Source organism: Rhododendron vialii, chromosome 9a (genome assembly GCF_030253575.1).
Source record: "Rhododendron vialii isolate Sample 1 chromosome 9a, ASM3025357v1".
Classification (NCBI taxonomy): Eukaryota; Viridiplantae; Streptophyta; class Magnoliopsida; order Ericales; family Ericaceae; genus Rhododendron; species Rhododendron vialii.
This window is the reverse complement of record NC_080565.1, coordinates 16,081,981-16,154,069: the sequence shown is the minus strand read 5'-3', so window position 1 is coordinate 16,154,069 and position 72,089 is coordinate 16,081,981. Positions and strand designations below refer to the sequence as shown.

General features: G+C 40.0%; 3 protein-coding genes across 14 annotated transcripts; all 3 read right to left on the bottom strand.

Moving 5' to 3' along the window:
* Positions 1 to 667: 667 nt before the first annotated feature.
* LOC131302024 (lysine--tRNA ligase-like) lies at positions 668 to 2,639 on the bottom strand. 5 transcript variants are annotated; one of them, XR_009191557.1, is made up of 3 exons: positions 2,367 to 2,639; positions 1,955 to 2,111; positions 668 to 940 (listed from the first exon to the last, which is right to left on the bottom strand). XR_009191557.1 is itself a non-coding variant. In XM_058328592.1 (2 exons), the coding sequence occupies exons 1-2, from the start codon at positions 2,635 to 2,637 to the stop codon at positions 879 to 881; spliced, it is 267 nt and encodes an 88-aa protein (XP_058184575.1). In that variant the 5' UTR covers positions 2,638 to 2,639; the 3' UTR covers positions 668 to 878. The 5 variants fall into 5 exon arrangements, 1 of the variants encoding a protein (XP_058184575.1); XR_009191558.1 differs by lacking the exon at positions 2,367 to 2,639 and adding an exon at positions 2,229 to 2,279; XR_009191556.1 differs by lacking the exon at positions 2,367 to 2,639 and having other exon boundaries at positions 1,955 to 2,360.
* Positions 2,640 to 45,429: 42,790 nt separating this feature from the next.
* Positions 45,430 to 50,964, bottom strand: LOC131302022 (uncharacterized). 3 transcript variants are annotated; one of them, XM_058328588.1, is made up of 8 exons: positions 50,849 to 50,964; positions 48,313 to 48,575; positions 47,981 to 48,234; positions 47,647 to 47,835; positions 47,436 to 47,528; positions 47,243 to 47,347; positions 46,794 to 47,151; positions 45,430 to 45,858 (listed from the first exon to the last, which is right to left on the bottom strand). In XM_058328588.1, the coding sequence occupies exons 2-8, from the start codon at positions 48,563 to 48,565 to the stop codon at positions 45,803 to 45,805; spliced, it is 1,308 nt and encodes a 435-aa protein (XP_058184571.1). In that variant the 5' UTR covers positions 48,566 to 48,575; positions 50,849 to 50,964; the 3' UTR covers positions 45,430 to 45,802. The 3 variants fall into 3 exon arrangements, with proteins under 3 accessions (XP_058184571.1, XP_058184570.1, XP_058184572.1); XM_058328587.1 differs by lacking the exon at positions 50,849 to 50,964 and having other exon boundaries at positions 48,313 to 49,816; XM_058328589.1 differs by lacking the exons at positions 47,243 to 47,347; positions 50,849 to 50,964 and having other exon boundaries at positions 48,313 to 48,621.
* LOC131302021 (uncharacterized) lies at positions 48,028 to 60,669 on the bottom strand. Of its 6 annotated transcripts, none has more exons than XM_058328584.1 (8): positions 60,196 to 60,669; positions 58,952 to 59,065; positions 55,852 to 58,131; positions 55,448 to 55,759; positions 55,234 to 55,321; positions 54,324 to 55,149; positions 54,163 to 54,230; positions 53,100 to 53,397 (listed from the first exon to the last, which is right to left on the bottom strand). In XM_058328584.1, exons 3-6 carry the CDS (start codon positions 58,113 to 58,115, stop codon positions 54,388 to 54,390), a joined length of 3,426 nt encoding a protein of 1,141 aa, XP_058184567.1. In that variant the 5' UTR covers positions 58,116 to 58,131; positions 58,952 to 59,065; positions 60,196 to 60,669; the 3' UTR covers positions 53,100 to 53,397; positions 54,163 to 54,230; positions 54,324 to 54,387. The 6 variants fall into 6 exon arrangements, with proteins under 6 accessions (XP_058184564.1, XP_058184565.1, XP_058184567.1 ...); XM_058328585.1 differs by having other exon boundaries at positions 60,192 to 60,629; XM_058328583.1 differs by lacking the exon at positions 58,952 to 59,065 and having other exon boundaries at positions 55,852 to 58,191; positions 60,196 to 60,629.
* Positions 60,670 to 72,089: the final 11,420 nt, after the last annotated feature.

Below are 72,089 nucleotides of genomic sequence, written 5' to 3'. Positions count from 1 at the left end.
CTCATGCTCTCGGAGGTTTCTTTGATCAAATCTGGCCCAACCAAAGTAGCCTCGCCCAACTCAGTCCAACAAACGGGTGATCGACACGATCTCCCATACAAAGCTTCATACAGCGCCATCTCGATGCTAGATTGCTAGCTATTGTTGTATGCGAATTCGACCAACGGTAGATGATCTTCCCAACTACCCTGAAAATTCATAACGCAAGCCCGAAGCATGTCTTCTAGAATTTGGATCGTTCACTCGGATTGCCACTACAACAAAAAACGCTTTTAATAGCATGCAAAAAACACTATGGTAGGTAATAGATAGTGTTCTGGAGAACGCCTTATTAGCCCATGCAATTAAAAGTCTTAACTTTTTATAGCGTTCATTGCCCGCTGTTAAAAAACCTTCTATAGTGTCCATTGCCCGTTGTTAAAAAACCTTCTATAGCGTCCATTGCCCGCTGTTGTATGTTGGATCTTTGATAGCATTTTTTTCCTGTTATCTTATTTCTTTTTACAGCATGCAATGAATGCTATTAAAGGTAAACAATAGCTTTTTCTGAACATTATCTTAGCCAATTTTAGCTTCTTCTTTTTTTTAAATACTACAAATGCTAGTATACTAGTATTTTCATGCAGAAAATCTACATTCCATTCAATACCAAAGTACATCCAAATGCGATACAATTTCAATGTAAGATAAATAATTCAACTGAAGATTCATTACAATAGCTTGAAGAATAATTTTCCGGCACAAACTACATTTAAGAGTCAGACTAATTACACTCATAAAAAAAACACTAATGTAATCTCTCTTTCCAGAAAATGTAATCCTAAACTAGGAAGCCTTCTCATTCAAGTACCCCAATTCTTCGCCCACGGAGATGTTCTTTATTTGAAGCTTACTTTTTTGCCAAGTTTATACCCTTTTGCTCCCAACGGCGAACACATACCTGTAAATATAGAACTATTCAAAGTAACCCAATACATATAGTAAAAATTATTAACAAGAAAAATAACTTTAAAGCAACATAATGTTTGCATTTAGAAAAAGAAGAATATGATGGATAATTGTTAGCAAGAACCAACAACAATCTCAGAAGCAGCCATACCATGACAAATTGGCGAACGACATATACCAATCCGTGCGCGATTGTGGAACATAACTATTCATGTGAGAAAACTGTGTAAAAAGCTGGAACTTCAACCACACGCATTTAACTACCAATCGAGCCACTTAGCTATTCAAACACATACATTATTGATCAATGGTGGTAGACAATGAGCATAGTGCTCTTGCAAAAGATAAATGACACTGGTATCACTAATCATCCCCATTAACCAAATGGATTAAAGTTTTGTGCGTGTGTCGACATTCACACAGTGGGCGAGAGCAGTTCACATTAACCTATTGAGATATAGTCATCCACTATCATCAATGTTCAGATCCACATTACACCAGCACCCTCTAAGTTGCATTTGAACTACCAATTTATCAAGGAATTTTCTTATCAATTAAGGTTTAGTAGAAAAATGGAAAGTGAATGAACTTATGACAAAACAAAGAAAAGGGATGATAGCTAGGCATAATAATAGTAGAGCATTCATAGGAATCTCCATTAAACCACTCATAACTCAAAGCTATCAAAAGTATAATTTGTTGTAGTGTTTAATGAACTAGCAAGAACCAGCAAAATATATGGTAGAGAAAGACACTGAAAGAACAAGGGAAAGAAATGTGATTGAGAATCAAAACTTGCAATCAATAGAAGCACCCCGATTGAGAAGACCAGATTCTCCCTACTGTATCATATGATGTACGTGAAGTATTCTTTGAACATGGTTTTGTTTGCCAAATTAGTAGCTTAACTGTGTTTGACCTTTGTTTTCGTGGCTTAGATATTACTGTGTTTTAAACATAAATCATAATGGAAAAAAAAAGGAGGAAAAAATGATAACAACCTTACTTTGTCCAAGAGATGTGCTGATGTCAGGGGAGGACGACATCTGACATCAAATTTCATGCATGCATCTGCCAAATACTAGTTAGCTTCATCACTTGAAAGATCCTTGGGAATGCTTAGATTAGCCATTTTCTCCAACTCTTCGATCATATCAATCCTCCTGCACATGGTAAAAAGCAGATATAGTTTGCTAGGCGTGATTTTCATTGTGAAATGATATAAAGATTGTCCTGAGTCACTTGAAAAGTTAAACCCAGCATTGCCTACATCCAGAGACCTGAAAGGGGGAGTGAAATCGATCACAATCGGGTCACTCTCTAACCCTCCAAGAAATCTAAAAGGAAAACACACTTTCTTGAAAACTAATGCCATAAGAAAAGCACTGCATGTTGACTTCACAAAATTTGTAACTTACCGCTCAACATTTTCTCTGTGAGCTCCATCAAGTCATTATAGTCAGCAAAAGCCCTATAAAACTCACATGTAGTGAACTCAGGATTATGTGTCAAGTCAATTCCTTCATTCCTAAATTGTTTTCCTATCTCATAAACACGGTCCAGTCCATCAACAACTAGCTCCTTAAGATATAGTTCAGGTGCAATCCGCATGTATAGCTTCATGTTCAAGTCATTGTGGTGGGTCACAAAAGGACGGGCAGCCGCTCCCCGAGCAATCATGTTCATCATTGGTGTTTTCAACCTTTAATAGTGTAATACCCCTAACCTTTAATTGCGTTTTAAGTTAATTCTGTGTTATGCTTGGGCTGATTGGGTGAGTTAAATGCTTGTCTTACATGCTTAATAGAGTTGGAGCATAAGACAGAATTAGTACACTTCAAAACTGAACCAGAGGTTTACTTGGTCAATCTTGCAAGGGTTGACCCATAAGCTTGAATAGAAAGGCCTCATAATTCATTTCAAGCGGGACAGAGAGAGTATTGAAAAGGATGAAGCAATGGAACATACACAACAAGATATTGTTTTATTGCCAAATTACAATTTCTTTCCAATATATATATATATATATATATATATATATATATATATATATCAGTACCATTAATTACTACGAGCTAGTAACTCTTGACCACAACAAACAGCTTTTCTGGCTCTTGACCCATAACTCTTGTTGTAGTGGAAGTTTTTCTGGCTCTAGTATTGACTGAGAGGTAATCTATTTGCTTCAATAGAGAGCGCAAAATAGGATGTATACTTTTATTTCTTTCTTTACTGTCGAGTTGAATATACCATTTTTGTCGAACATTAACCTAACATGAGAACAACAAAACGTGATCAACAGGCAGTATTCGTACAGACCTTCCCATTCCATTCAGACCAGATGCCCCAGTGTGAAAACTGGCCAACTTGGTTAAGGCCACAATCCCATGCCTCAGCTAAAAGCTGTTTGAAAGTAGACTGAAAATTAAGTCCATCCATTTGAAATAAACGACACAAAATGTAGCTAAGTTTCCATACAAACTCGTGTCCGAACAGTCCTTGTGTGAAGCAAAATGTAGCTAACCCAAAATAATAAGTAGGATTGTTTTAGTCCTCCTCTCCTCATCTTTAGGTGAGATGAAGTTGCTGAAATATAGGACAGGAGTCATCCTAGCTCTACCAAATCTGTCAAAACTGGAAGCCTTGCTAAATATAAAGTGCAAAGACAAGTGCTTACTTGAGTTTGGATGCAAGTTCAAGGCACCAAACAAATGTTTGAAACTTACCCTACTTGTTGAAACTACATCAAAGTGATCACAGATTAGACTCACCTGGTCTAAATGATCAGTAGCTCAAAACTTCAAACTTTCCCTCTACTTAAAAATATCCAAGATCATCATTCTCCGATGGAAAATGAAGAATCCGGCCTACCTTACCAATAAACCACAATTGGAAACGTGAAACAGAAGTTTTAGAACTCAAATCACCAGAAACTAACAAGTGCTTTAATAAGGTGGAATGATAACATCCAAAGAACAAGATTTGCTCCAAAAACATTGAAATGCTCTCTAACTCTATATCTTATAATCCACAAAGGACGTTTGGTGTAGGAATGGATCCAGTCAAAATCAAGACTAACTCTATTACAATTTTCTTAATCTATTCTCATATAGCAAGGGAAAACACCAATTGGTGTCAAGCGTGAACAAATTTTTGAAACTGTCACAAAAGTGGTTTCCGATGTAAAATACCAAATTTTACAACTGCTTTTACTATAACACGATTTAATATTAGGGCAAAAATAGTAAAATAACTTGAACTCAGCCACCCACTCCCAGACCCCAAAAACAACTACCCACCCACACTCCCGCTCCCACATACACCCGCGAACACGATGTGCGTGCCCGACCCCTAGATTTCTACATTAGATGCATTAGGTATAGCCCGTGTTTTCTTTAATGGAGTTAAGAACTTGGATAAAAGATTCGAAACTTTTATACATTGACTCCGTTGACGCTATTGAATCTGAAGAGGAAAATAGACATATGCTACATGTGCAAGGATCGAACGTTCCGTTCGGTGCCATTTTGATTCCTTCCCTCGTCTTTACTCAACCAAATTAACAAGTCGAGAACGAAACTCCAAAACAAGATTAAAAGATATACATAGTTCTCGAATCTGAATTGAGAAGCGTACCTCTGTCTATCATTTTTTCCCTCCTCTACCATTTGCATAACCATCCTTTTTAAACACCCTCCACACCATTGTTTCGACAGATTGAAACTAATTGGGAAAAAAAGTTGGATAGGTGGCGGGCAGATTTGTGTTACATATGATTTCAAACTCAAATATTAAGCCCATAAAAAGTTGAAACCCAGAGCATATCAACAAAAATCAAAGCAGAGCAGCCCCAAACTAACCCGGAATCGAAACCCTCAAAATTGAAATCCCAAAACAAAACCCCAAAATCGAGAACCCAAATTGAAAACCCTAAAATAGATCCCCGAATCAAAACTCCAAAGTAAATCAAGAATAAACATTGAGAGTGCAATTATTCGACTTACCGAGTTGTGGTCGAGGTCAGACAAGCGATGGGGCTTGGAGATGACAGGATCGAGGCCGGATGGTGGTACTGCTGGTGCTCGATTGGTGAAGGCAATGACTTTGAATCACGCCATTCCTTTGCTCTTTTCTCTTCGTGTGTGTTTCTGTGTGTGTGTGAGAGAGAGAGAGAGAGAGAATGGTGAGATCGGCAGAGAAAGAGAAGGGAGAGAGAGAAGGGATTTCTGAGACTGGCGCCTTTCTTATTAATTTGGTGAACACTGTAATTGAGTTAAGTGGAACGCTGTAATTGCGTTAAGTTTCCCTGCAGTGCCGTGCACGCTATAAATGTAACTCTATTATAGCATTTTTTTAAAAATGCTATAAGATTTATGCTATTGAAACTTAAGTTTGTTGTAGTGTGCCTATCCGTTTGGGGATGATACGCGGTGCTAAACAATAAGTTGGTGCCAAGAGCGGCTTCTAAACTTTGCCAAAAATGCGCAGTAAACCTCGAATCTCTATTGGACATGATAGAAATAGGAATCCCATGAAGACGGATAATCTCGCGGATATATAAATGGCTAAGCGTATCAATCAAATCCGAAACCTGAATAGGCAAGAAATGCGCTTACTTGGTCAATCGATCAACTATCACCCAAATGGCATCATGCCCCCTCGGCGACCTCGGTAACTTGGTAACGAAATCCATAGTCACGTTTTCCCACTTCCACTCGGTCAAAGGTAATGGTTGTAACTCTCCAATGGGTCGTTGATGTTCGACTTTCACTTGTTGGCACGTAAGGCATTTGGACACAAAAATGATGACGTTTCTCTTCATTCCCAGCCACCAAAACTGTCTATGCAAATCATGATACATTTTTGTTCCCCCCGGATGCACGGCTAAAGGTGAATGGTGAAATTCTCTCAAAATTTCTCTCCGACACGAAGTGGGTACGAATAATTTTCCTCGGTATCGCAAGCTTTGATCGACATGAATCATTCACCCCTCTCGAGCATTTTCGATAAGAAACTTGTTGCGAAACTCCCCCGCTTCTTCATCTTGTTGTTGAGCCTCAACTACTCGAGTCAACAAGGTTGATTATACGGTTAAATTACACAAGGTAACTCCGTCATGGACCTCTTCAAAATGCAACACATATGAGCCCAAGTCATTCATCGTCTTCCACTCATGGATGGCTAAACTCACAAGGTGTGTCAACTTTCTACTTAACACATCCGCTACCACGTTTGCCTTACCCGGATGATATTAGAACTCAAAATCGTAGTCTTCTAAGTGTTCCATCCAACAACATTGTCGTAAGTTAAGCTCCTTTTGAGAAAACAAGTACTTTAGACTCTTGTGGTCAGTTGGAAGAACACATGGAGGGACAGCTGGTCTTCATTCTCCTCACCGTCGATAGCATCTTGGTGAGATCGCTTGGGACGAGTGTCGGCAAGAAGGCCGGTAGGAGGAGAATTGGAAGTAGTAGCACGGGAAAAGGCGTGGAGCCCGAAGAAGCAGTGGAGGCATGGAACCCAAAATGACCAACCATGGCTGCGAGATTGAGGCGGTGAGACATATCGGGATCAGCAAAGTAATAAGAGGGGGAAATAAGGGTTACACGGCCGGAGGAAGAGGTGTCGGTATCACTTAGACGTACCAGAGGAATGCCTTCAGGAAGATCAACCTCGCCTTGTTGTGCGGCAATAGTGACCGTGGGAGCAAGGTGGTTGCGACGACAGTTGTTCAAATGAGAGAGGCCTATGTAGACACCCCAATTTGGCCTAACAATTATTTCAAGTCCCATCTTGGGGACCATCCCGATGATGAATGGATACAGTGATTGCTAATTGACTTCTCATGAACCCGTGGACTTATGGTGAGTACTTTTAGCCACTTAGAGGACCCAATCCAGAGCCATATAGCCTTTCAGACAGAAATATATCATTCTAGGAAAATCTATCTTTCAGCCGTAACATCGATCTCACGGCCTCAACATCATTTCTTCACCCGTGAAACTTGTTGCTTGAAAATCACCCTGAGAGATTGATCTTTCAGTCGCCAGGTCTATCCTTCGGCCGCTTAATCATTTCCTCGGCTGCTAGACCCTTTAACCGGCCACCAGATCGTCTATTTTCCAGATTCTGGAATGTTTTGTCATACGTTTGATCCGATCCTAAAAACCCTAGCAGCCTTTCTCCGATGCGTTCGGGCTACGCAACAGATCGCGTCTAGAGATCTTTTAACCCTAGAATTCCTTTTTGATTCACACTATTTAATTGGCCAGAGTGAGTCACCAATTGCCTATATAAAAGGTCCTTAGGGTTCTGAAATTGATATGTTCATACACCCTTTCTAGCCACAAAAACCTGCAAATATACTCTCTCATATCCCCTCTACAAAAGCCCTAACCTCCTGAAGGCAGCCGCGATCCAACGATCCAAATCCAGAAGTTCAAACCCTAACCTAGGGTTTACAAAAAGCAAATCAGTCAATCTCCTTCAATTCGAAGCAATCAAGCCACTGAAGGATCAAGGTGGTGAGGCCCAGGGGCTTTTGGTTTGTTTTATTTTCAGCTTATGCATGCTAATCGTAGCAATTTGATTCTCTGCTAATTATTTAGTCTGGTGTGAGGAAGAACATCGGCTGGATCTTCGATCCATCAGTCGGTACATTGAACCAGAAGGATCTCTCGACCGTGACATCCATTCTCCAGCTACGAGATCCATCTCCCTGGGACATCTTGTTTTATTCTGTCTTTTTGATGCATGGTTCAATTATCGTCTCGGTTCACCATTCACTGTGCAAAGGTTAGTTAATCAAATCTATGTATTTAGAATTAAATAAAGCATGAATTAGTCATATGTGGAACGATTATGGGCCAGTCTCACAACTGGGCAAAGAGGGGTGCCTAACACCTTCCCTTTATTGTACTTTTGGCTCCCGCACCTAGAATCTCTACTTGTTTTCCAAGTTTTATAAACTAGGTGGCAACTCTGTTTTGATGATAACCACTATCGTGTGGCGATGTTCCTAGCCATGGGAATATCCACAATCTTGGTTTATGAAGCAAATAACCAAACAAACAGCAATGATCAATCTGTATGGCGATGCCCCGCTTCGGGAGGTGTCTACAGTTTTTGGCGACTCTGCTGGGGGCTTAAGAGCCATAACCAAAAAATTTGACGTAGGAATAATACATCCTTTATTTAATTCATTTATCATATGCATCGAGCAGGCAACCTCGTTTAGTTCACCTTACACCCTGGCATGTCACGGGCTATGTTAGGGGTTCCAGCAAACTCCACAGTCACTTGTACCTAGTGGTATATCAAAAAGGAAATCACCCGATCGCCGCCTATAATGGGCTGCCCTTTGACAACGGAGCACCCTTGAGACTACCCAAACCTTACATGTGTTAGAAAACCATAGAACTTATCAAAATAAGACAGGAACCTACAGGCTAGGAACCTATTTGCATTTGTATGTGAAAGTTCTTCTTCACACCCATTGTACATATGTATGTCGTAAAATTCTCTTTTGCAGGTTAAAACCTTAGGGGTTTCTGAAACCAAGAAGAAAAGGGTAAGCTAAAAACAATCTAACCAAAGGAAAAAATTTCACGTAAAATGGCTACATCACTGTTCATGTTCAATTCGCACTTTCAAATTGTCACCAAGTTGTCTGGCCCATTCCATCCTGCTGTCAAAGATCTTGACCCTTCCAAGTTAATCCCTCTCGTGGATCAACTAAAGTCCACAGTAGTTATCTCTGAAGATAACGACATTATGTTCACCAGAACAGTCAATGATGAAGAAATAGAAAGCATAGTCGAAGAAGAAGAGATACGCAGGGTCCCAATCTATTTCTATGACCCCTATGCACCTACTGACAACTACTGGCCGATAGACGAGGTCGACAACCTCGAAGTTTAATAAGCAAAAGAAGAAGAGTTTGTTGACAATGATCCACTAGAAGAAATATCACTTAACCTACTCTTTGACGAGGGGGTTACCAACAATGAAACAAGGGTGATCCACCCCATCATGGATAGGTTGGCAACTGGTGGGGATTTGTTGGTACACGAAAAACTGACAATAGCGATGAAGCGGAGATTAAAGCTCAACTAGAAGACGCAACGGCAACGGCAAATCAAATGGCCCTTCAGGACTTGCAGGGTGACAATAATGAAAGTGCAAATCAAGATGACAATGAAGTGCTGATGATCAACCTTGGTGAGGAAAAAGATTGCTCTGAGCTGATTGTGGATGCTGAAAAAGGGGCTTACCCAAACTGGACCGCGGAATACACTCTAAAATACAAAATAAAAAATGCTGACTCCGATCCTAGTTCCCATTTCGATTCTGACTCTGAGTCGACCCAGTCCGAGTCTAGTGTTTCATCTTTTCAAACAACTGAGTCTAGCAAGGAAAACCTGGTCAAAGCACCGAGGCATGATATTTATTTTGAATTTGACTCTGAAATGTCTTTTGACAATTTTAGCAATGAGAAGGAAGATTTAGAGTATTTCACTTTGTCTATGATTAACTGTGTGGATTCTGATAATCCAATTTTTGAGGAAGAGATTCCAAAAAGAATTCTAAAATTCATCGAGAGAGAAGAAGAGAGGCACGCCAAACCTTTTTCTGAGGAAATAATCACAGTAAACATAGGCTCTTAAAACGAGCCCAAACTGGTTAACATTGGTGCAACACTATCTTCTCAAGAGAGTGAAAAACTAATCCTTTTGCTAAAAGAATACAAAGACGTTTTTGCATGGTCTTATGAGGACATGACTAGAATTGACCCCGAAATTGTTCAGCACAAAATTCCCCTCCATCCTAATGCAAAACCAGTTAAACAAAAGCTAAGACGTATGCGCCCCGATTGGGTCTTAAAGATAAAAGAAGAAGTCACTAAGCAAATCAACACCGGTTTCCTCATAGTCACCGAATATCCTCAGTGGGTAGCCATCATCGTTCCAGTACCAAAGAAAACTGGGGGAATCAGGGTATGTGTAGATTTTCGAGATCTCAACAAGGCCAGTTCTAAGGATGACTTTCCATTACCACACATAGATGAACTCATGGACAACACCACAGGGGTTGCATTGTTATCTTTCCTGGATGGGTTTTCTGGGTATAATTAGATTCTGATGTCTCTTGAAGATAGAGAGAAGACCGCCTTCACTATGCCATGGGCAACTTACTACTACCAAGTGATGCCATTTGGGTAGAAGAACGCTGGAGCCACTTACCAAAGGATGGCGACAACACTGTTGCACGACATGATGCACAAAGAAGTGGAGGTGTATGTTGATGATATGATAGTCAAATCAAAGGAAAGGGAAGGACACTATGAAACACTTCAAAAGTTCTTTGAGAGGATTAAGCAATACAAGCTACATCTTAATCCTTAAAAATGCACTTTTGGGGTAACCGTTGGAAAGATGCTAGGATTTCTTATCACTCAAAGAGAAATCGAAGTAGACCTTTCCAAGATAAAGGCTATCATGGAGATATCACCACCAAAGACGGAGAAGGAAGTAAGGAGCTTTATGGGAAAAGTGCAATTCATCAGCAGGTTCATCTCCAAACTCACAACCACCTGTGAACCTCTCTTCAAGCTTTTGAAGAAAGATACAGATTTCGAGTGGAACCAAGACTGCCAACAATCATTTGAAGCAATCAAAGAGTATCTTCAAAATCCACTTGTATTATCAACACTCATCCTTGGGAAACCACTGATTCTGTATCTCTCAGTGACGAACACTTCCATGGGATGTATGCTAGCACAAGAAAACAATGCCAAAGTAGAGTGCGCCATATACTACCTTAGCAAGAAAATGATGGAATATGAAACAAGGTACACTCCCTTGGAGAAAACCTGTTGGGGGCTAGTATGGGCCACAAAGAAACTAAGGCACTACCTACTAGCACATCCGGTAGTGCTGGTTTCTCGTTTAGACCCAATCAAATATCTTTTCGAGAAGCCAGCACTTATCAGAAAGCTAGCTAGGTGGTTATTGTTGTTAGCAGAATTCGACCTCAAATACATGACTAGGAAATCAGTAAAAGGAAGGGCTGTGGCAGAATTCTTGGCAGATCACCCCGTGACAGAGGCTGAGGTAGAAGACTTCATGTTCCTCGACAAAGACATCTTATGTCTCTTGGATGACACCTGACATCTTTTACTTCGATGGAGCATCGAACCAATGTGGATATGGCATAGAGGTATTGCTAGTTTCCCCAAACAACTCTCATATCCCTCTGTCATATAAACTAAGGTTTGAAGTCACCAACAACCAAGCTGAATACGAAGCTTGCATAGCTGGAATGGAGGCAGCCCTGGAATTAGGGGCAAAAAGGGTAAAAGTCATTGGATATTCAAACCTGGTGGTGTTCCAAGCGAGAGGAGACTGGAAGGTCAAGGAAGATACGCTGAAGCTATACCACTCTGTGCTGGAAGATCTAATTCCACAATTTGATTCAGTCATCTTCACTCACACTCCACGAGTGAGCAATAGGTTTGTAGATGCACTGGCAACACTAGCCTCTATGGTCAAAATACCCCTGGGATTCACAATGCAGCCTCTCATGATCGAATAAAAGGTCAAACTGGCATGCGAGTGCACCTTCACTGAGGAAGGTGAGGATGATGGGAAACCATGGTACAAAGATGTGTGGAAATTTCTAGAAGAAGGAGAGTATCCCTCTGAAGCCACCTCAAAGGACAAGATGGCTCTGCGAAAGTTTGCCACCCGATTTGTAGTCTGTGGAGGAGCATTGTATCGAAGAGCACACCTAGGCCCCAATCAACTTTGCGTCACCATGGAAGAAAGCCGTAAGGTAATGGAGGAAATGCACGAAGGAATCTGTGGGCCACACATGAATGGAGCAACAATGGCAAGAAAATCCTACGTCAGGAATACTATTGGACTACAATGGAAGCCGACTGTGCTGACTATGTCCACTGATGCTTCAAATGCCAAACCCACACTGATCGCATGCATATTCCGCCTACAGAATTATATAGCATGACATCCCCTTGGCCATTCTCCACCTGGAGGATAGACGTCATTGGGAGTATAAATCCAAAGGGAAAATACAAGCATCAGTTCATCCTAGTAGCCATCGATTACTTCACCAAATAGGTAGAAGCAGCTTCTTATGCTACCCTCAAAGCCACTCATGTGGCCAAGTTCATCCGCACCAATATCATTTATCGGTATGGTGTGCCTCACGAGTTCATCTGTGACAATGGGTGGGATTTCAAGGGAGCGACAAAGAAGCTCTTTGTTGAATTTGTGATACAGAATCATCGGTCATCTACTTATCGACCTCAAACCAATGGAGCAGTTGAGGCTGCAAATAAGAACATCACGAGAATTCTGCGGAAGACTATTGACACCTACACAGACTGGCCAGAAATGCTACCACTAGCACTGTGGGGTTATCGAACCACTGAAAGGACTTCAACCAGAGCTACTCCCTATTCCCTATTCACTAGTCTATGGGATGGAAGCTATCTTGCCAATCGAACTAGAGCTACCCTCATTAAGGGTTTTGGCTAAAACTAGAATGATCGAATAAGACAAGGTTCAAACCGCTATGACGAGTTAGCATTGCTAGATGAAAGAAGGCTGAAAGCGTTATACCATGTGCAAGGGTATCAATGCCCAATTGCACGAGCATTCAACAAAAAGGTGAAGCCACGAGACATAAAGGTAGGGGATATGGTGCTCAAAGTAGTCCGTCGCCACATTTCAGACCTAAGAGGCAAGTTTAGACCAAACTGGGGAGGCCCCTACCTTATCAAATGCATACTATCTGGAGGGGCAACATACATTGCAGACTTGAATGGAATGGAATTTGCAACAGCGGTCAACATCGACAAGCTGAGGAAGTACTACCCCTGAGAGATGCTCGTTGGGATGAAAACCACAAGGGTGGGCGAACCCAAGCAAAAATTAGAGCAGCCTGCTAGGTCAAAAACCCACAAGGGCGGCTTAGGCAAAAACTAAGGCATAAATAAAAGCGCTCGCTAGACTGAAAACCTGCAAGGGCGGTTTAGGCAAAATCAAGAGCATAAAAGGAGAGGAAAATACTCGAGTGAGCCCTAACCAATAACAAAAACAAAACAAATCTTGTTTGGAACTACGTTTATGGCCTGATACCCTCCATGGGATACGTAGGCAGTCTCCAAATTGAGATTCGGCCATTGCTATCACTATTACTTCCAAATTTCTAGGTCTATCCTAAAGCATACTCATCGTCAAACCATGGCAAAGACATTTCAATAAAGCAACCAATGTTTTATTATTTTCTTAAGAAAAAAGGAAGAGCAAGCTTCAACAATTCTTGATCTATGAAAGCTAGAATCAAACAAAGAACATCTTTTAAAAAAATCATAAGCAATATGTCAATCTCTAGGTCTTCCTTCTGTTTGCACTCTTGTCTTCTAAAAGGTTTTTCTCCAACCAGCGCTTATATGAACCTAATACTTGTCAGCACAGTTCTCAGTAACATCTTGCATCACCCTATTTGGCCATAGACGAAGCACATTGCCACGAAAGTTAGCATCATGAACCTTGGAAGTAGCATACTCAGGGTCAACCAAGACTTTGGCTTGTTTAGCCCCAAACTGTATTTGAAAACGAGCAGGAAAGTAGAATGTAACATGAGTAATACCAATCACCGCAACACCAAAATGGTTCATTGTGCTTACAATCATGCTTTCAATGCCATACCAGGGGCAAACCTACTAAATCCAATTGCCTTTGCAAGTCTCCATCCATGCCTTCCAAACAACCTCAGTTGGAAACTGCCTGGTTAAGCGACGCTTCGTGCAATGATCTGAACTATAGGGAAGCCGCTTTGGCGCATCCTACACCCTCAATTTCTCAAAAAGCCATACCTATAAGAAACAAGGAAGAATTGTGAGCTGTAAGAACATGTGAGTCAAAACAAAGGAGTGATGAGCAGAAAGAAAATTTGACAATAAACAAGTAAATAGCGAACCTGTAGTAACAAAGGACTACCTAAGAAATGGGCTGTTGGATTCCCCTTCACTGCATCAAGACCTATCAAGGTCTCTGCCAACACTAAACCAGCAAAACCTACACGGTTCCCAATCTGTTGGGCGAAGTCAAGCAGCATAGAATTAACACGTCTAGAGGAAGGACCGAGCAAGTAATAGTGGAGAAGACAGATGCACAGAGCATGAAAGCACGCTTTCTGTTGAGGAACTTTGCGATGAGCTTCAGCTGTACCAAAAGCTGAATAAGTTGTAGGGTTTTCAACCTTCCATTCACCATGAAGAACCTGACTTCGTGTTTCTAAACTTGGAATAGAGCCTTTAAAAGGTCGCGACGATTATACAGAGGGTTAGGGATAATGAGACCTTTTCTATCCGAATGACACATAATGGCTGCAAACTCCTCGAAGGTAGGACACAATTCTTCTCTTCTAAATCGAAAAACGTAATGAACAGGATCCCACAAGCTAGTGGCTGCACGAAGAAAAGTAAAATTCACTGAAATTTGGAGAAGGGAGAAGAGGAAATCCATGCCAAAGGACTTAAAGAGTAAACGGTTGAGGCCATTGAATGAATCCAACCACTGATCAAGGACTAGTTGTGCCATGTGCAAGCAACTGTTGCTGACAATGCTACCGATTTCGTAGAACGCATACTTATAGGCTAAGTCGAGTCCTAGTTTGAATCGAAATTGGATTCTAAATCCTCAGTAACCTAGTCGGTCTCTCGATCGGCACTTTGATATGATGGCCGTAGGATCAATCCATCGGCCCTTGAAAATCAGGTTTGACCTAAAGTCAAACCCAGGCAAACGAAATGATCCTTTAGCCGCTAAATCTATAGCTCAGTTGCCAGAATGACTGTTTTACGGAGCACTTCCATGGTTCTATTCATCTCACTAGATTTTCATTGGATTAACAATTTTGTCATATACAAACAGTGCAAATATAGCATACACAATCACATAACAGAGCAAAAGATTTTGTTTCATATAACAAAAGCTTTTTACATCACAAGGTGGATCATCCCACATTTCCTGAACAAACTATACATCGATTTCTTGTCGGACTAACCTATGCAGGAAGAAAAAACAAAAAAATAGGAAAGAAGAAGAAGAGGATGCCGAATCCTCTAGTGGTCCGAACACCAGAGACCAGCTGCAAAAAAGAAGAGGACACCCCCAGGGCGACGTATACTAGAGGAGTACTGCGGTGCAAAAGAGACATCACGTGGCTCAAATGAATCACCACATGACCCAGAAAAACCATCATACCGCATACAAGCGCCACCCCAGGAGTTCCGCATCACGGAAGCAAGCCCCCCATGTGATGGTCCCTAATCAAACATCAAGACAAGTCCAAGAACAGCGCGGACTCCCTCTGCACATGCCGGCCACGCTGACATGTTGCACAAGCCTGATGAAGGAACCAAAGGGAAGCAGAGGAGTCCTCGGAGATGGTCTCCGGTGGAAACGAAGAAAAGAGAGAGAAAGGAGAAAAATGAAATGAAATGCCGAAGGCTCGGCTTTTATAAAGCTCTGAAAATGAAGAGATTACGCAGCCGAGACTTCGATCCTTCGGCAGAGATATCAATTATACGGCCGTTGGATCGATCTTCTAGCCTCCTAATCTATTTCCTACAATAGCAGCATATCCTGCTCTGTGCTGCAAATTCAAGCAAGAATAAGGTTTTGGGTTCGTGACCAACAAAACCAGTGATTAAACCAGCCTTAGGGACATGCCCAAACGTAGGGATGCCCTTTCTCTATATCAGCAAGCTCACTCAGTAGCCTCGAGCTCATCTAGCAGCTTCATTACCAATAGCAGCTCTAAAGCTCGCCCAACAGCTTTTAAGCTCATTATTAGCCAAGCCCTGCATTCCCTACCATCCAAGCAGCTTCGCGGGAATCGCTGCCATCAAGGAAGCAAGCCCCCCATGTGATGGTCCCTAATCAAACATCAAGAGAAGTCTAAGAACAGCGCGGACTCCCTCTGCACATGCCGGCCATGCTAACATGTTGCCCAAGCCTGATGAAGAAACCAAAGGGAAGCAGAGGAGTCCTCGGAGATGGTCTCCGGTGGAAACGAAGAAAAGAGAGAGAAAGGAGAAAAATGAAATGAAATGCCGAAGGCTCGGCTTTTATAAAGCTCTAAAAATGAAGAGATTATGCAGCCGAGACTTCGATCCTTCGGCTGAGATATCAATTATACGGCGGTTGGATCGATCTTCTAGCCTCCTAATCTATTTCCTACAATAGCAGCATATCCTGCTCTGTGCTGCAAATTCAAGCAAGAATGAGGTTTTGGGTCCGTGACCAACAAAACCAGTGATTAAACCAGCCTTAGGAACATGCCCAAATGCAAGGATGCCCTTTCTCTATATCAGCAAGCTCACTCAGTAGCCTCGAGCTCATCTAGCAGCTTCATTATCAATAGCGGCTCTAAAGCTCACCCAGTAGCTTTGAAGCTCATTATCAGCCAAGCCCTGCATTCCCTACCATCCAAGCAGCTTCGCGGCAATCGCTGCCATCAAGCTACCTAACGGCTTTAATCCATGCCTGCCATTTTAGCAACTCCTCTAGCATCTTAGTAGCTCTACGCTCACTATCTCGAGCAGCTCTAAGCTCGCCATCACTCAACACCACGTGCTTACTATCACCAAGTCACTCAGTGGCTCCACGCCCATGCTCGCTATCCCCAATAGCCCCAAGCTTTCCATCTCAGCAGCTTTACGCCCAGTAGCTCCACACCTACTATCAACAGCACCTTGCTCCTTGCCTCAAGCTCACTATCGTTCTCAGCTCTATGCTCACTGTCAATGGCATCACACTCCATTATCATTGTCAACAGCTCCAAGCCATTACTTAGTAGCTCTAAGCTCGCTCAGCGGCTCTACGCCCGTCAACTTAGCGGCTCTACGCCCACTATCTCAAACCGGCTTTACGCCCATATTCACCATCCCAACAGGCTCTACGCTCGTATTCATCATCTCAGTGGCTCCATGCCCATAAGCTCACTGCTTCACACTCCTTGCACCATCAGTAGTTATGCCTGCCTTAGTGGCTCCACGCCCGTATTCACCATTTGAGTGGCTCCATGCCCGTGCCCACTACTCAGCGGCTCCAAGCCCATTATCTTAGCAACTCTATGCCCACTATCTCAGTGGCTCTACGCCCGCATTTACTATCTCAGTGGCTCTACGCCTGTGCTCACTATCTCTCAGCGGCTCTATGCCCAATTACTCAATGGCTCTATGCCTATAATCATTATCTCAACAGGCTCTACATCGCAACCATCATCAAGATATCATCTGTTCTCAAGCTCTACGCTTGAATGCTCAAATCCAACTATTTGAACGCTTGAAGCTCTTCGAATGCCTAACCACTGTGTACTGGATGCTCAAGTTATACACTTGAATGCTCAAGCTCTACGCTTGAATGCCCAACCACTGCGTACTGGATGCTCAAAGCTTGTACTTTGAATGCTCGGATTCTATCCTTCGAATGCTTGAGCTCTATGCTTTGAATGCTCAAGTCTAGAACTTGAAAGAAGCTCTATGCTTAAAGTTAACACACATGCACAGGCCTGTGCACATATTGCATCACCATCAATCACATTGAGTCTTCATAATCACCATCATCATATCGGTTTACATCTAACCATCACATCATATACATATTTTGCATCTCTCTCTCACTCATGAAACAGGTCAATCATGCAGTCAAACCGGCTCTACGCCTCTGTTTTATTGATCGGTCTAGTGCCTTGATCCTCAGGCTCTACGCCAAAATTTATGATGGGAAAGCTCTGTGCACAAATCTTCAGAATACAACTGGCTCTACTCCTCAGTTCTATCACCTCAAGCTTCATCCTTTAACTCCTCAGGCTCTCGCCTCATGACTGCAACCGGTTTTGCGCCTCGGTTCTATCACTTCAAGTTTCGTGCTCCGACTTCTCAGGCTCTCGCCTTATAACTGCAACCGGCTCCTCGCCTCGGTTCCCTCATCTCAAAGCTCCGCGCTCCAGTTACTGGCCTTATGCCCCCAATATCTCAAAAACCGGCATCCGGTTGTCTCCAGAAGATGGTTAGGATTCCACCCCAATTACATCTATTCCATCAAGCTCATTCGCAAGGATAAACTACTCTACCAAGCTCCCCTCAGTCAAAGTAAGGATGATCATGAAAAGCAAACGACTCACCCGCTGTGTATTGATCAACCCTAAAATACTAAGGATACTCTCCACAAAAAATTTCCCCGCAGCTCTGCGCTCCTACAACTATTTTCCGCCAAAAATCCTAGCATTGCCCAGGTATGTCACATTACGGCCTTCTAAGCCCGAAGGTACGTCTTCTATTTCTAACCCTCCAAACTTTTTATTTTTCTTTATTGCCCCCAAACTACGGTTGGTCTGAATTTCCTTTGTGGAATACGTAGGTGCCTCCCGGCCCGACCATAACTAAAACCTTTTTTCAAAAACTCTTGGAATAGTGCTTCGACCAAATTGAGTTGCTTTTTATAGCTTTGACTCTTACCTAAACATGTCTCGCGATCCGCCTAAGTTCAGTCAAAGAGGGACATCTATAGACACCCTAATTTGGCCTAACAATTATTTTAAGTCCCACCTTGGGGACCATCCCGATGATGAATGGATACAGTGATTGTTGATTGACTTCTCGTGAACCCGTGGACTTATGGTGAGTACTTTTAGCCACTTAGAGGATCCAATCCAGAGCCATATAGCCTTTCAGATAGAAATACAGCATTCTAGGAAAATCTATCTTTCGGCCGTAACATCGATCTCACGGCCTCAACATCATTTCTTCACCCGTGAAACTTGTTGCTTGAAAATCTCCTTGAGAGATTGATCTTTCAGCCGCCAGGTCTATCCTTCGACCGCTTAATCATTTCCTCGGCCGCCAGATCCTTTAACCGGCCACCAGATCGTCTATTTTTTAGATTTTGGAATATTCTGTCATACATTTGATTCGATCCTCAAAATCCTAGCAGCCTTTCTCCGATGCGTTCGGGCTACGCATCAGATCGCGTCTAGAGGTCTTTTTACCCTAGAATTCCTTTTTGATTCACACCATTTGACTGGCCGGAGTGAGTCACCAATTGCCTATATAAAGGGTCCTTAGGGTTCCGAAATTAATATGTTCATACATCATCTCTAGCCATGAAAACCTACAAATATACTATCTCATATCCCCTCTACAAAAGCCCTAACATCCTGAAGGCAGTCGCGATCCAACGATCCAAATCCCAAAGTTCAAACCCTAACCCTAGGGTTTACAAGAAGCAAATCAATCAATCTCCTTCAATCCGAAGCAATCAAGCCACTGAGGGATCAAGGTGGTGAGGCCTAAGGGCCTTTGGTTTGTTTTATTTTCAGCTTATGCATGCTAATCGTAGCAATTTGATTCTCTATTAATTATTTATTTTGGTATGAGGAAGAACATCGGCTGGATCTTCAATCCATCGGCCGGTACATTGGACCAGAAGGATCTCTCGGCTGTGACATCCATTCACCTGCTGCGAGATCCATTTCCCTGGGACATCTTGTTTTATTTTGTCCTTCTGATGCATGCTTCAATTATCGTCTCAGCTCACCATTAACTGTGTAAAGGTTAATTAATCAAATCTACGTGTTTAGAATTAAATAAAGCATGAATTAGTCATACGTCGAATGATTATGGGCCAGTCTCACGACTAGGCCAAGTGGGGTGCCTAACACCTTCCCCATATTATACTTTTGGCTCCTGCACCTAGAATCTCTATTTATTTTTCCTAGTTTTATATACTAGGTGGCAACTCTGTTTTGATAATAACTGCTATCATGTGACGATGTTCCTAGCATGGGAATATCCACGATCTTGGTTTTTGAAGCAAACAACAAAACAAACAGCAATGATCAATCTGTATGGCGATGCCCCGCTTCAAGAGGTGTCTACGGCCTGCTTGCTTCAGAGTATAAAGCTCAAGTGGTGGAAAGGGGTGCTGAGTTCGGGCCTTTGGATGAAGGCTGATGCCTCCTGTGTACGAAGGATGGTAGTTGAGAAGAATGTGTGCAGCACGACCGAGACCAGTCCTGATCACGCCAGGGATTCCGTCGTAGTCGAGTGCACAATAGATATCGAGCTTGTGGACGATAGAGCTAATGGTGCGGAGATTGTCATTGATGTTTGTAGCTGCAGAACGAAAAAATGATGAGAATAGGCAAAGCAAGTACAGTATAAATGGGGTGACAAAGTTGCTCAGAGGATGGGAAGGAGGGAACTCACATGGACGGCCATAGGCATGGGGGACGTGCAGCCTGGCTGGACGGCCTTCCTTGTCACTCTTCCCAGTTTCCAAAAACAATGAGAAAGCCATCATTGTCCCCCCATGCAGAATCAGGTGTGTGGGTGACCAGCTTTCGATTTTTGTTGCGGGCTTTGAGGTAGTAGGAGCCCCCATCCCTGGTCGAGACCATGCTGTACATATGTTGAATATCCCAAAACCCTAGATTTGTTCCCAGGACTTTGTTAGGGCAATGATGCCCATAACAAGATGGAAAAAATTAATTATGCACTGGAGGGGGGCGTGACAATAAGTGTTCAGGGTTTGGGTGAGTAAAGGGTGGAGCGGAAAATGAACTCCCCCTTCGACGATTGCCATGATGGACATATGGAGGACCAAATGGTCAAAGCCCTCTCACATGGCGTCGACTAGAGCGAGATCTAAATGGATGTCATCGAGAACGTCATAGCGTTCCTTGAACTATTGTAACCTCTTGGGGGTGTTGCGAAAATGCCTTAAACGGCCAGACCTAATCACCATTGTAGTAGGGGTTTGGGTGCAAACTAGGGTAAAAAACCTAGAAACAAGAGAAGTAAGGCCTCAAAAGGATGAGCGGAAATAGAGACTAGGGACTTACTCTGTCACGCCCCATATTTTATATATATTGAAAATATGATTTTTAAGTGTGATTAATTATGCCCTAAGTTCTAAAAAAAAAATTGGTATTCACCAATAAGAAAAGATTTCCCGTTCTTCCATTATGGATTGAATTGTAAATCTAACCACTATTAAGAGAAACGAAAAATATGAGCCACTTCCAAATCCTTTGAAATTTCCAATTTGCCACCAAGGCATCATAACTAAACATGGTACTCACAAGCTTCAAATACAAAAATAAGAGATACAAGTTTTTCTTTCCATTTGTCAAAAGGACAATGCAAATACTTCTAAAGTACAATCTAACGTTTATCATTACATGCCCAAAATAAATAAATATATATATACATGGAGTAAAAAAATGCCTTCAAGCCTAACAAAATAGTATTTACATCAACTCATCTAAACACCAACGTTAGCTCCACCACCGCGTCCATAAAAGCTTGTTCTTGTCCTTCAAAACCTGTAAGGTAGGGGTGAGCACGACCACCCACAATAATCTACTAGATACTAAAATATGGAAGTTTTATAAAAAAAAAAAGATGTTTGTACCCTTGTACTCCATTCTACTAAACCCAATATTTACACTCGCACGGCACCATTCATAATGAATATAACTGTATCTCACATAAACATACACACACCATACTCACACATACATACACCATTGCTCCCACAAAAAAAAATTGAAACCGAAAAACTCACACATACATAAATGTAGGGGGATGAAAACAATTGATGCTTCGGATCAACTGGATTGCAACGGCTTGTTCGTGCAACTTCACCGGAACCCTAATTCGTCGTCGGAACCTTAATCTGCAAAATAGACAGGGGGTGAGCGCACCTTTGCCTCTCGTGGCAAAGGCCCTCCGATGCCTTTGTTAGTATCACGTACTAGCAATCAAACCCTAATTATCAGTAGGAAAGCAATATGAAAGCAATGTAATGCGTACCTTTTACCTCTAGGTTTACCTCTTATTTATAGATTTTCGTATGCTTGTTGCCCAAGCATCCCTGTTTCCATAGGATTCCCAACTCGTATAGGAAACCCAGTACATCAAGGATTCTCGTTTCCTTTATCAGTTTATTAGAAAATAGTCCTTTTAGGATTCTTTCCATTACTGGCCGAACATCCCATACTCGTTGGGTATCTTTCTAAGATCCTATTTTCTTGGGATCTTTATTCCTTTATGGGACACGACCATTCTGGAATCTTCCAGAATGTTCCCCCTATTTCAATACCTGATAGGACTTCTTTCCTTGTTCGGCCGTTTCATAGCCGAATAGAGGGCCTGGACCAGTTACTTCACATGTAGCTGGTCCTTTATCAATTATTTGGACCATTCCTTTCTTTAGGAGTTCTCCTCTTGTTCGACTTTCTTGTAGCCGAACAAGGTACTTGAATAGTGGCTTCACGTGTCACTTTCCTTCTAATTGGTCCAATAACTTCTCATGCCTTACTGAACTGAGAGTCGTACAACCTCTCTGGACCAATGACTTCTCATGTCCCCGGTCAATCGCGTTGACCTTTTCTTGATATAGTGCTCGGGCGCTTCTTGTGCATGTTCGGGAATACCTCCCTACAATTGCTCCCCAGCTTTACTCGTTATCCTTTACTCAGATGACGTGTAAAGCTCCTTTACCGAGCAAATTCATTCTGCTCCTGCACCTTATATTTTGGTGCAACTTGTCATCATTCTACCATGACAAAAAAACATCTTTTTCGTTCGGCCGTTACAGGCTTTAGTCCTAATCTTTACACGTGTCGATTATTATATTGCTCATATTAAATGCGGATAGACGTGTTTTGGGGAATGGAACACTCAAACGCCACCTGGGGTGACGTTTCACATACGCCACCCCACTCTTAGGGTATTTTTGAGTTTTCGTCCCAGTTTCAAATACCCCAATCTCTCTCTTAGACTCCCTCTGCAGAAAAAGACGATTCAAGTTTTACCCGCCATTGAAGCTCTGTTCATCATTTCAAGACCTCCTCATTTGTGCTCTTAGGGATTCAATCGACTATTTTCATAAGTCCCCATTCTTCTCCTTACTGCTCCATTTCTCTTGGTGGATTGTTTACAATCACTTGTTAGGGTTTCATCGGCCCCTTTTTCTTTATACTTCAAAGAACCCCAAAAACCTTTCTGGTAATGGGAAGATTTCGGAGACACTGTAATACTCCTCAAACCATGGCTAGTTTCAGATCTCGTTATGAGATCCCTAACAACGTAGCCACTATTCTGGCTCCTGAGGATGCCATTCGTGAAAGTTTCGATTCTACACTCTTCACATTCCAGTGGTAGCTATCGTTGAGGGCGGGGTTAGGTTTCCCTTGGCTCCTCTGCCTCGCCAAGTCCTAGCATACTATAGGCTTTCCCCAATGCAGGTTTCTGCTAATTTCTTTCGAGCAGTTATGGGTATAAATGCCCTAAATCAAATGTTAGGGACCTCTCTAGGTTTGTACGATATTCACCACCTATACAGTATTTCCAAAACTGGGGACGCCCTTACTTATTATTTAAAAAGTAGGGATTCTAGAAAGAAGCTTGTTCTCGAACTCCCTAACTCTGCTCGTGGGGATGACGACGACTTTCTGATCGTTACGGGCAACTTCGAACCCAGGGATGAGGATGGCCAAGTGATTGGTTTTCATGCTCCTCACGTTTTCGGGCGCCCACGTTAGTTCTTTCCTCCTAATTCATATGTTTACCTTTCTCAAATAAAAAGCTTTTTCATGCTCCTTATTGTTTATGCTTTGTCATGTTTCAGCATCAAACATTAATCGTGGTTATAACATCTTAACCCCACAAGTTCACGTAGCTGATATCAGACGAGCACTTGCATTCAACGGCGAAGGGACATACCTTGCAGGCCGAGCAAGAGCAGCTCAAGTACTTCTTAGCTACAAAGCTTCGTATGGTGGGTTTATTGATCGGTGAACCCGAGCAGTCGATAATCCCGTTGTTGCTGGTCCTTCAAGACCAGTCCCCGAACAAGAAGAGAGGCATTCTCGGACACCTCCTATTTCTGACGAACCAATCCCTCTTGCTAAGGAAGCTTCCAGTCCCACATCAAGTTCTTCTTCCAGTGGCTATACCCCCTCACCTCCAGAGATGAACCGGCCAATCGATTTAGGAAGCCTACTCACTATTCCTGGTCGAGGTCGTGGTACTGTTCGGGGACAAGGTCAGGGTCGTGGCCGTCGTATTCAGACTCAGACTGATGCTCCTCCTGGATTTTCTCCAGAAGAAATTGAAGCCCTTCACAGAGATAAATGTCAACGGGTGGAAGAATCCCAAGAAAGACCCCCACCATCCTCCTCATCTCCTGCTCCAGCATGGGCTCCCTCTTTCTCTCATGGGAATCGAGCTATCACTGCTCGGGACTCTGTTGAGACTGAAGGGACTGCACTTGCATTGTCCGAGGCCTTTCTGTTGCCTGGGGATATGCAAAAAGAAGTTGCAATGTCTCCTGACAACCTCCTCAGCTCTTTCATGTCCCATAACGCCAAGGTAAAGTTTCTTTTTGTAACCATAGCGTATATAGCGTTTGATATTTATGTTTATCACAGTTGTTTTTGAACATTCCAGGTGATGCAAAAAATGGTGGCCATGGCTCAAAAACTCAGCCAATCCAAGCCCCAACGTGCCAAACTCGTCAGTGAGAACACCAAGCTTCAACGTACCATCATCAGGCTTGAGAGAGAAAGAAACCAGGCCCTGGGCGTAGCAGATGGCTTGAAGGGACAACTGAAGGGGGCTGAGGACAGTCTCGCACAAACTTTGAAAGAACTTGAGACAAGCCAGACTGAAGCCAAAGCTACATTTGAAAAGTGATACAATGAGGGAATCAAAGTAGCTACAGACAGCTACACGAACCAGATGCCTGGGATTCAAGACCAAATTTGGGTGGCATCCTGGACAGCTTGCCTTGCTAAGGCTGAGATTCCTGAGTCATCTTCGCTCTGGACCAACATTGAACTACCAAGCGCAGCTGCTGGTGAACAGGAGGACATTACTGAGGAGGGAGATGAAGAACAAGATGTGCAGACGTATGGGCCACCTGTTACTGAAGTTGAGCCACAGAATGATATGACCAACTGTAACAACTCCGATTTTTCGTTTAATAAAAATCTCGTTGTTATTTGAAATTTCTTAATTTCTCTTAATTGCTTGTTGATTTTCTTATTTGATTCCTTGTTGTTTGTATTTAAACAATCGATCGCCTTATTATCATAATCCTCGACTAGAAACCCTAATCGCACTTTGGACCCTAAAGGATCGTTTCTTGACTTATATGCCCTACTTAGCAAGCCTAGTTAGCTTCTAACCGGCTCGATGGAGTAACCAAACTAGAAAGTCACCTAGTTACTTATCCCTAACCAAAGATGGACCGTTTTGCCCATCTTGAACCTTTTGAACCTTTTGAACCCTAGACTAGAAATGGTTTAATTGTTTTCATTTATTGTTTTAGTTTTATTCTTTATCCATTGGACGATAAATGTTAGGGGAATTATTATCCATTGGATAAAAGAAACCCATTTCTTTATATTAAAAGGATTTTTGAAACATTTGAACAAGTACTTTGATCTTTTAAAAAAGATGACATTTGAAAAGTACTTTTGATTATTTTTTCTAATAAAAGTACCCAAGTAACTATGGACCATTGGATAATAACCATTAGGGTAATCTTTACCCATTGGACAAAAGCCTTTTCTTTATTTTATTTGGTAAGTACATATATATATATCACATGTGTATTTTCAAAAAGGACATGTAGTCTTTTCCAAAAACTTAATTTAGTATTTAAAGTACCCGTACCTTATTATCCCTTGGATAATAACCGTTAGGGATTCTATTAACCATTGGGTAATATGCTCATCTTTCAACCAAAGTACTTAACCCATTAAAATAATATTTTGTTAAGATTCCCGGGAGTACAAAAGTACATTATTTTATTAATTAAAGTACTCGTACTTTATAATTGTTTATTGGGGAAATCTTGACCCTTTAAGACTAAATTGCCCTTAGTACCAAAAGTACCTATTGTTTATTTATATTCTTACATGTTTGTACATGCTTATATATACATATATAGCTAGTACATGGGAGAGACGGAGAGAGAGGAGAGAGGAGAGAGAGAGCCGTGAGGGAGAGAGAGGGGAGAGGCCAAGAGAGAGAAAGAGGGAGAGGGAGAGAGAGAGAAGGAAAGAAGAAGGAAGGAGAAGAAAGATGGGACTTGTACTTGGTGATTCTTCATCTTTTCAAAAATTGAAGATGTATATCTTCCATATCTTCCTCCATTGTCCTCCTTTGTACCAATTTCATTTGTTTAAACCAAGAATCTTGTACCCATGTCTCCTCCATTGCAACATATCTTCCAAGAATCCCATCCAAGGACTAACATAGCCATGCAAGCCTACCAATTTGGCTTCCAACCTTTCAATCAAACCTTGACATGAGAAATAAAGTGTGACATAGAGAGAGAGAGAGAGGGGCTGGCCAAGAGGGAGAGAGGGAGAGCCTTTGCCTATAAATAGAAGCTCACTCCAAGCTTAAACTCACACCTCAAACCATTGCTCCAACTTCTCTCTAGAAATTTCAAGAGTTCTTGCTTCCAAAGTTCTTCTTTTCTTGTGTTCTTGAGTGTTCTTGAGAGAAACCACCAAACCACCTCCCAAAACCACCGTTAGATCTTTTAAAGTAGCTTAGTTAGTTAGAAAGTTGTTTCTAGGAAGAGAAAGTACAACTCTCTTCCTTTCAAAGCAAACCGACGCCGTTACGCTGCCGAAATCCAAAACCGACGACCGAATCTTCTTAGCCGACTACTACCGCCAAGAAGCAAGGTAGGATTTCCTTAACTTCCATTCCGGTAGAAATTCCTTATCTCTATTCCTAAGTATAAGTAGTTTTGTATCATAACTCTAAAATAAGTTCATTTGAAAGTAACTTTGATCACTAAGCTTATGTAGATAAGGTTATCTTTTGTTGGAAGTGTATGAAATGCATGATGATTTGTTATTAAGTGATTCAAGCATGTCACGTAGTTTGAAATGTATGATCTTGTTAGATTAAATAATACAAGGAATGATATCGTATGTGAAAAGTCCCACCGCGGAGTCTATGCATGAGAAACGAGACACGGAAATCAAGGAAGTAGAAACATGACACTTAGGTTGTGGTTTATGAAAAGGGCGTGTTTTGAAAGGTGTGAAATGTTTTGGAAACCACAAAGTGGCCGGACGTTGTAGCCCTTTGTGTGGTGTGTGTTTTGTGTACCAATGGGAGACCGGGACGGCGGAACCATTGTGAGGATACTCGGGAGTCCGAAACGGCGGAACCGAGGTTGGGTGTGTGCTTGGTTATCCGCGTTACGGAGCCAATGCAATGTGTGCCAATGGGAGCTCGGGACGGCGGAACCATTGTGAGGATACTCGGGAGTCCGGAACGGCGGAACCGAGGTTGGGTGTGTTAAAAATTGAGTTTTTGAAAAGGTGATATGTTTATGAAATGTGGAAAATATTGACACGGTCTACGAGGAGTCACGTAGGAGAAACTCACAAATCTTGGACACCACGTTGATGGTTTATCGTATACGAATGTGTTGTTGTTAGATGAGCATGCTATGTGGAAATCTTTGACTATATGTTGTATTGTTATAAGTTAAGGGTTAGAGGGTTTGGTTTATTCTATTGAGCGTTTAAGCTCACGGTGTTGCCTTTTTGGTGACCCTGACATATTATATGGGTGGCGACGCCGGTATAATATGTCAGACCTCATAGATGAACAGGGTGAACTTTACACCTTGGAGGCATTTGGAGCCGAAGAGCTAGCCCGGATGGAAGAACAAGCGGATCAGTAGTTAGGAACCTTAGTTCCCTTCCGTTTGTAATAAAAGTACTTCTTTTAAGTTTTTGTAATAAAGAGCCAGACTCAGCTTTTATTTCAATAAAATGTTTTATTTAACGTACCCAAAAGTGGGGGCGTTACACCAACCCTGGCCAAAAGGAAGTCAGTGGTGGTCCACTTGGAGATGAGAATACCACAGAAGAGTTAACTGCACCAGCAGCTCCTAAAACTGCTCCTACAAATGTCCAAGATCTTACTGACGATGAATGAGTTCTATCTTCATTCTGTTTTGGATTTGTTTTTTGTCATGGGACAATCTTCATATGTTGTGTTTTTAACATGGGTGTTTGGTGTTTTGGAATACTGCCTGTGAAACTGTTAAGTATTTCGTACTTGATGTAAGTAAGTTTCTTGTACTTAATCACGTACTTATGCATATATTCGTATGCTTTCAAGTTTTTGCATATTCTCGTATGCATCTTAAGGTTTTAAGTCTCTCGTACTTAAATTCCATACAAGTGTTTTCATACTCGTATGTGTTAAGTTTCACATACTTAAAACATTACACAAGTGTTTCGTACATGCGTTTAAGTTTCACGTACTTAAAAGGTTCAAAATCACACAAGTGTTTCATACGTTGTGTTTTAAGTTTCACGTACTTTAAATGTATACCCTGCTCCCCAATACGAATAAGGGAAACGAATCTCGTAGTTCGTATTTAAAACAAATACCAAGAACACAACAGTTATACTTAAAAAAGTAATTTCATTCATAATCTGGAAAACTCAAGAGAGCGTTATTCGTACCCCTTGCAGCTAAAATATCAAAACTGGAACACAAGAGAGTTTTATTCGTAACTCTCACACAATCACGATGTGCATAAGAAAAATGTATTTAAATAAAAAACTTTCTCAGATTATGGACATTCTAAGGTCTTGGCACTGGGTTCCCGTCCAAGTCTGCCAATCGATAAGCCCCAATTCCCGCGATTTCTGTAACTTGATATGGGCCTTCCCAATTGGCCCCTAACTTTCCCTCATTAGCTACTTTAGTGTTGCCGAGCACCTTTCGTAGCACAAGGTCCCCAACACCAAATTCCCGTGGATGGACATGTTTGTTGTAGCCTTTGATTAGCTGCTCTTGGTATGAGGCCAAGTGCACTAGGCCCCGTTCTTGTCGTTCCTCGGCAAGATCCAATTCAATCTCCAAGGCTCTATCATTTCCTCCGCTTTCAACCAAAGTGGTCCTGTTGGTCGGCAAACCCACTTCCAATGGAATAACAGCTTCTGTTCCATATGCTAATGAATAGGGGGTCTCTCCCGTAGACCTCCTAGGCGTTGTTCAGTATGCCCATAAAACCAATGGCAATTCATCAGGCCATTTCCCCTTTGCTTTATCCAAACGCTTCTTAATCCCATCAAGAATTGTTTTGTTAGAAGCCTCTGCTTGTCCGTTGCTTTGAGGGTAGGCTGGAGTCGAGTAGTAATTTCTTATCCCATACTGGGCACAGAAAGTTTTGAACTTCTTCTGAAACTGTGACCCATTGTCTGTAATCAACGAATATGGTACCCCAAAGCGAGTGATGATGCTCTTCCACACGAACCTTTCTATCATAGGTTCAGTGATTTTGGCTAATGGTTCTGCCTCAATCCACTTAGTGAAATAATCTGTTGCAACTAGCAGAAATTTTCGATTCCCAGTTGCTTTGTGTAATGGACCCACAATGTCCATTCCCCATTGAGCAAACGGCCAGGGACTTGTCAAAGGCACCAAATCCTCGGCCGGTGTTCGAATCATTGGTGAAAACTTTTGACATTTTTCACAAATCTTTACGTATACCTTAGCATCCTCTTGCATGTACGGCCACCAATATCCTTAGGTGATTGCTCGGTGGGCTATGGACCTGCCCCCAGCATGGCTTCCACATGTTCCTTCGTGAATTTCATGGAGGAACTTCTGTACCATTTCAGGATGCACGCAAAGCAAATAGGGTCCTGTAAAAGACTTCCTGTACAGTTTTCCCTCAGGTGATAACCAGAACCGAGCAGATTTGGTCCTAATTTTGTGAGCCTCCTTTTTGTCTGATGGGAGTTTTTCATCTCGTAAAAACTCAACAATTGGGTCCATCCAACTTGGTCCTTGGTTCACGTCCAAGACCATTTCCACGCTTCTCCCAATGCTCGGCTCAGTTAGATACTCCACGGCTATCTTTCTTTTAAACTCAGTTGGTACAGCTGCAGCTAACCACGCTAATGAATCTACATGAGCATTCTTTCCAGAACTTATTTGCTCAATATACACCCTTTTGAAAGTATTGAGCAGATCTCTGGCTGCTTGTACATAGGCCACCATCTTCTCGCTCCGGGCTTCATATTGCCCGGACAGCTAATGGACTACCAGTTGTGAATCACAATATACCCTAACATGTTCGACTTTTAGGGTTTTTGCACTTCTTAATCCAGCTAAAAGTGCCTCGTACTCCGCCACGTTATTTGATGCATTGAACCCAAGCCGAACAGATAGTGCCAACATTGATCCTTCAGGGGGAAATAGCACTACCCCTATCCCTGGTCCAGTGTTGCATGCTGACCCATCAATGAACAGCTTCCATTCTAGGGGATCTTGTTCGGTTAATGCCTGTTTCTTCGTTACAGGAGACTTTGCTTCACACTCCTTTCTCGTAGGAGGCAAAGGTGCAACCGCAGGTGAGAATTCTGCCACAAAATCTGCCAACACCTGGCCTTTGACCGCTGTGCGCGGCTGATAATCGATGTCATATTGGCTCAACTCAACGGACCAAGTTGAGATTCTTCCCGAGAAGTCTGCTTTTCGGAGCAGTGATTTTAATGGGAACTCAGTGTAAACCATAACTTTATGGCTCTGGAAATAATGTGGCAATTTTTTGGTTGCTGTCCTTAGTGCTAAGACTAATTTCTCGAGGGGCAAATATCTTGTTTCTGCATTTAACAGCGTTTTGCTCACATAATAGACAGGGATTTGCTCGGATCCCTTATTTCTCAAAAGAACTGCACTCACAGCATGCTCAGAAACAGCCAAGTACAAAACTAGGGACTCACCTGGTTCTGGAGTCGAAAGAAGAGGAGGAAAGGCCAAATATCCCTTCAGATCCTTGAAGGCCTGTTCACATTCTGCTCCACATTTGAATCCTTCCCTTTTCTTTAACAACTGAAAGAAAGGTTTGCACTTGTCACTTGACCGGCTAATAAATCGATTGAGAGCTGCTGCCATCCCAGTCAATCGCTGGACTTCTTTCGTTGTCTGAGGACTCTGCAGATTCTGTAAGGCCTTTATTTGGTCGGGATTTGCCTCTATGCCCCTCAAGGTTACAAGATGGCCCAAAAACTTTCCAGAATCGACTCCGAACGCACACTTTGAGGCGTTGAGTTTCAACTTGTATTTCCTCAAAATTTCAAAAGCCTCCTTCAAATCTGCTATATGTCCCTGCCCAGTTTTACTTTTCACCACCATGTCATCTATGTAGACCTCCACAGTTTTGCTGGGCAATTTTCTGAACATGATGGTTGCCAATCTCTGATATGTTGCCCCTGCATTCTTCAATCCAAAGGGCATGACATTGTAATAGTATAACCCACGTGGTGTAATAAAAGAGGTCTTCTCTTGATCCGGCCCAAACATGGCAATTTGATGATATCCTCGATATGCATCGAGAAAACTCATCCGCCCATATCCCGCTGTTGCATCAACCAACTGATGAATCCTTGGAAGAGGAAAACTATCTTTTGGGCACGCCTTGTTTAAATCTGTGAAGTCCACACATACACGCCATTTTCCATTCTTTTTCTTAACGACAACAGTATTCGATAGCCATTCTGGATAATAGACTTCCCTTATTGCCTTGGCTTCCAATAAATGGTCTATTTCTTCAATTACAGCGTCAACGTGCTGTATGGCTGCCCTTCTTTTCTTTTGAATGACCGGTTTATGCTGTGGATCAGTGTTTAAATGATGGCAGATGACGTCTGCATCTACCCCAGGCATCTCTTCTGGTGTCCAGGCAAATACATCGACATAAGTCTTCAAGAAACTTATCAATTCATTCTTTTCCTCTACTGGCAATGATTCCCCGATCAGAAAATACCTATCTGGATCAGTTTCGTTGATCAGTGTTTTCTTCAAATCCTCAACTACCCTCTCGGTTGGATCTTTTCCGATGTCTTCAATGGTTGGCTGATCCGAAATTTCCACAGTATTAACATGGTGGGCATTGTGGATTCTTTTTATGATGGATACCAGACATTGTTGGGCTACCTTTTGGTTACCTTTGATCTGTTCAATCCCATTGGATCCTGGGAATTTTACCATTTGATGGAAAGTGGAAGAGACTGCCCTCATCTTGTGCAACCACGTTCTTCCTATAATCACGTTATAGCAAGATGATACATCCACCACCAGGAAGTCAGTCCGTAGCACCATTGTACCAGCCCGAACAGGCAAAGTTACCTTTCCCAACGGCCAAACTGCTCCTGCTCCAAATCCGACCAAAGGTGTTACTGATTGTACCAAATCTTCTTGAGTGAGCCCCAACTTCTTGAATGCATCGTAGTATAGCACTTCGGTGCAACTCCCAGAGTCCACAAGGATTCTTTCCATGTCATATTCCCCAACTCGTAGGGTTATGACCAAAGCATCATTGTGCGGTACCTGGACCCCTCCCAGATCTTCATCCGTAAAAACTATGCCCTCGTTGATTGTCCCTTCATTGCGCCCTCTTTTCCTCCCCAACTGCATCACGTGTTGGTCATGTTTCACTTGTCTTTGAAGCAATCTCACCTCATTTCTCGTATAAGGTTCGGCTAATCCATGTATCATATGGATGACCCCTTTTGGATTCTGTTCGTAATCCAACTCCATTGCCTTGTCTTTATCCTTGGAATCTTCTTGAATAAATTCCTTGAGGTAACCTTGTGAGACCAAATCATCAAGATGCCGTTTAAACATCTCACAATCCTCAGTCATATGGCCCCAATCCTTATGGTAACTGCAGTGCTGATTCGTAGCACGTTTTGCATCTTTATTCCCACCAAGAGTTGGGGGCCATTTGAAATAAGGTTGATTCTTTATTCGATAAAGAATCCTGTAGATGGGCTCTTTCCAAACCATGTTTATTGAAAAGAATGACTTGGGATCCGGAGCTTGTTTGTCCTTGTATGGCTCTTTCTTTGCTTGCCCATAATCCTTCCTTTCACGATAGGTTTTGGGCTCTGGCTTTTCTACTTTCTTTATGGGCCCCTTTACTTGCTCGGCGGCCAGCTTGCCATCTTCCCGAAGAATATCATCTTCGTTTCTGGCGTGCTGCTCAATTCGCTCCATTAGCTTTGCCAGTGTCTGCACTGGACTCATGTTTAGGGACGTACGTAGCTCCCCCCGAACAGGCAAGCCTGTCTTGAAAGTGGCAATGGCATATTCCTCGCTGCAACCTTCAATCTCGTTAAAGGTTTCCCAGTATTTTTTCGCGTATGTCCTGATCGGCTCGTCTTCGCCTTGCTTCATAAAGGAAAGGCTCTCAAAAGTTTTTGGAGCTTTCCTGCTCGTCAGAAACCGTGCAGTGAATTCCTCGGCCAACTGCACCCATGTTCGGATCGAACGTGAACTCAATCTATGAAACCAAGACAAGGCTACCTTCCCTAAGCTTGACGGGAACATTTTGCACATAATTGCATCATCTCCTTCATGCATAAACATTGCCTGCTGGTAATGCTGTATATGTGCCACGGGATCAGCATCTGTTTCGTAGAGGATGAACGCTCCGTGTTTCACTCTCGTCGGCAACTTAGCCTCCTGTAACCTTCTGGCAAAAGAGGAGGATGCTATATTCTTGAGTGCTTTCCGTGCTGCTTCTCGTGCAGTCATGTTTTCATCCTCTGGTCCTTTCTTCTCGTTGGGTCTAATTCTTTCCCAATCGGAATCAGGTCTTTCGTACCTGTCCCTATGATGTTTCCTACTCCCTTCCTCCTCAGGGGTAGAGCTTCGACCTCTACTTTTCCTCTTTCTTGGAGAATCCCTCCTTCTCTCCGGCGTTCGGGTCTTGCTCCTCTCTTTTCGTGGAGAAGCTTTACGTCGCCTTGGAGTTGGACTTCTGTTCCTGCTCCTTCTTCCTCGGGAAGGGGCTTTTCTGAATTGTACCATAGCATACCCACTGCCTCTGGAATTTCTTTTAGATAGTCCGAAATCCTCCGGATGTTCCCTGATCCTTTCCAGTTCTCTGATCTCATATTCTCGTTTAAAAATTAGACGAGCATACTCCTCAATTTCTTGTCTCTTCTTATCAAGAACGTCTTCGCTACGGTGTATGCTCCTAGAATGAGCGACTGATTCATCCCCTCGGTGGGACTTACTCCTTCTCGTGGATCGTGAAGCCGTCTCTCCATCTCTATTTTTATCGTGGACGGTAAGGGGGCGGCCCTTACTCGTGGTCCTCCCGTGTCCACCCTCGGGTTTTCTCGGAGCCCCAGGTGGAGATTTATCCCTTCCTCCATCTAACACATCTTTTGGGTCGTGCGGTGTTGCTGGATCTACTTCAACCATGGTCGTATTTCAAAGGGAACTCTTTCGTTTCCCACAGACGGCGCCAATTATAGGGGGATGAAAACAATTGATGCTTCAGATCAACTGGATTGCAACGGCTTGTTCGTGCAACTTCATCGGAACCCTAATTCGTCGTCGGAACCTTAATCTGCAAAATAGACAGGGGGTGAGCGCACCTTTGCCTCGCGTGGCAAAGGCCCTCCGATGCCTTTGTTAGTATCACGTACTAGCAATCAAACCCTAATTATCAGTAGGAAAGCAATATGAAAGCAATGTAATGCGTACCTTTTACCTCTAGGTTTACCTCTTATTTATAGATTTTCGTATGCTTGTTGCCCAAGCATCCCTGTTTCCATAGGATTCCCAACTCGTATAGGAAACCCAGTACATCAAGGATTCTCGTTTCCTTTATCAGTTTATTAGAAAAGAGTCCTTTTAGGATTCTTTTCCATTACTGGCCGAACATCCCATACTCGTTGGGTATCTTTCTAAGATCCTATTTTCTTGGAATCTTTATTCCTTTATGGGACACGACCATTCTGGAATCTTCCAGAATGTTCCCCTTATTTCAATACCTGATAGGACTTCTTTCCTTGTTCGGCCGTTTCATAGCCGAACAGAGGGCCTAGACCAGTTACTTCACATGTAACTAGTCCTTTATCAATTATTTGGACCATTCCTTTCTTTAGGAGTTCTCCTCCTGTTCGGCTTTCTTGTAGCCGAACAAGGTACTTGAATAGTGGCTTCATGTGTCACTTTCCTTCTAATTGGTCCAATAACTTCTCATGCCTTACTGAACTGAGAGTCGTACAACCTCTCTGGACCAATGACTTCTCATGTCCCTAGTCAATCACGTTGACTTTTTCTTGATATAATGCTCAGGCGCTTCTTGTGCCTGTTCGGGAATACCTCCCTACAATAAAGACACCATTACTTAAAAAAAATCTCTTTCCTTTTTATTTTTATTTTTAAAACCATCTCTTTTATCAAGTTTTTGTATCGCATTTTTCTTTCATCGTTAAGTATCCTGAGCGAATGCTCCTGCCGGAATTATGGATCCCGTGGTCCCTGCCTAGCAGCTCACCCGTCGGCGAGTCTACTTTGTGTCTTGAGCAATTGCTTCTTCCAGTCATTATGGGCTACCGTGGACTCCTCCCGGTCATTATGGGCTACCGTGGACCCCTACCTAGCGACGCACGCGAAGGTGGACCTAGTGATTCCCTTCTTTTATTGTTTATTTACGTTCCAATTTCCTCAAGACAACCATTTATTCTCATTCCACACTAACTTTCATCATCTAAATCAATTCAAGTAACCCAACATATAACCACGATCAAATTTCAAATTATGAACCTTTACCATAGAAATCAATTAAGATCTGAATATCAAAAATCAAATCTCATGTAAATATAATCCCCAGTTTCCTCCCTTAATATATCCAACTTTTTAACCACTTGCCACTTCTTTTAGATAAGAGAAAAATCCACATCAAATATATAAAGAATATAGTTGTGCTCTTCACAAAAACACCACAATCCACCAATATTTGCCATTAGTACCTTCAAGTAAGCTTGTGCACATTATGAACAAGATGAAATATAATCTAAAATAAACCAACCATTTTTTATTAGGCATAACATTCCTTATAGATTGAATCAACCACTAAACCCACTAACTTGAACACACATGACATTTCGTACACCAACAGTACTAGTCCTATTAGGGCTTTTTCTTTATATATCAAAATACTAGAATACACACACAATAAGTAATTCTCAACATGATAACTTGCATTTTCAAGCTATTAGTAGAAAACCCTACTTCAAGAGAAGAAAATCCCCAAATTGCAAGAAATCCCGAAGTCAAAGAAGGTAACACTTTCTTCGAAACAAAACGAAGCCCTCTTCGCATAGATCAACCTTTCTTCTTGCACTTTGACAAGATTTTCATGTTTGGTCTTCGATTTTGAAGAAGAAGGACAAGGGTTTGTAATGTTTGAGAGAGAGAGAGAGAGAGAGAGAGAGAGAGAGAGAGAGAAAGAGAGAGTATGCTGGAAGAATCAAAAACAAAAGGGGATCGGCTTCTCCTGATCCAATAAGGGCTTTGGAAAGTAGAAATCGCACTCTCCCCCGTCAAGTTTCAAGGCATTATTCTCCTAACTTTCATGTCATATGTCCTTGCACAAATAACCTGCGACTAATCATTATGTAAACAATTAGTCCTACAAGTTTCTATCAACACCCACGACACAGCACATGCGGGTCTCAGCAGGCTTGGCCAGGTAGATGTATATGAACAGAGATACACACCAAAAAGGGAAAATAAAAATAAAAACACTACAAGAAATTCAGGATCTCCCAACGGTTTTTTTTCGCAACGGTTGCAAAAACCGTCAGTATAGATGGTGTATAGTAACGGTTTACAAAACGTTACTAGAAACAGAACTATAGCAATGGTTTTCATGTGACCGTTCGGGTTTTCATGTGACCGTTAGTAGATTACAATACTATAGCAACGGTTTTCATTAACCATTACTAAAAATTGGACTATAGCAACGATTTCCAATAACCGTTACTATAAACTGGACTATAGCATCGGTTTTCATTAACCGTTAGTAGAAACCGGATTTTAAAAAAAAGGATTAAAAAAATCCGGTTAGTATAGTATAAATATTAAAAGGTGTATGATTTTTCACAAGTTATGGGCTAGCACAGTTGGTTCACGCACGCGCGCGCACAGACGAAGTCAGAGGTTTGATTCTCAGAAGGAACAAGAATATTTCGCCCGACACATGAGTGCCATATAGGCTGCCACGCGGGCGCCACGTCAACACCACGCGGGCGACATGTGGCTGTCACGTCATTGCCACGTGGAGGCTTACGTCACACAATGGTTGGTTTTTAAAAAAATGAAAATTGCCTTTAGCAACGGTTATAAGCGTTGGTAATGAAACCGTTGGTAAAAAAAAATCTATACCAACACTCGTCAAAACCGTTGCTATACCTCTACAGCAACGGATATATTGCAACGGTTTGGCCGACGGTTCTCCAACCGTTGGTATAGCCTAAACGGGTCTCTACCAACGGTTTTTGGGTTTTTTGGCAACGCTTTCGATCGTTGCTATAGAATGATTTTCTTGTAGTGAAATTCATGGTTCATAAAATCTTCCGGTAAAATAATAATAATAATAATAATCATACCCATATCACATTATAGAGATATCCATCCTCCTAAATAATAAGAACCGGTTTGAGGGACATGCCATTTTTCAATTGGGACAATTTTGCCCTTTAATTTCGAGCATTTTACAGATTGCCCAGGCCAGATGGCAGGTTTGAGGGATGGCAATTTTTGGCTTATTTTTCCAATTAAGTCCCTCGATTGGGCAGCCTCAAGGCCGGAGGCTGAGGGTAATTGCGTCCATTTGCTTGCTTCTATTTTGGTAATTACAGGTGTTTTGGAGGGCAATTGAAAATGTCCATTTTTGTGGGAGTGCACATGTTCTTCTCACGACCAAGTATTCCTCACCAACTTTACTCTCTATCCCTTCCTGAAGTTACACACCGCTGCAACATCTCTCTCATCCCCCCCCCCCCCCCCCCTCTCTCTCTCTCTCTCTCTCTCTCTCTCTGGAAGCTTCAGGGAACATCTACGAATTAGTGATCCAAACTGGGCATATGAATTCATGCTCCCGTCTCTTGCCCTGTCTCCATAAAGGAAGATCTCATCCCCTCCGTGTGTTGAACTTTGAAGAACAAAGATCGTCAACGCTTTGATCGCTAATTCATGGGTAATCTCTCTCGGCCTTTTGACCTCCTGTTTAGAGTGTTTTTTAGGGTTATCCCTCTTAGTCACTGAAAGTAATTGTTTGTGTAAGCATTTTCTCTGCGATTGAGTTAGCTATGCAAGTGCAGAAAATTTCAAGTTTGTTGTCGCTCAGAATTACGTTCTTCGAGCAATAGAGGTTGATTTACAGAGGCAGGATTTTGAAGGACGACCAAACCCTAGATAGCTAAGGACTAAGGTACGACTTGATTTAATTTTAAAGCATTTTGCCGTTGTGTGTTTGTTAGGATTTTGTGCTTTTATGTTTTTTTGTTTGCTGTTTGTGGTGCATTTGTCCTTTTGTGTATATGATGTGTGTTTTTTTTAAAGGAAGGGAAAATATGGCTTCGATCTGCTGGAGATGGCTTTGATTATGCATATTTTGGGGCGTTTTGATGTTCTTGACATTTGAAAGAAAAAGGAGTTTGTGGTTGTATGCATGTGTTTGGATCTTACATATAAATGCGAGTAGATTCTTTCCCTTGCGCTATTCTGGATCGTTGGGTTTTTACAATCTTCTGGAGATGGTTTTGTCTATGATGTGTAATTTTTTTTTTTTGGAGGAAGGAAAAATATGGCTTTCACAACACATAGAGCTCAATATCACACTATAAGGCCAAAAAATGGCTTTGAAAATTAATTGGGGCATCAAGAGATGAATGATAGCTAGCTTGCGTTTATCCAAGGGACATCTTTAAACTGCACCTCAGGTGATACTATCATTATCGCTTTTGAAATATTGAAAGACGATAGTATGTCGCTTTTGAAATATAGAAAGACGATAGTATGTCTTCTAGAGATTAAATGCATATCCTATCAAAACCTACATCAAATTCATTAACCGAATGGGTTTTTTTTTTGTTTCCTGTGATTTTTTAAGTTTTAGGCGGACAAGACGAAGAAGGATTCTGATTTCATTGAGTTGCTCTAGGGCGAGCTCAGAAGTTCAAAAGGATTTTTAGTAGAGAAAGAGGAAGAGTACATCATCGTCAACGTCATGCTGCATTAAGTTTTGGGCCTAGGTACCTGTAACGACCCGGATTTTTAACCCAATTTTTTTTTAATACAAATTTATATTGTTAAATTTCTAATTCAATAATTAATTAGATTGAATAATTAAAATATATTATTATATATACAATTGATATTATTTGCACTATTGTATAAGATATATATTTAAACTTTAGATATACAGGGAATTAGAGATTCATATTCATCTCTTATCTTTCCTATCTAAATCCTGATTAGAACACTATTCAAACTAACTCTCCACTTCTCTCTCTCTCATCCTATACATACACGCTTCCAGATACATTCTCACCATGTACATACATGCGTCCACATACATTAGAATTGAAACCCCCCCCCCCCCCCCCCAAATGTGGCACTTGTCCCCTAACCTTTTATCATTATCAGTATCTCTTTCATTCACTCTCCTTCCACATTCTACCACTTTAACACTTATCCTCTCACATTCTCATTACCTTATTCTCTCTCATTATACATATTCACATAAATTCAAAAATTGAACACCAATATATTATTTCACTCTCAATTCTATTATTGAGTCTAGAATAGAGAGAGAGAGAGAGAGAGAGAGAGAGAGAGAGAGAGAGAGAGAGAGACGGATATTTACATAAAATTCCTCCGTACATCATATTCAGGTTCTCAATCAACCACTACATCACCAAGTATCCACAAACCACCTTCCAATTAGCCCCGAGTCCCCTGCTGCCGCCGCTGTCTTTTTCATTTTACCAAAATCGTCCGCAAACTAGTACCCGCTCTTTCGGCCGGATTTAAGGTAGAATAATTGCTTCCCTATTTTCTCCTAAGTATTAAATAATTTCTATATGATGAATTTGAAAAGTTATAATGGGATTTTTCATACCCGCAAATCAAACCAGAAGTACTCTGTTTCCTGAAAAATTGAAAATCAAAGGCTACTGTAGCATGCACGTTTTTCTTTTAAAGTGAGATTATGAAATTGCAGTTTGCCCCCTAAATATACTTTAGTTCTCAATTTGAACCTAAACTATGTGGTTGATTTATTTTTAGTAGAATAAGCGCATGCTATAATTAATTAATTTACTTGTTCAACGAATCTTAAGGGCATCAGTCCAATCATAAAATATTATGTGTTTATTACTCGCACAATATTATTTGATATGTACTTTTTATCTCATTGAAATGTATTATGTTATGAATCGAGCTATTATTGATTGTATCATGTTGTTCGTGTTGGAATGGGTTTAGGTTCATGGGTGGTTTCGTGTAGTGAACAAGTAGACGTGGTTAAGTAAAGGATAACATGGTAAAGTTGATTAAGGATGTTGGGTGCCGGTAAAGGACCCTGGTACGGTAAAGTACCTTTAGTTGAGTTGGGGAACGGTAAAAGACCCCGAGTACGGTAAAGTACTCAGAGTGTGTGGAGGACGGTAAAGGACTCCGGGTACAGTATTTGGGATACGGTAAAGGATCCTAAATATGGTACAGTACCCAGTGTGTGTATGGAGGACGGTAAAGGACTCCGGGTACAGTATTTGGGATACGGTAAAGGATCCTAAATAGGGTACAGTACCCAGTGTGTGTGTGGAGGACGGTAAAGGACTCTGGGTATAGTATTTTGGAAAATGGTAAAGGATCCTTGAATATGGTATAGTACCCAGTGTATAGATTAGAGGTATGGTAAAGTACCCAGTGTGTAGAGTTGGGAGACGGTAAAGGATCCTGACAATGAGATAGTGCGACCGCTAATGCTGAGTTGTCATGGTGAGCTGTTCCTTTATTATGGTTGTAAGCAAATCCAGACTGGATACAGAATTTAGTAGTATTCGCTTAGAACCTTGGTGCAGGACAAATAAAGGGAGAGTTATTTCATGGGACGGTCAAAGTTGGTGGATATGGGAGGAAAGGACCTTGTGGAGAGGATCCTTAGATTTCATGTAAGATAATGGATAGTAAAGGAAAGGGCGATGTGTTATTATTCTGTACCTCCTATGAATTGATATATTATTGATCTGCTAAATGTAGAGTAAGAGGTTGGTAGGATTGAGATTATTCTACTGGGTGAATTATCACTCACGGATACGTTTGTATCCTGGTAAATCGTTTGCTTCGGCGATCAATTTGCCAGAGGGTGCAGGGTTCAATGGTGGAGCTGTTTGACATAGGAAGAATACCAAGAGCGGAGACCAAGTATGCTTGAGATCTGAATCAAGACTAGAGTTGCTCTGAAGATATTTAAATAAAATGTTGAATTCTTTTTGTTGTATTTTTTTTTTAAATGTACATTTTGTATAACGACAAATAGGGGCCTAGTAGTTTATAAAATTCAGTGTATTTTAGGGTTAATGCTTTCGAAATTCCTTGGAAAATCGGGGCGTTACAGTACCCATGGTATTGTTTATCTTTATTGCTATAGAAACTATAGAAATTCTTATGCTTTTCAAAATCATTAGGAGGCTCTCTTTTCTAACATCCATGTTTTTTTGTAGTTGCCAACCGATTTAGATGCAAATAGCCATCAGTCTTTATGTAACGACCCGAATTTTTGACCCAATTTTTTTTAATACAAATTTATATTGTTAAATTCCTAATTCAATAATTAATTAGATTGAATAATTAAAATATATTATTATGTGTACAATTGATATTATTTGCATTATTGTATAAGATATGTATTTAAATTTTAGATATACAGGGAATCAGTGATTCATATTCATCTCTTATCTTTCCTATCTATATCCTAAGTAGAACTCTATTCAAACTAACTCTCCACTTCTCTCTCTCATCCTATACATAAAAGCGTCCAGATACATTCTCACCATGTATATACATGCGTCCACATACATTAGAATTGAAACCCCCCCCCCCCCCAAATGTGGCACTTGTCCTCCATCTTTTAATCATTATCAGTATCACTCTCCTTCCTCATTCCACCACTTCTACACTTATCCTCTCACCTTCTCACTACCTTATTCTCTCTCATTATACATACCCACATAAATCCGAAAATTGAACACTAGTATATTATTTCATCCCAATTCTATTGTTGAGTCTAGAATAGAGAGAGAGAGAGAGAGTTGTGGCCATAGGTGTGTGCACACCGTGAGTTTCGTGGGCACACCGCCGCTGTGGGCCTTGTTGGAGTGCCGCCGGACGCTGCCTCGAGATTTCAGAACCATCACAGCGATTTACGGACACCGTATAACACTTATTCGGACTTAGAATCGCGTTTGAGGTAGTTTTCCGGAAACCCGAAACCTTAATCTTCATCTTAATGGAGTTAAGACTTAGATTTAAAGTTTATTGAAGATGATGACCTGCTGTTAAATTGTTAATTTATTTTTAGTCCTGTTTATATTAAAATTCAATCCGGTTGTGCTGGAATGATTAGTGTTATACCCTGTGAAAATTTATGATCGTTTAACAAGTATTTGATTGTGAAATTATTATTGATGATGCACTATTGAATTGTATTTGAGTGGACGTTTGCGTGTTTAATAAATTATTGGGTTAGATAAATGTTTATGAAATATTAACAAGAATATTTTACTAGTAAAAATTTATTTAGATTGTAAACAAGAAATATTTTAGATTATATATATTAGTTAATCTTTAACTCTAATAAATATTAACTAGAATAGTCTCTCATAATTTTTTGGTTATAAAAATCTCATATTAATATTTAATATAGTTAGTAAATATTAAATTTAGCAATAAGTATTTTTCAATAAAAATTAGTTTGTAAAATCTATAAATAATATGAGAGTTAAAGAAAATGTTTAAATAGTAGAAATGTTTTATAAAATTTCTAAATGAGAGAAATAGACTTAATTTTAAGTGTAGTAATTAATTGTTTGATTGAATATTATTTTGTTACTCGCATGATTAATTCTATGACAGGATTAATTTTATCGCATGGTTATGTGTTATTAGTACTTTTAGTTGAAATATTGAACCGTGTGATATTTTGTTGTGACTGTAGATTGGACAAATAGGTTCTCGGGGTGGTTACGAGTAGTGAATCATGTAGACGATGATAAGTAAATGGAAAATGGTAAAGTGTTGAAAGTGTGAGTACTGTGTGGATTGTGAATTGAGCCATGGCGATGGCAAGGGTAACCTATGGGGCCCTGTGTTGAAATGGGTTACCTGCGGGGCCCGGTGTTGTGACACTAACGTATGATACGTCATGGGAAGTTTCTCTTCGAGGAAGAGAATGGGTCCCATGAGACGGTTATAGTTAGTGAGACGCTAACGTAAGATACGTCATGGGAAGTTTCTCTTCGAGGAAGAGAATGGGTCCCATGAGACGGTTATAGTTAGTGAGATGTTAATGTATGATACGTCATGGGAAGTTTCTCTTTGAGGAAGAGAATGGGTCCCATGAGACGATTATAGTTAGCGTGGGGTAGTGGATGTCCGACCCTAATGTACGATATGTCATGGGATGACTCGATCCTTCTGTTATGGTCTTAAGTGAGAACATACTCGGTACATAACTTAGATGCGCTCACCTAGGACCCTGGTGCAGGATAAGCAAGAGGAAGGGTGGACCCATGAGACGATTGTAGTTAGTGGATATGGGAGGAAAGGATCTCGCGAAGAGAATCCTTAGATTACATGTAAGATGATGGATAGTAAAGAAAATGACGATATGTTATTATTCTGTACCTTTTGTGTATTATGAATTATTATATTGTTGATCTGCATATTGTGGTATTGGGTTTTAGGATTTCTACTTAGTGAATTATCACTCAGGATACGTTTGTATCCTGGCAAATCGTTTGCTTTGGCGTTCAATTTGCCAGAGTGTGCAAGATTTCACAGTGGAGCAGTTGATACAGGTGGGACCCCCTAGGACGGAGTCTGGGCCAACATTGCTTGGAATTTCGTGTCAAAACTAGAGTCGCTCTGGAGTTGCTTTTGTTAAATAAATGTACATAAATTTTTGTATTATTTTGAAATTGTAATTTTTGTATAAGGATAAATAAGGGCCTAATAGTTTGTAAAATTCAGTGTATTTTAAGGTTAATGCTTCCGAAATTTCTTGAGAAATCGGAGCGTTACACTTTAGGTGAATAAGTCTTGACTTTTCAGATCACCCTTTGCTGGGGTGACCCATCAATTTGGTTAACACAACTCATCAACACTTACCACATGCGTGGCCCAACCGTGGGTTGAATAGCTCATGTGTCCTCCGATGCTCTCGACTAATTTTTAACGGTGTCCAATCGAGGCTCTAAAAGCTCATCACTCTTGCATTGTTTTGTTTTACAATTACATCATTAGTTGCAGGATTAAATGTCAAATCATCTACATATTCACTCTGTCGTTTTGATGAACTCCAGGAGCCTATGAGTTATGACTACGATCACTACAAGAAATCAAGCCTTTTGCGAGGAAGCATATTCCTCGCTAAATACAATATTTTGCTCGCAAAAGCATTTTTGCAAGGAAATTTAATTCGTCGTCTTTTCCTCGCAAATGGGTAGTCTCTGATTCTTTTTTGCAACAAAAATAATTTTCCTCGCCAAAAATCTATTTTTTGCAAGGAAATTTGGTTCGTTGCTATTGAGTGAACCATTTTGCGAGGAAATTCATTTGACACTGATGTAAAACAAATTAGTCGCTATAAATATTCCGTTCCTCGCCAAATATGCATGTTTGGCGACAAAACATTTCCTCGCAAAATGGTGTACTCAATAGTTACAACTCAAATTTCCTCACAAAATATACATATTTAGCGACAAAGCATTTCCCCGCAAAATGGTGTACTCAATAGCAACGATCCAAATTTCCTTGCAAAATATACATGTTTAGCGACAAAATATTTCCTCGCAAAATGGTTTACTCAACAGCAACGACCCAAATTTTCTCGCAAAATATACATGTTTAGCGACAAAATGTTTTCTCGCAAAATGGTGTACTCAATAGCAACGACCCAAATTTCCTCGCAAAATATACATGTTTAGCGACAAAGCGTTTCCTCGCGAAATGGTGCACTCAATGGCAACAATCCAAATTTCATCGCAAAATATACATGTATAGCGACAAAACATTTCCTCACAAAATGGTGCACTCAATGGCAACAAAACAAATTCCCTTGCAAACAATTGACTTTTTGGCTAGGAAATAAGTTTTGTCCCATAACAGGAAATACATTTTTGCAAGGAAACTCATCCTCGCAAATAACTCTTTTTGCTTCCTGTCATACAATAATCTGCTATATAATTCAAATAGCACAATCCATCAAACTCAAAGTTAACAGCAGGAACATTAAAATAATTTCACAAATGTCATAGCCTGGTACTTCAATCCCCAAAATATAATATCATGTGTCGAGTATCTTTACAAAAACTGCAATGAAGTACTATATTATGTACTATTATATACCAAAAACTAATTGCATCCTTCCAATATCCTTCTTCCATCTAGAAGTCCCAAAAAACAAAAGGCAAGAAGCGGTTTTGTCCTCCAAACATCATTAGTTTCCCATCTAACACTTCATTGCGTCTTCATCCATCAAAAGATAACATCATTGGTTTCCATCTAGTACTCCATTGCATCTTCATCGACCAAAAGATATAATTGGTTTCCCATCTAGTACTCTATTGCATCAACCAAAAGATATAATTGGTTTCCCATCTAGTACTCCATTGCATCTTCATCCACCAAACGATCACCATCGTTTGTTGAGTAATCTACATAAATGTTACACAATGAAAAGGTTTACAAATTCTAGTCACCATGTACGAAAGAAAGCGAGGAAAAAAAAAAAAGAAAAGGCCAAACCTATACACCACTCTAAACTCCAAAAATATCGAACAATAATTGATCCATTGTCGGGTTGCACTCCCTCGACTCCCAACAAAACAATGTAGAAATCAAAGAGTAGGGGTAAATTTAAGCGTTTTTTGAAACTCTTGTAATTATTGGTCGTAATTGCTTGTGGATTTTTTCTTGGACCATGGCTGTTTCGATTAGTTGGACTGAAACTTTGGACATCCCTGGCTGAACTAAATACTGGTGGGCGCGTATTAGATTATACATAGCTGGTTTAACTGCGTTACTAAGTTAAACGTTGCGGCAGCTAGCAAGTGATACCCAAGCGCGAAGTGTCTGAAAAGGCACACTAAAGATGTGCTTGACACATTTGTTGTTGTGTTCCAAGCAATGATATTAAAAGGATCATGATTCATATATGTTGGTTTCTATACCCAAACTACCTTCTTTGGAGAGCTCAGATTATACACCCTGCTCAGCTAAATCTAGTTGTGCAACAATTGTTCACTATGTACCACAACACAAGGCCTATTTATATTTCTTGCGCTGATTTTTTTTCCATGCTTTTTTCTTTAGTTGCTAAGTAGGTTTATGAACAAGAAGCTTAGCTCATGTATGTAATGTTTGAAGTCTTTTCTATGATAGGTCTAAAGTTGGTAGAGCGCAAGGAATATCATCATGGGTTTACTAGACTGAGCAATATTATTAGATGTTATAAGTCTCAGTCTAGTCTAGTATGCGATGTTATTAGATGTTCAACTATGGCACAAATAAAACTATGTCGTCACTAATTTTTTGCCCAACTACAAGTCTATAAAAGTAAAAATAAAAAAAGTGAGGAATAGATACTCACTAGCATCATTGGAAGACATGTTGTGACCATTTTGCTGTAACAAGAAATTTAATTGGGATTGCATATTAGCCACGGTTTCTGCTAGTTGCTCTGTATTTTTACGAGCCAATGCTGCTTCAACTAGAGCCTCCTCACACCTCTTCTGCGCTGCTGTTGTTTCTTCTCTAGCCTCTTCAGCATCTCTTATAAGTTGTGCTCGAGAAGTTTGGCCAGATTTTGTTAAGCTAGGCTTGGGACCATGTCCTAAACCACGTATGTATCCTGGTTTGGATCCAAAGACTGTACATGAGAGCTCCTCATCTGTCAAAGGAACAGATCCATTTGCCATCGCTTGATCCTGAACATCTTTTAACTTTTTCTGCAAATATCACAGTAAATTATGCCTTGACAATGAAAACAAATTTTTCTAGAAGATAAAACTAATACATTATGAGATGTTTTTCACTTACATATATGGTTTCTGAACCATCTGTCCAACATTTTCTCTTTTCGCTGTAATGAGTCTTCATCCAAGTCTCGGGAAGGTCAGGATTCAAGCCATTGTTTTTCTTTTTCTGGGGAATTAGGTTCGTGAAAAAAAAATCACATACTTTTTTTTGTACTCAACAAATATTGAAACCCGTAAGGAAATAATAGACATACCAAATGATTTTTGACCTTGTAGAAAGCCTTTGATCCAGCAACATGGTGATTCCTAGGCTTAGATCGACTATCCTTGTACTTGTCACATTTTTCCTGCATTTTCAATAGCCAATTAGGAGTACCACAATATCTATATGTTAGAATTTATAGTAAGAGTTGGGGTCGTGAAGATATTACCAAATGTTAACTAGAGTAAATTAGTACTACATACTTGATAGTCTTTGTCTTGCCATAAGTTAGACAGATATCCCCAATCTGCCCCGTCTATGTGTGTAGGGCAATCGACAGCTCCTTTCTCAAACTTCTTCTTGAGGCGGGATCGGCAATCACAGTATCGCTTACCCATACTTTGCAGTATAGCTTTGTCTACATAAGTTGCTTCAGGAAGATCAAATTTTTCCTATTTGTCCCAGAAATTCATCCAGTCAAATGCATATATAGAGACAGCAAATTCAATGTCAAGTAAAAGATTCACATTATCTTTCTTATGTGCGATGTTTTTCATCGAACTATCAAAGCTACGTCAGAATGCTACTAATACTTACACGAATGTGTGCAATACACATTTCCTTTGCATCTTGGGGCACCACCTTCCAGCTTTTTGCCTGTAAAGGAGCAAATTGCCGAACAATAATACCTAACTCTGTGGTGTACCTAGTCAAGTCATCCTCGTTGTCACTCGTTGGTTGTCCCAGCATTCTAGAAAATCCCAACTTAACCTTCTCTCCACGCCTTCGAATTTTAGCTAGCGCTAAACCTTTAGTTCTCCCACGTACTTGCTTAGTTACAGGTGCATCTTCTGAAAAATGGAAATATAGATTTGTATGAAACTACATTGTATAAATTGTAAGTGAAAAATGCATTCTTTAACAAGTACCGGGTGTCAAGGATTCATTTGGTTGCTCAGACTCAGATATGTGCAGAGCGGCAGATGAGTTTTGCTCTGGATCATTATTTGGCGTAGATTGCACAGTTGGAGTAATCATTGATCTTGTAGTCACACCATTATTTGGCGTAAATGGCATAGCAGGAGTAAGCACTGATCTTGTAGTCACACCATGAGGAGTGATTCCATGACCTGTCATTCCACGACCTCCTCGTCCTCCTCGTCCTCCACCTCTAGTAGACATCTTTGCATATCTATAAGACGACAAAAAATAAGAATAGACCAACCATCAAATACATCAAAGATGCGCAAAATCAGTAATACCTACTTCTTGTCTAAAACAATCCCGAGCAAAGAAAAGGCTGAACTTGAAAGCATCCAACTGAAAAAATTATGATAATTTATTCTCGTGAATGTGAGGCACATCCCAAGATTTATCTAGATGATTTCTTCATGAGGCACACACTTGGTATACAAACATCACGAAAGTTCCATTACAATGGCATATAAAAAGTAACATGGAGCTCTGATCCAAGCATTAAAAGTATGAAAAGAAATATTGCTTGAACATGATTTCTAACATGCTTTAAAACAAGAAACATATTACGAAGTCTATGAGAAACATTAAAGGAGGTAGGTCACGATACTTCACAAGACATAATAGATGCAGGAGACAAAAGGACATGTAAACGAGAGTCGCATGTGTACAATGTATGGGGTGAAAAATATGGGATCCTATTTCCTCCATGCCACTCTACATAACACACCCAAATTTCATCTTCAGGAGAGCAACTAGCAAAAAAGAGGCATAGATCTATATAAGTTGTAACCAACACTAATGATAATGCTATGTGAACTGCAATTGATCTCAGTGACTACTAGGGGCCCGTCGGTTAAGAGTCCAGTTCCAGTAGTAGGGAAAGCTTTGTGAGAGCAAGATTACAGTTGTAGTTTGACTAAATGTAATGGAAGACACTCGTTCAAGTGAATTTCAATAAGCTAAGCATTCCCTATACGTCTATGGAAAAAATGTCGGAAAGTAAAGCCCATCACGTTGCGCCATATAAATTTCTTGCAGTTAGCTTGAATGTTCCACTCATTTCCTTTGCCACAATGATATCAATGATTAAATGTTGAGCATTGAAGATATGAAAGGTAAACAAAACACTAAACGACATTCTGTTGGGGGGAACAAGGGCCCAAATGCACACACAAATATCACCAAAAAAACAGTCACAAACTGAGCAGAAACGCAGCAGAAACACAGCAGTAACAGATCAGATTTTCAGCACTCTATCAAGCTACAAACATGCAGTTTTCAGCCACAAAACAGAGCAGAAAATACAGCAGTGAATAAACTTATCTGGGCACCAAAAAATTCTGATTTTCCTTCACTTGATTCAAGCTTTACAAAGCCTTCTTCCTTCCCTTTCAAACACAGCCCACACGAGCACACAAAACCCACTTTTTCCTTTTCTCTTCTCTGTTTCTCACTCTGTCTCTCACGTTTTTTTCTTTTTTTTCTTAAAGACAAAAGACACACACATCCACTTGATATTTCTGTACAAGATTCTAGACACACACTTCACTTATTACATACTAAGGACAAAAATATAAAGATATTACATGAAAGCCCCCAAAAAGTAAAACAAGGAAATACCCAAATTGGGTTTACATATTTTTCTAACACATTCACCTTATTCCAATTGTCACGCAAGTAAATTCTCCTTACAATTAAGTTTCTACTCAGATAGCCAGACCTTTTTTGGAAGCCATAATTGGAACTTCGAAGTCATTCCCTATATGCCTCAAAATCCTAGGGGCCAATAGCCCTTTTTCCCATCATAGTTGTCACACTTTCTTTCAGTTCAATTCACTATGGGCATTAGGAAGTGTCCCGCAACAAAAACTTATCAAACAATATACCTTCAAATAAATATTGGCAACAAAGTTTCTTCAAGACATTCAAAGTAAAGGCCCTAGGAAATGATTCCTCATGATCCTAGAGATTTTTCACTTTCCTAATCAGCTTTTGTCAAGGTTGTGAACAATCTCCTATTTGAAGGAAATAAAGATTTTTTACTTTTCTAAGCAACTCCTGCATGTGCTTAATTTCATGATCAGCAAAAAAATAAAAATAAATTCCATGCATGTTTGGTCTCTCCGAACGGATTTCTCCAATATAGTTTCAAGATTCTTGATTTCCACACAGTAGGTTCAGCTTTTCATTATTGTGAGTTGGAATTTTTGGTCTTCTAATGTAAAGCCTAACCTAATCCCAACCCCTACTTTATGTGATTTGGCTTGGGTTGCTCGTTGGTGCATATGAGATGGGGTTTTGTGACTATAGATTGGAGAAATACTAACATATAAGTGCATATATATACACAGATTCATGTACAAACATATATATATATATATATGTATGTATAAGATTATGGGACCTTTGCCCCAAATAATCACAATAAATCAACTGGGATTTAGGATCTTTGGAGGAAGATATGGGAAAAGAGAGATGGAAACTTACCACCGTACCTAAAATCTCAGACTCGAGCGATTAGAAAGTAACCCAGTTCTGCTGCTTGAGGCTCCGATTGAAAAATAAGTCAGTGTGCGTTATGAGTTCATCGTTCTCACCAACTTCATCAGAGAGGAGAGAGAGAGAGAGAGAGAGGCGAGTAGGAGTCGTATTCCCCTTTTTATGCCCAAGTGCCGCGCCTTTTGTGCTTTTTTTTTTCCCTCCCCCGCGCCTTTCTTTTTTCCCAATCCCGCCATTCCTAATTGGAAATTTTTGGACGAATGACACGAAAATTATTCCTCGCTGAATGAATTGTTTTTGTGAATTTGATTTCTGGTTCAACAGTGCTACATATATAACAATTCAAACACAATCTCTCACATAAATTTTTTTTACGATCGATCTCGTTAATTTCACTGCGTTTGTTGATGAAATCAGTCACATAAATTTTTGGCTCAATCGAGTTCAGTAAACCTCTTCATCAATCGGGATACAAATTCATTAATAAAATGATACGTTTCGTTAGATCAAACGTCTAATGATACTTGATTAACTTCATGCTGGTATAAAAATAATTGAATTCATATTATTTAAAAAAGATAGACAGTTCGGATGGCAAAAAATGACCTCAATGTGGGCTCAAGTGATGCACCATAAAGACTTTAATGCCTCCAGAAGCATTAATATCTTCCGATCATGTGATTATCAATATCCGATGATCTCAAATTTTAGTAGAAATGATGTAATCAGTAAAAGGTGAAATTCTAACAGTTTAGATCGACCATTACAAAAATAGACTTCACAATGATCTTTATAATCCATACGTTCAACTTATTTGATAGTAAACTAAATATTGTGCAGTAGTTGAATGTATGGTAGCCACGCGACCGTGACACAATCATGACGATCGAGATCGTTGATTTTATTAGGCTTATTGATTATAGCAATCATGTAAATTTTTTTTACTCAATCGAGTTTAGAAAGCCCCTTCATCAGGACACAATTGATGGTAAACAAAGTCTTGTTCAATTGTTGATGTACAATAATTAATACATGATTAACTGTAATGAATGATCTAATTAATCCATATTTCACAAAACCTTGAAATATTATTTAAAATGTAATATTATTCTGATAAATTTTTTTTTTTTGGCAAAACTAAGATATAATGACATTTATTTTAAAAAAGGGCAAAAATAGTATAAAACTACCAAGGGTCACCCTTAAATAATACTCATGTTTTTTTGTTGAACTTTTTTGCAACCATCACATGTCTTCGCAAAATGTTTTTACTGTTAGTATGAAACAAATTTACCACAATTAGGCTTTTAGCAACTAAAATTTGCAGTAATATCAAACAAAGTTACCACAATTAGGCAGTTGTGGTTGGGAAAACTCTGTTCAAGTGATGGACGGCATTGCTCTGTTTTTTCTTTTTCTTTTTTTGGTTTAAAAACAGACCCATGTTTGGCACTCAAGCACCACCATTCTGTGAGAAAAAAACCCTTTTCAATCAATGAATAATAGCTAATTCCAATTTTTTTTGAACGGCGAAAAAGGGGATATATTAATAATAATAATGGAAGGAGTACAATAGATTGAGACCAAAAAAGGAAAACATCACAACGTGAGAGTAGCATCCCAACTAGGTTGACACACTCTACACCACGAAAATCATATGCTATTCAAGCTCCAAGGATTGACCAAAAATAAATCCACACAACACCCAAATTACAAGATACATCTAATAGCCCACCCAAAATACAATTCCTAATCATAGAACCAGTAAAGTGTCATCCGAGTTCCTCAGCCTTGAAGGAGCAGAAGGATGAAACCATTTGAATTATGGTTCCAAAATGTCTGCAGCCACATCCAAAAGAGAAAAGCAGTGCATGTGCAGCTAGGAGCAGCCCAAAAGGCACAACTTCAGTCCATCTAGAAGTAAGCAGCATTCCAAAGACGGCAGAATTGCACCTTCAGACAATCAAGAATAGCACTCCAAACAGCAGCAGTCCAGAATAGCAGCAGAATTGCTACAAGAGATCATCAAAGAAGTAGCACGCCAAAGTAACAAGATTACTGCACAAATATAAGGGACCAAAAAAACAACAGAACTGCATAAAGAGACTATCAGGGGATAGCACGCCACAAAATAAGGGGACCACATCATCCAAACAGCTTCCCTAGGAATAGGCAAACACCAACTGGCCAAGCACAGACATGATAAGGCAAAAACACACCCAAATCCGGAAACAAGACAGAGACAACCAAGTACTAATGCCATTCCACTTCCCTTAACAAAAAGGAGGTCAATACATGACATTAACCAACAGCTACTTATCCCATTCCACTTGGTAAGACAAATCCAGTTCAATGTACCCCAAAACTAACACCTACAAACTGGACAAAACATGCACTCATTGTCTTACTACTACAGTGCAAATTCAAACATCAAGGCAAATAGCAACTTTGTCCTCCAAAACATTTTTCAACTCCTATCTCCTACTCCAATATTGTATCTCCATGCACCTTATGATCACCATCGATTGTTGAGCAATCTGCATATACGGAACACAATAAAGAGCTTTACAAATTATAGTTATGATTTAAAAATCAATTTATCATACTACTAAACATGAATATCCCAACTAGTTAGCATGTAGATTGTGACTGGACGAAGCCCACAACAAATCAAGCAACAATAGTCCCTAACCGGATGACACTAACTACAATGAGTTGCTCTAAAACCGTTCTCTTAACAACAGTTCAACACTTCGTCTCAAAGTACCAGCGCTTGTGCATCAATAAGGCTGCATAAGGGTGAAGGCTAGCCGCTAATTTCAATCATGGAGCGAAGGCTCTTTCGTTGAGCTAGCTGGCTGATATTACCTAAACTAGTGAGATAGAGGGACAGAAATTCGGTTCATGACACACAAGCTACCGCGTGCTCATTTTAAGTCAAAAGACACATGATCAAGTTATAAAACCAACCAACTCTACTCAACAAGCCTTAATACCATAGCTTATCAATTACCAGTTTACGTAGACATGGGCTTCAAAGAGGAGCTACCTCTTTGGACCTGTTGATCGCTAGCTTTTTTTGTAGAACAAGGGTTACCAAATAGAGAGCTTGATTACCGAGCCCATTTCTGTTTTTCAAACTCTAAGATCAAAACATTTCACAATTAATATGCAGTGTATAACACAAGTATACGTTCCAACCTCCAAGTAGTGAACAAATAAAACTATGTATCATCACTATTTTTTGCCCAATTGCAAGTCTATAACAATATCAATAGCAAAAGCAAGGAATAGATACTCACTAGCATCATTGGAAGGCATGTTGCGGCCATTTTGTTTTGGAGCATACTTGAAGTTGACTTGAAACAACCTGACATGAAGCATAGCATAAAATAAGGGGTTAAATGAATATGAGTAAGAAATCGTAACAACTTTCATATATAGAGAGGGGAAAAGCCATAACTTTTGATGTTGTTTAACCATTACATTTAAGATATGTGCATGACAAAAAGGACATGGTACTGCTACTATTCATCCTCACTATCACCGTAAAATGATTCATCTGAAAGTTCATCATCAGAAGTCTGGACATCAATCATGTCATCGTCATCATTAATAAATGCATCGCTATCATCTTCTTCTTCATCGACATCTATTTCATCATTGATTACATCAACATGGATAGAATCCGTATCATCTCTATTCATCATTATCGGCTGGTCATCAACCGCAATGCTATTGCCAAACCCATACGGTTCGTCTTCTTGGTATGGCTCATCTTCCTCATGTTCCTCCTCTTCCTCTTCAGGTAGGTCATAGACTGCTCGAGGAGCTATCTTTTGAACAACCCTCCAATTCTCACCATTAACTATGTCTTTCAAATAGCAAACTTGCTCTACTTGACACGCTAGCACAAAAGGCTCATCTACATACCAAGTTTTTGATACGTTTACACTAGTGAAATTGTAGTCATCAACTAGTATTCCCCTAGCACTACCAACATCCCACCAATCACACTTGAAAAGCATGATATGATTACCGCCCAAATATGATAGCTCAATTACATCTTTAACAACACCATAAAAATCAATACTCTCCCCTTTATGGTTGCCCATAACAACCACACCACTATTCTGACATTTTCGATGCATCTCGCGTTCTTGTGTATGAAACCGAAATCCCTTGACCAAGCAACCATTGTAACGTGTCACTCGCCGATCAGGACCCCGTGCTAAATTTAGCAGTTGAATTGTCACGCCTTCAGAACCTTCTTTCCATTTTCGTGTCACCTATTTTCAAAAGTGAGTCGAATCAACAAAACAAATAGAATAGTACTTATAATCCTATTAAAAGACAGAACTTACAACCCTTACAAGTTCTAAAAACCACTTCTGAAATTCAGATTGATGCCTCTTTTCTATGTCTCGATTGCTTTGTCGCTTGAGCTCTTCCTTGTGTTGCCTAGAACATGAAATTTTGAACTAAGATACTATCTCTATTCTCAATTTTTAATGCGAAGACTAAGATAGGAAGAAAAAGATAAAAGTAACGTTTTGTATGACAATAGTATACTGGAATTTGACTTACTCTATATATGGGTATACTTCCTCACAATTGTTCAACACATATGTTTGGGCCATTGCTAGTTCTTCACGATTAAGCTCATCATATTTCGCTGCTCCCAATCCGCAAGCATTTTGGGAAAATATAGGCAATCCACTACCTTGGTTAGTTGATGTATCTCCTTCGTAGTTTCGCTCTGCCCTATTAAATCTCGTTTCAATCCCTTCAAAGTACATTGAACAAAATGTCATACATTCATTATCTATGTAACCTTCAGCAATCGAGCCTTCAGGACGAGCTTTGTTTCGCGCATAACCCTTTAGAACTTTCATGTACCTATAAACATTTACAAACCAACCACTTAACATTGAAAGATAGTAAAATTTTCTTTTTTTTTGTTTTAAGATAGTACATGTTCAAGTGAATACCTCTCAAATGGATACATCCACCTAAATTGCACTGGTCCACCAAGCATTGCTTCCTCTGCAAGGTGAATGGAGAGGTGGATCATGACATCAAAAAATGCTGGAGGGAAAATTGTTTCAAGCTTGCACAAAATTAAGACAATGTCACTCTTGAGTCGCTTTAGCACATCCACATGCAAGGTCCTGGATGTCAACTCCTTGAAAAAACAACTCATCTCAATTAATGTTTTGGAAACATCCTTCCTTAAGTATCCACGCAAGGCAACAGGAAGAAGTCGCAGTAGTAAAACATGGCAATCATGGCTCTTAAGTCCGGTGATTCGATCATCATCAGTCACACATCGAGATATGTTTGACGCATAGTTGTCCGGAAATTTTACGGACCTTAAAAACTCGCAAAAACCACTTTTTTCACTGGGAGAAAATGTGTAACATGCAGGAGGGATGTATGTTTTTCCATCAACACACTTCGGGTGCAGCTCATGCCTTATCTTCATAGCCACCATATCAAGTCGAGCTTTATAACTGTCCTTCGTTTTTCCCAAAATGTTCATTATGGTGCCAATGATACTCTCAAATATATTCTTCACTATATGCATGACATCAAGATTGTGGCGGAACAATAAGGTTTCCCAATAAGGCAATTCAAAGAAAATACTTCTCTTCGACCAGTTCAAGTAACTAGGAGAACGTTTTCTTTTCTTTCCCCGTTCATCTACTTTTCCGAAAATTGTTTGCACTAGACGATTCAATTGAGCAACCACATCTTCTCCGGATAAGAATTTTGGTTCTGGCCTATGCTCGGCTTTACCGTCAAAAGTATGATTACTTTTTCGCATTGGGTGGTCCATTGGTAAGAATCGACTATGTCCCATGTAACAAGTCTTTTTTCCATTATGCAAGTATTGATGAGATGCATCCTCGTTGCAATTAGGGCAAGCTAGCTTTCCTTTGGTGCTCCAACCAGACAAATTAGCATAGGCAGGTAAGTCATTGATGGTCCATAACAATGCAGCACGCAACTGAAAAATTTGCTTTGTAACCGCATCATATGTATCAACACCTATACTCCAAAGCTCTTTTAACTCATCTATTAATGGCCTTAAAAACACATCGATGTCCACTCCAGGAGACTTACGCCCAGGAATTAGAAGAGTCAACATGAAAAATGGATCCTTCATGCATTTCCATGGTGGCAAATTATATGGGACAAGAATTACAGGCCACACACTATAGGAATTACTCATACTTCCAAATGGATTAAAACCGTCGCTTGCCAACCCAAGCCTTACATTGCGTGGATCACTAGCAAATGACTCATGTTTCTGGTCAAAATCTTTCCATGTTAAAGAATCAGCAGGATGTCGCATCACTCCTTCCTCCTCAACTCGCTTGTCCTTATGCCATGTCATATCCTCAGCTATCTTTCTTGACCCAAAGAATCTCCTTAGTTTTTGTTTGACAGGAAAATACCTTAATACCTTGTGAGGAACCCGTTTACTCTTTCCCTTTTGGACCTCCTCCTTGTACCTTGGTGTCTGACAAGATGGACACATGTCTTCAAATTCATAATCTTTCCAAAAGAGTACGCAATCATTCTTACAAACATGTATCTTCTTATAGGTAAGGCCTAAGTCTCGAATCACTTTCTTTGCCTCTCTGTAAGTTCTTGGGATTGTAGCTCCAGGAGGAAATGCATCACTTAGTAGTTTGAGTAACATATCAAATGAGTTGTTACTCCACTTGCTAATTAACTTTATATGGAGCAACATCATAATGAAAGACAAAACTGAAAACTTTTCACAACCAGGGTAAAGTTCCTTCTCTGCATCCCTCATTAACCTTGCAAATTTGTTCCCTTCCCCTAGTAAGTCATTAGACATGTCCGGACCATGGCCTGTAGCAGAGGAACCCGTCCAATCATTTGTGAATTGTTCTGCACGTACATCATCAAGTATTTCTTGCATTGCATCCACAGTGATGCCCTCTTCTTCAATGTTAGTATTACCCTGACCATTATTTTCTTGATCAAATTCTTCCCCATGATAAACCCATCGATTATACGCCACCACTACCCCCCACGCATACATATGTTCTTCAGCTTCATCAGGAGTCATCTTGTTGAAATTGTTGCATCTTATACATGGACACCAAATGAGAGTTTCACTAGGTGGCATATGATCAATCGCAAATTTGATGAATTCTTTGACTCCTTCAATGTACAAAGGGTGCCTTCTATTACGAATTTCCATCCAACTCCTATCCATCTTATGCCCTTATGAACTGAAAGAAAACTACAATATCAATAAGAAAACCTCCAAAAAGATAGCCAACCACAGCAACCTACCAACCAAAAAAAAGAACCAAATTCATAACCAAAAGCTCACGAAAACCCAACCAAACTGCTTCAGAAACTCAGAGCCTCATAAACCCATCTAGCCCCCCAAAAAAACATATGTGGAATACATGATGTGGAAAGTAAAAGCTACTTTATTAACCTCTTTATTAAGAAGTATAGAAAGTAGTCCATATTTTAGACTATGTAAAGGGATGGTCATTAAATATGTGCAATATATAATGTGGACCCGGTAATTAAGAAAGGACCACTATTATTCTATATTGGGAACCACAATCCCCAGATAGCCACCTCATGAAAGTTCTAAATCTTAATCCTTCGCATCAATTGTAATGCTTTCCAAATTTTTTGTTTAATAAAGTTAAGAACATTGAACTTTTAGAAAGGAAACATTAAAATATCATTTACTGGAGCACCCTTTTTAAATACCATTTGCCTTTCGAAAAAAAATAAAAAATGGTAAATCCTATTTGGCTTCAAATTTTTTAACAGAATGTTACGGAGACAAAAACATATAAAATTGGTTTACCCTCCAATCAAAAAGTTTCCTTTACCATTCAATAAACCCCACAAGCCAAATACAAGAACACCAATAGATATCCACAACTACTTGTCATAAAGGAACAAACAAACTAGGTTAAAATCTGTGAATGATTCAAAGTGAAGATTAAGACCCCCCCGGATTGAAACCATAGCTTCAGAGTGAAACATACCTTATTTTTTTATGGCTTCTAGAATAGAGCTTACATGTCACCAACAGGTATGATTCCAACAGAGATTCCGGCAAAGTATCAATAGTTGATTCTGTCGATAGCTGCTATTGTGTTGTAGATCCACGAGAAAAACCTTTAGCATGAAGACCTGGAAAATAAAATGCAATCTCAAAATGGAAAAGAAAAGAGTAAAGTAAAAGAAAGAGGAAGGAAAGGAAAGTTACTTTTAGGTCGTGTTTGATAAGTGTGTTGGATTAGATGGGAATAGTAAGGAGGTGGGATTGATAAGGAGATGGGATTAATAATCCTAAGTGTAATTCCAAGTGGGTGTTTGGTTGTGTAAGGATTAAATCATGGGATTATGATTACCAATCCTAATCCCTTGTTTGATTGGAATACCAAGGGATAGGATAACAAATTGCATTTTCCAATCATACCCATGGGTGAAAAACCTGGTCTATTGAATTGCAAGGAAGACCCACTAACAAATTAAATTTCCCAATCATTTTTGGACAATTTGCATTTTTTTTCATCCAATCAATTTCCAGATTCTTATTTGGACAACCAATTGCAGACTTGTATGTGACACTGGTCTATATTAAGCAAGAGAGAACCAAAAAAAAAAGAAGGATCAGCAGGGTACAAGCCTAAACAATCATTGTATATACATTTATGTATATGCATCTTACAAAATGAGGCAATCATTACATGCCAATAGGGGATTCTACAAATTCCCTCTTTGCCTCAAAACAAGGCACATAACATGCCATAGGGATCAACCGGTCATTATAACATAATCATATGAAGTCATACCCACTTCTACTATTGATTAAGGTCTTGCTCACTAAAATTTTTCTTGCTTTGTCCTTATTCAAAATTTTATTCGCGTTTGTTAATTTTGCGACTAACTTGTGGGGATTATTGATTCGTCTACTCAAAAAATTTACTCTGACATGTGAGACATTTTGTCGAACATGTGGTGCCCAAAAGGATGGGTTGCTCGAAAAATATGTTACATTAGAAGGCAAAAGCCAAAGACTCTGGTCCTCAAGTTATGGAAGGCTTGGAACATCCTTGACTGGGATGTTCCAACGAGTCTTTAGGTTTTCCTTTTTATAGAAGCTTAATTCAATTTCATACCTAGAGGAGAAATTGAATGAATTCCCATCTTCGTAAACGCCATGGGATTTTAATTGAATTTCACCAGTTACTAATCAAGGAACTAAACCAAAAACCACCAGATCCGAGTTGAAGCCAGTCGTAGTTGAACTCACTTACCTGAGCCGAGGTCGCCGGAGGTCCAGAAGGCAGCTCGTCTCCTTGCGCAGCTCCAGAGGGCAGAATAGAAAGAAGACAATGTAGGTATTTTTGGACTGGTTTAGGGCAGTGGGATGAGGGTTTTGTGAGAGATAGATGTGTGGTTTAACGATTGGGTGATGTAGGAGAGGTGAGAAAAGAGATGGAAATGGCAGAGTTCGCTGCAAGAGAGAGTGGAGGCGTTACCGTGGTTTCTCGACAGTGGAGATTTCGGCCAACGGCTGGAACGTACGTACTTTGAACAAACCCAACTTGAATCCTTGTAATTGATGCTCAGAACTTGCAATTTAGGGCTGGATTTTTTGGATTTGGCAGTGAACTGATGTGGGTTTATGGGACTTTAAAAAGTAACTACAGATTTTTAGCGAGGAACACAATTCCCCTCACAAAGTAAGTATATGTTTTTAGCGATGAATTCTTTATTTCCTCGCAAATAGACAATGTTTTTGCGAGAAAACTAATTTCTCGCAAAAGGATTTCAACTGTAGCGTCCCAGTAAGTTTGCCACAAAAAATTACTACAGGCATTTGGCGACAAAAATACTGTATTTTCTCGCAAATTCATTTTTCCCACCTATATAAAAAATTCTCGCCATATTTTTTGCGACAACAATTAGCGAGGAATTCCGAAACTTTGTCGCAATTACTCTTTAGCGACAAATAAATAGCGAGGAAAATATGTCTTTCTCGCAAAAAAACACCATTAGCGAGGAAACAATAATTTCCTCGCCAAAACTCTTCCTTTAGCGAGGAAATAGACATCCTCGCTAAAAAATTTCTCGCAAAAAGACTTATTTCTTGTAGTGGATTAACTCCAAATCCATTTCAGTGGCAGTTGAATATCTACAACTTTAAAGAACACATACTTGCTTTAAAAAAATAAAAACTAGAACGACAAACACGAGGCAACACAGTTAAAAATTATTCCACACACAAGTGCCGTGCAATGGACAGTAATAATTCTTTTTTCTTGACCACTTTATTCTGTTTGAGTAATGATTTAGCAACTAAAGTGATGTCCCCTCCCTCCTTTTTTTTTCATTTTGCCATTTCCAATTTCTTAAGGGGACACACATTACTTATGTTTCCTTTGAAAGGTAGATTTGATTTCCAACATTGCCCTTTAATCGCATTGATCAGTTTGTCACACAAGTTCAGTTTATGCATATTTAACTTGATCATCAGGTTTGACTCTGCCACGAAATACATGCAGCTGTTGTGTTTTTAATGGTAATCTAATTTTTTACTCTTGTTATCTCACAAGTTCAGTTTGTGTTTATGGCCTTTGTTCCGAGCTTGCATGTTTATTCGCTGCTCTGTTCAGAGCATCCATAATGAGATAACTATGTCACTATTCACTCATATTTTGATTTTTGGGAACTCTCGGGCTTTTATCCTCTCCCTTATTTGTGTTAATGGATTTTGGCTACAGATATTTGGGTTTGAGCAGATAGGGTTTTGTGTTTGTGAAATTTTCAGATTGAGGATTCAGATATTCTAAAGGTAATTTTCTGAGTTCCTTTTCCATGATTTAGGTTGGATTTGAGTTGTGATTCGGGTGGATTTTGTGTCCTGGCTTTATTCCGGTAGTATTGGATTCACCTTCAAAAAATAAGGTCTGCGAGTTCTCATATAAATTTACTCTCTTTTATGAAAAATCAGTAGTCAATTTTATAGCAAGAATGAGTGGTTGAGTTGAAGGACCAGGAATGGTATAGAATGTTGCTGAGTCATGTACTATATTGATTAGCTATGGGCGTGGTTGCCACTTAATTTTCTCAAGTCTGCCTTTAACTTCTAAGTGACTTCCCTGCTTTTGACTTTATCTTAGTCAAGCTGATTGTAATCCGTTAGTGTGATGTGGAATAAATGCATGTGATTTCGTACACTACGTATTTCATGGTTTTGGACAGGTTAATCCTTTCAAATTACTATGCAGTATATGAATTTATGTGGCTGCTCATGTGAATTTAGTCTGTCTTGCATGAAAATAGTAATGAATTGAATAGAAAAAGTTGGTTGTTCATTTCAAGGATGAGGAATGTGTTACAGTGTTGGATACTGTTTGCAATCTAATTTTTTTCTCCCTTGTTTGCATTCTTCACATTGTAATATCTAGGTTTGTTCTAAAGCTACCTAATAAGATAGCATGGGATTTACAATAATTGTGCAGAGGCTGATGGTGCTTTGGATAAAGCGAGAAAAGACAAGAAGAGGCACCTTGAAGACACACTGAATCTTCTTCTTAAGAAGAGAAAGGTAATGGCAAAACTTTGACAAGAAATACATTGACTAGCATAATTGCCCTTTAATAAAGGATATATGAACCTTTTTATAAGTTCTTGCGAAAAAGTTAACATGGACATTGATTTTAGATGGTAATTACCTCTGTAGTTAAACTTCTTTGCAGTAATAGTAGCCAGCTTAAAGAAGAGATTGAAAGGTCTATGTCACACAATTGGCTTTGCTCTTGCCTAAGTATAACCCGAGGGCCAAGTTTCATGTAGAATGTTGGATGAGTTTGAACAAATTTCTTCCTGTTTTGTAGGTGGTTTCTTCTTTCTAAGGCATTTACTGAGTTTAACTAGCAAACAAAGAAAGAGGAAGAGGAGCAAGGCAACATATGGTGCAGATACACACCGCTACAGATTTCATTTCTTAATTAAGGGCCTGAGGTGTATTTCTTTTTTTGGACATTTAGCGTTCATTATAATACTGAATTTAAATCTTTTGCTCTTCATTGCAACGCCAACGTGCCCAAATTGGTACCTTGGCCAATCAAAAACTTGATGAAGAGGAGCTATCCAAAGAACTTATAATCCAAAGACTTCTTTGGCATATGTATTTAAAAATGTGAACGATATTAAGCCACATCTCCCCCTCTCCTTTCCTTCACCTGGTTCAGAGGGAGGGAGAGAGAGAGAGAGAGTTTTGAGGGTTCCTTTTGTTCCTCTGTGCTGCCTGCAGCCACTGGACTGAAGCTAGAGAAACTAACATAGAAAATGTTTTGCTATGCATAATTTCCTTTCTCAGTACTTTTCGACCTCTATCTATTACTACCACAGACTTTATTGCAATTATGCTACTCCAGCATCTGTAAATAGACTACGCAATATATAATTTGTACGTAAATCATCTAATGCCTTTGCTACTTTAATCAATCAGTATAATGCACCTTTATAGCTATTTTTGTGTCCTTCTCTCAATTCCAACTTTACCATTAGAGGCAAGACTAATCTGTCTTAAATCAAAACTTATTCCCTTCAACGAGCATGACATTCGGGCTTTACTGGTGTTATGCTTTTTCAGCGTCTGTAAATAGACTACGCACTATGTGGTCCATATGTAAATCATCTAATGCTTTTGCTACTTTGATCAATCTATGTAATATATCTTCCTACCTATTTCCACACTCTTCTATTGCTTCCGGCTCTAATACAAACAAGACATTTCTAACCTCTATCAAAATTTGTTCCCTTCAACGGGCATGCATTCATGCTGTGCACGAAGGTGCACCTAGTTTAATTATAGCAAAGCAATTAGACACGAGTCTCTACAATCTCCCCACCTTAAAGGAATTTCGTCCCCAAAATTCAACAAGGGTTGTCCAATGACTAATAACTAATATAAGGGCAATCTGATTCTAAGAATGAATAGGTCTAACCAATGCTATGGATCGAGTGGTCGCACCATTCCAACAAGAAGAATAATACCACACAATCAAATCAACAATGTCAAAATAATAATAATAAGAATAATAATAATAACAATAATCACAAGATTTCTAACACAGAAACAACTCATCGTCTGTGAACAGAAACTGCCACAGATCCTTAGATTTGAGGATCGACAAGTACAAAATGTGTTTCCTGTTTATCAATCCACAAGGAGGAAGTCAACAAGTAACAGCAAAAGTAATTAATCCCTTTATACCCCCATCATTCAAGTACCTTCATTAATAAACAATAAAATGATCTCTTTATAACATGTACCAATTTATATCATTCAAATTATTTAGGACTCTCGACCATTGCTGCATACGTGATTTCTAATTTTACACCTTAAGCATTTCAACGTTAAAATTAAATCATATAGTTTCGTCAAATGATTTTTTTTTTCAAAATGACTGGAAATATATGACCCCTCAGGACCCTTGTCAGGGGACACGGCACCCTGAGACCCCCTCCAGGGGGCGCGCCCCCTGTGACCCCTAAGGTACATGGTATTGTGGGGGATGTTAAACTTAGCTTGTTTAATAGATTGTTAATCTATTCATGTATTGCTTGTCATTCTGAGATTGAGATCTGTTCTCATATATGTGGTTGTTCTTAATTGTAGGAAAACATGACAACTGAGCAAGGAAATACTATTGTCACTGGCAAAGACAAAGACACTGTAAATGTCGGTGAAAGTGGAAATGGCGTTGTTTCAACTCCTGCGCCTATTGCTCCTGCTCCTGCTCTTGAGATTCCCTCTGTCCCAATGTCTCATGTGGAGAGGCCAAACAAGTTTGTTGGGGTAGATTTCAAGAGATGGCAACAAAAGATGTTATTCTATCTCACCACTTTGAACTTGGCAAAGTGGCTTGTTGAGGAAGCACCTGTTATTGATGAGAACAACCCGGATACCCAGAAGCGGATTGATGCATCCTAATGGAAAGAGCATGACTACATGTGCAAGAATTATATCCTGAATGCTCTGGACGATTCGCTATATTCTGTGTATGGCGAGGCTCAATTAGCCAAGGAACTATGGGATTCCTTAGACAGGAAGTACAAGATCGAGGGTGTTGGGTCCAAAAAGTTTGTCGTGGGCCGGTTCCTTGATTTCATGATGGTGGACTCCAAATCTGTGGCGGTCCAAGTCCAAGAGCTACAGCTCCTGCTCAATGAGATCAGGACTGATGGGATGATTATGAGTGAAGCATTCTAGGTGGCTGCTGTTATCCATAAGCTGCCTTCAGCATGGAAAGAATTCAAGAGCTATCTCATGTTCAAAAATAAGGAGATGACCTTAAAGGCTCTTTTCATCAAGCTCCGTATCAAAGAGGAGAATCGGGGTATGGACAAAAGTATTAAGTCCTCTTACATGGCCAAGGCAAATGTGGTGGAGCATGGTTAGTCTTCGGGCACGAAGAGGAACCCGAATGATAGGCATACTGACAAGCGGTCTGACAAGCAAGCTGGTAAACAGAAGGACAAAAGTGTCAATCTGGGATCGAGAGGTGGTGTTGCCAAGAGAAAGAGAGAGAAGTTTTAGGGTAAATGCTTTAATTGTAACAAGTTCGGGCACAAATCCTCGGAGTGTACGAAGCCACCAAATCCTCGCGCTCAAGCGCACTTAGCTTAGATGGAGGCCGGAATGTCTGATATCAACCTCTCGGCTATGGTTCCTGAAGTGAACATGGTGGGTTCAAATCCACAGGAATGGTGGATAGACACTGGGGCTACATGCCATATCTGTTGCGACAGGCAATTGTTCACTACCTTCGAGCCAGTTGCTAACGGTGAGAAGTTGTTTATGGGGAATTTAGCTACCTCGGATGTTGCGGGGCAGGGGAAAATGGTCCTGAAGATGACTTTCGGGAAAAGAATTGACTCTGAATAATGTGTTGTTTGTGCCAGATATTCGCAAGAATTTGGTGTCTGGTTCCCTGCTGAGCAAGCACGGCTTCCGTCTAGTTTTCGAGGCGGATAGGGTTACTCTGACTAAGGCTGGAATGTATGTAGGGAAAGGTCTATTCAAAATGAATGTAATGACTAAAATTCCCTATGAGAATAAAATGAAATCCCCTGTTGCTTATGTGCTTGAGTCTTCCAGTTTATGGCATGGTAGACTAGGTCATGTTAATTATGATTCATTGCGTAGATTAATTAACATGGACCATATTCTAGCTTTTCAAATTAATAACAAACACAAATGTGAAACATGTGTTGAGGCAAAGATGCCAAGATCTTCTTTCAAACCAGTAGAGAGAAGCACATCACCGTTAGACCTAATCCACATTGATGTGTGTGATCTGAAATATGTCCAATCACAGGCTGGTAATAAGTATTTTATTACTTTTATCGACGATAACACTAAGTTTTGCTATGTATACTTGCTGAAGAGCAAGGATGATGCCCTGGACAAGTTCGTTCTTTACAAGAATGAAGTTGAGACTCAACTTAATAGAAAGATTAAGATGTTGAGAAGTGATTGAGGTGGTGAGTATGAATCTCCGTATGGTGGATTCTGTGCCCAACATGGAATCATTTACCAAACCACTGCACCATACTCACTTTAGTCTAATGGAATTGCTGAGCATAAGAATCGGACTTTGAAGGATATGTTGAACGCTATGTTGATCGGTTCTGGGTTGCCTTAGAACATGTGGGGGATGCAATTCTCACTGCTAATTATATCCTCAACAAAATCCGTCGCAAGAAAGTGGACAAAACCCCTTATGAATTGTTCAAAGGTAGGAAGCCTTCTTACAATTACTTACGCATGTGGGGGTGTCTTGCGAAGGTGGCCGTACCTCCTCCAAAGAAGGAAAAGATAGGCCCCAAAACCATGGACGGCGTGTTCATCAGTTATGGTGAAGGCAGTAGTGCATATCGGTTTCTTGTTTATGAATCAAACATATCCGATATTCACAAGAATACACTCATGGAATCTAGGAATGCGGCTTTCTTCGAGCACATATTTACTTATAGATCCATGGGAGAGTCAAATTCGGCAAAGCGGACTTTGAGAATTACTGGTGAGAGTAGTTGTGACCAAGAAGAAGAAGTTGAATTTGAGCCAAGACGTAGCAAGAGGGCTAAAACTTCTACTTCTTTCGGTCCAGACTTTCTAACTTATCTATTAGAAAGTGAGCCTCGAACATTCAAAGAAGCTGTTAGCTCTCCTGAAGGTCCTTTATGGAAAGAGGCTATCAAGAGTGAGATTGACTCCATTATGCAAAACCATGCGTGGGAACTGGTGGATCTACCACTGGGCAATAAGCCCTTGGGCTACAAATGGATTTTCAAGAGGAAAATGAAGGCAGATGGGTAAATAGATAAGTACAAAGCTAGAATTGTTATCAAAGGATATAGACAAAACGAAGGCCTAGATTACTTTAATACTTACTCACCTGTGTCCAGGATAACATCCATCTGGATGATCATTGCGATTGCTGCATTGTGAAATCTTGAGATACATCAGATGCATGTCAAGACAGCTTTCCTGATTGGCGACTTAGATGAGGAAATCTACATGGAACAACCTGAGGGTTTTTCTGCGCCAGGACAAGAGGGGAAAGTCTGTAAACTTGTTAGATCTTTGTATGGTCTAAAGCAGACACCGAAACAATGGCATGAGAAATTTGACAATGCTATGTTGTTAAGTGGTTTCAAAATCAACGAATGTGACAAGTGTGTATATGTCAAAGACACAGCTGATGGCTATGTGATTTTATGTCTCTACGTTGATGACATGCTCATTGTAGGTAGTAATGATAGGATGATCAAGTCTACCAAAGAAAATGCTGAATTCTAAATTTGACTTGAAAGATATGGGCCTTGCAGACGTAATTCTGGGGGTCAAGGTCACCAAAACATCTGATGGACTCGCTTTGTCTCAGTCTCATTATGTTGATAAGATTCTTAAGAGGTTTGACAAGTCTGGTATAGAGATAGCACGTACCCCTGTGGATTTAAGCCTCCACTTATCCAAGAATGTGGGGGAAGCTGTGTCTCAATTGGAGTATTCTCGGATAATCGGGAGTCTCATGTACTTAATGAGTTGTACAAGGCCTGATATAGCTTACTCGGTGAGTCGACTGAGTAGATGCATGAGTAATCCAGGGCTTGATCACTAGAAGGCGATAGTTAGAGTGCTACGCTATTTGAGGTATACTCGTGATCTGGGACTACACTATACTAAATATCCGGCAGTACTAGAAGGGTACGCTGATGTAAATTGGATATCAGACATGAAAGACTCAAAATCCACGAGTGGATATGTCTTTACACTTGGTGGTGCAGCAGTCTCTTAGAAATCTTCGAAATAGACGTGCATTGCACGTTCAACGATGGAATCAAAATTCATTGCTTTAGATAAAGCAACTGAAGAGGCCGAATGGCTACGCCATTTTGTAGAGGATATTCCAAGATGGCCAAAACCTGTGCCTGCAATATGCATTCATTGCAATAGTCAATTGGCTATTGGAAGGGCACGAAGTAATATGTATAATGGTAAGTCTAGACATATACGTTGTAGACATAATACCATTAACCAAATGCTCTCTAGGGGGATTGTCACTCTTGACTATGTGAAATCAAAGGACAATATTGCGTATCTGCTAACCAAAGGGTTAAACCGAGAGTTGGTTAATAATGCATCGAGCGGAATGGGGCTAACACCTACTACACTCAAGTTACCGTGAAGGAAAACCCATCCTAGCTGACTGCAGATCCCAAGATCTAGGTTCAATGGGACAACCTACTTGCGAGTAACAGAGAATGATCACTGAGGAGATATGCTCTCCTACCCATTCCTATGGTGTGTAACAAGTGATGCCTGCAATTGTGAAGAGGTTAAGCATTGCTTTTAATGACTCCTAGGCGCTGAATTTCAAGGCAGGGTATAGCAGGATACCCGTTTATAGGAAAGTCACCTATGCGAGTATGAAGTGGGGCTGCTTCTATGGGAATTTGGAAGGCAAAATTCTCGAGAGAATACTTGCAGAACCAGGAGGGGGTGTCATGGCCGAAATAAACCCAATAGTGAGAACTAAACTGCATTAGAAGAAGTTCCTGTGTGAAGTCTATTGACTCGGTTTACACCAACGGAAGAATAGTTCAAGACATTACGTTCACTGGTCAGCCAGTAAATCCGATGGGCTTTTACAAGGGAAGGTTCAAGGCCAAAAGCTACCTATCCTATGCAGGAATTATCCGATGTGCTCTCTCTCCGGCGTTTGCATTAGGTCTGGTCTCAAGTCCATTAATGTGGGGGACTGTTGGAAATGTGCATGGTCTGGGGGGGTGTTTGGCATGCCTAAGCCAATAACTTTCCCATATTCACGATGGGAGTTTTTTCTCTCTTCAATTTGGGGGTTACTCACCTATTCATTGTGGGAGTTTTTTCCCTCTTCATTGCTGCCATTCAATTTCGTAATCAAGTGGATGCATCATCACAAGGGTCTTTTGCTGCCTATATAAGGACCAGTTCTTTACACAATTCCGCACCAATTCACGTAAGAGTTCACTAGCATTCTGATAAAGTGTGAGAGAGAGACAGATCCTGAGTTAGTTCGCCAAGATGTTCTTCGGTGGTGTACGGATGTTCGTGGTCCGAGCAGGATCAATCCTAGGAGACAGACGTGGAGTAACCTCAACACCCTCCGGTAGGCGGTGAATCTGTTTTAAGGACAACGTCTGAAACACGGGTTTCGATTCACGAATCCATTCTGTATTTCAGTTTGCATTTCAGTCTTTGTAATTTCATTATGTTGTAATTCTGTTTATATGTAAATGTAATATAATTCGTAGTCTAGATTCCCAATTGGAACATTTTGTGCAACATTAAATACCATCATGAAACTAGTAAAAAAATAGATCACTTTACCAAGAAACTGCACCAGTGTTAAAACTAACAGAAACTATCTTCATCTCTCTCTTCTTTTCTTTTCTTTTTTTTTCCAGAAAATATACCATAAGTATAGCTCCTTTTCTTTCCCATTTCAATTTCAAAAGCCAAGTTTCAGGTCGAAGATTAATGACTTTTCAAACAATGAAGCAATATTACACATTGAACTCACATGCTACCAATAATGTGATGAACTTGAAATTCATAAAAAATGATTCATTTAACACATACTATCTTACATAGTTTCAGAATCAAACACACATATAAAGCGACATACCGAACAAAGTATTTTGCATACCACTATACATGAAACCGTCATCCTACCATTTCAACATATGATAGGAAATTCCATTATATATATATATATATATATATATATATATATATGGTTTATATGTATAAACTTTTCAGAATTACTAGGCGTATGATCTTGTGGTACACATATAACTCAATCATTCATGAAATTTCTATAAGCATTAAGGATGTCATCTTATGACCCAAAAAAAAACATGTAGGCACCTTAACCAAATAAGAATAAGATTCATGTAGACATGTCATTCATACAACACGTACCACTCCAACCACTTAATCAGGCTAATTTCCATCTACGAGGAACGGTCCTATCCCACAGTCACCAAGTATTCAAACCCGGTAGCTTTGATGCCATGTTGCCACACCCTATATTTTACATATATATCGAAAATATGATTTTGAAGTGTGATTAACTATGAATTAAGTTCTAATAAAAAAAATTTGATATTCACCAATAAGAAAAGATTTCCCGTTCTTCCATTATGCATTGAATTGTAAGTCTAACCACTATTAAGAGAAGAGAAAAATATGAGCCACTTCCAAATCCTTTGAAATTTTCAATTTGCCACCAAGACATCATAACTAAACATGGTACTCACAAGCTTCAAATACAAAAATAAGAGATACAAGTTTTTCTTTCTATTTGTCAAAAGGACATTGCAAATACTTCTAAAGTATAATCTAACGTTTATCATTGCATGCCCAAAATATAAAAAATATATATATACATGTAGTAAAAAAAGCCTTCAAGCCTAACAAAATAGTATTCACACCAACTCATCTAAACACCAATGTTAACTCCACCACCGTGTCTATAAAAAGCTTGTTCTTGTCTTTCAAAACCTGTAAGATAGGGGTGAGCATGACCGCCCACAATAATCTACTATATACTAAAATATGCAAGTAAACATGTTCTTTTTTTAGAAAAATAGATGTTTGTAACCTTATACTCCATTCTACTAAACCCAATATTTACACTCGCTCGACACCATTCATAATGCATATAACCGTATCTCACATAAACATACACCATACTCACACATACATACACCATTGCTCCCAAAAAAATTTTTTTTTGAAACCGAAGAACTCACACATACATACACACACCATTGCTTCAAAATCTCTTTCCTCTTTCTTTTCTTTTTTTGTTTAAAACCATCTCTCTTTTATCAAGTTTTTGCATCTCATTTTTGTTTCATCGTCAAGTATCCTGAGCGAATGCTCCTGCCGGGAATAATGCTCCTGCCGGGAATTATGGATCTCGTGGTCCCTGCCTAGCACCTCACCCGTCAGCGAGTCTAGTACATGTCTTGAGCAATTGCTTCTTCCGGTCATTATAGGCTACCGGGGACCCCTTCAAGTCATTATGGGCTACCATGGACCCCTCCCGGTCATTATGGGCAACCGTGGACCCCTGCATAGCGAAGCACCCGAAGGTGGACCTAGTGATTCCCTTCTTTTTATTGTTTATTTACGTTCCAATTTCCTCTAGACAACCATTTATTCTCATTCCACACTAACTTTCACCATCTAAATCAATTCAAGTAACCCAACATATAACCACGATCAAATTTCATATTATGAACCTTTACCATAGAAATCAATTCAGACCCGAATATCAAAAATCAAATCTCGTGCAAATATAATCCTCAATTTCCTCCCTTAATCTGACCAACTCTTTAACCACTTGCCACTTCTTTCAGATAAGAGAAAAATCCACATCAAATATATAAAGAATATAGTTGTGCTCTTCACAAAAACACCACAATCCACCAATATTTGCCATTTAGTACCTTGAAGTAAGCTAGTGCACATTATGAACAAGATGTAATACAATCTAAAATAAATCAACCTTTTTTTATTAGGCATAATATTCCTTGTATATTTAATCAACCACTAAACCACTACAAGAAAAAACACAAT

What these genes read in the sequence shown, in the direction of transcription:
- LOC131302024 (XM_058328592.1), bottom strand. Translation starts at nt 2,637, where the DNA reads ATGATGAACATGATTGCTCGGGGAGCGGCTGCCCGTCCTTTTGTGACC. An exon ending in TAATCCTGAGTTCACTACAT is followed by an intron (nt 941 to 2,432) that starts GTGAGTTTTATA and finishes CTATATTTACAG; the next exon opens with GTATGTGTTCGCCGTTGGGA.
- LOC131302022 (XM_058328588.1), bottom strand. Translation starts at nt 48,565, where the DNA reads ATGTCTACTAGAGGTGGAGGACGAGGAGGACGAGGAGGTCGTGGAATG. An exon ending in TGTGTATTGCACACATTCGT is followed by an intron (nt 47,836 to 47,980) that starts GTAAGTATTAGT and finishes TGGGACAAATAG; the next exon opens with GAAAAATTTGATCTTCCTGA. An exon ending in GGCAAGACAAAGACTATCAA is followed by an intron (nt 47,529 to 47,646) that starts GTATGTAGTACT and finishes TTGAAAATGCAG; the next exon opens with GAAAAATGTGACAAGTACAA.
- LOC131302021 (XM_058328584.1), bottom strand. Translation starts at nt 58,115, where the DNA reads ATGGATAGGAGTTGGATGGAAATTCGTAATAGAAGGCACCCTTTGTAC. An exon ending in TGGATGTATCCATTTGAGAG is followed by an intron (nt 55,760 to 55,851) that starts GTATTCACTTGA and finishes AAATGTTTATAG; the next exon opens with GTACATGAAAGTTCTAAAGG. An exon ending in AGAAGTGGTTTTTAGAACTT is followed by an intron (nt 55,150 to 55,233) that starts GTAAGGGTTGTA and finishes TTTTGAAAATAG; the next exon opens with GTGACACGAAAATGGAAAGA.